We start from the raw sequence: 72089 nt of genomic DNA on the forward strand, positions 1-72089 counted from the left end.
ATTAGCCCTGCTAGCCTTTTTCTTTTGGGCTAATTAGTAAGAAAACTGGATATAAAAAGTCAAAGTCATATTGAGAGAAAGAACTTCAACATTTTGTACAGAGCAGTCCCTTTGGAGGATATTATCTCCATAATGACCATAGGATGCTCTCCATTCTGACAGAATGTAGTTCTACTGTCTCTGGACTCATTTAGACGATGTCTTAGTCATTAATGATTTCAGGCCTAGCTGCTTGCAATTGCCAGAAGAAACCACATGACGTGTTGTTTAATTATGCAATGATCAGCAGCCTTTACATTTTAATTAGGGAGCCACTGTAATGAAGCCGTCCCACTTTACATATGGCTTCTTGGGCTGAAAGGTTGTCTTTACTAATTGGTTGTTTGGAAATGTAATTTTGACACAGCGATACAGGTAGACTTGTCTTCACTTCTAATGTTTCTTGATCTCTTTTTTTGATTTGGCTAATTAGTGCTAATAATTTAAAAGCTGCATGGCATTCCAAAACTCCTGCTGTTTACTATATGTATAGTAGTTTTGTGAACAGATTTTAGTACTGTTATACATGGTGACGTACTGCTAGTGCCTGTTCACAATTTTCTTTGGTTTTATAAGATCACAGGCATTTTAGCATCACACTATTTTTTCAGTTAACTGTGTGTGAAACAGATTCCTGATGCAAGGAATTAAAACTCTATGATTTAATAACCATTTTCAGTACTCTTTAGAGACTACTTGCATTGGAAAATGCAGAATCTTTTGAGTTTAAATTTTTCAATGATTAATTCATGAATATATCTGCAAGAATGCCAAGCTCTCCATAATGATGAAAGCTTATCCTTTCACTGCTGTTTGTTTTCATATCAAATCAAAGCTGTCTTGTCTGTTTGTTTATTTTTAAAAATAATAGTCTGTTCTTTCCACAGGATTTTTGATATAATTTTGACAAGTAAAAAAATTAATTTACATTAAAGAATCAAATAGATAAAGTTTCCATCTTCCCCTACATTATATTGTGTGATATGATAAGCAGAAACATTCCCAGCCTGCTCCACCAATCCAGCCCACACGCTATGTCTCCTTCCTATCTAGTGCTTCATTTTATTTATAACCATAAAGTAGACAGAGCTCATCTTAGTTCCTCTCAGGGCTGTTGAGGATCCTAGCTCAAAAATATTTGTGTCTGTGTCCTTTGTCCTTTAAAGCTGCTTTTGTGGATATCCAGTAGGACAAAATATAAGTTGCTTTAGTTAGCCAGGAGACTCAGCAGGAGTGTTTCAGGCAAACGTTACTGCTGCTCACTTGTTAAAGCTCTCTTCTGGTCAAACTAACATTGATTAAATCCAGGCTTACTTTCACAGGACACTCCCAAACCTTTTACCATTCTTCCCAGAGCACTCCTTTAGGTTTTCTATTCAGCAGTTTCTGACTGCCACACAGTCTTTAGTTCCATATGAGTTCTCTAAAAATATTGTTTCATTTCAAAGATTTCCTGTGCATTTCAGAAAATCAATCTCATAGTTCTCATTTGTTTCTAATATGAAGGTGTTAGAATGGGGACATAACTGTGCTGTATATTTTTATTTTGCCTAGCAAAACAAAAACTTTGGAATGATGAAATTATTTCCCAACACTGATAAAAATTAGTAACAATCTCTCAACTGTTAGAAAACTAACAAGAACTTGTGCCATCTTCTAACTGGCAGTTAAATAATTTTGTCTCCCGTGTCACATATTTTTATGTGCATCTCTATTTTGTCTTCAGCCAAGCCATCTAGATTTCTTACTTGAAGTGAATAATGTTTGTAGGAGATAGAAGGTTATCTTAATAATTACTTCCACTGCTTACTACTTTTTTGTGTAACTTTTTTTTGTATTGGTAACTTGGCTTGGCATACAACACTAGGATACTAGAATTCTATGAGTGTTGTTAAAATAAGACAATATAAATAAATCCTTCTGACAAAAATACAAATTATTTAATAATTACTAGAATGAGTTACATTAGAATGATGTTTGGGCAAGTTTACTTTTTCCATGATTGCTATCAATTTTTTCATAGTTATCTACAAAAACTTGCTCTAGCATAAAAAATTGTAGATAATTCTTACATATTCAAAACTATTTCCTCATTTTCTTCAGAGTAAATATCAGTTTCTGATAATTACACTGGAGTTAGCATGAAAAATTTTACTGAAATTAATGTTAGCTGGGATTTCTGGAAAAGACTGATCATCAAGACAGTTGAGTGTACTTGTCAAGTAAACAAATTTTTCAGAATGTGTTTGTCCAATAGGATTCCATTGTCTCCTGCCAAAGCTTTAGCTTTCAGCCAAATTAGTTTTGTTGTGTTTATACAAAAGGGACACAGGGCACAAAAGATAACAAGGTGGAAAAAAGCTGAAGTGATTTTTATCAAAATATGAAATGTATGAGGTGGTAAGGAGAATTTTGTGGTGCATCTACTGAACCAAATTTCTGAACTTCTTCATTTGTATAATTTCTAAACCTAAAATTTATGCTCAAGCAATTGGATTTGACTATGTATGGTTTTCTGGTTACTTCACATCCAGCAATCAGGATGTGAGCCTTCATGGTGCTGAGGGTTTTGCTTTTATTTCCCATAGAAAGTGAGTTAATGTTTCATCTTTACCCTGGTAGCAATGCCTAATTTTATTGAGTACTTTTGTAGGCTAAGTTAGAACAACTTCACAGTAGCCAGCAGAACCAGCTGCATGCTTAGGACTTACAATTCAAGACTTGTACATGCCCAAGAAAACCCTAATGGGACAATAAAACACTTCCTCCTGATCCAAATTGTGTCTTTAAAATGAAATGGCCTTTGCAATTGTGAAGTTGCTTACAACTTCTCATTTGGGATGCATTACATACAGACATCTCTTGTTACCTGCCTCCTGCCAGGGGACTTCTGTGACACACTGACACATTTACACATTGATCTGAGAGAAAAGAAAAACTTCATGTCATTTCAATAAACCAATACAATTCAGCTCATGCTAACATGAAACAAAATCTATGGTGCTTCTGGTTTTATGGCTTGAAAGATTTCTTAATAAGAAAAAAGTCTCTGTGTAAAATTTGTTTCTGTTGATCATAAATACTTTTTGAAGTTGAAAAATGCCCTCTTGATCATCCATGTTCACTTTCTGTTGCATTTTTCATGTTCTTTAAACATTTATTTGGAATTTAGAGAGATTCCTTTAGTGCGGTTGTCTTTTTAAAATGTAGTTATGACAGGGTATAGAAAAGAAGATAGCAATGTGAATAAATATAACCATTCTATTTTCTCAAACATTTCCATATGTTTGATATAAGTCTACACTTCTTTACCCTTGTAAATTTAGGACTATTTTTTTCAGCTTTCTAGCTTTGTGGCTTGATGTTTCCAAAACATTTAAAATGAGAGGCCCAAGATGAAGATCATTACATTTGTATGGAAAATTGAATATCAAACATAAATAATAGCTGGATTTTTCAGTAATGTGAAGGTCTTGGAAGACTGGTCACGCGAAGGACAGTCTTTGCAAAAGAACCCTCGAGTAATAAGCAGTCTCTGGAATGATAAGAGCCATGGCTTTGAGTCACGGAGCGATGAGCATTTGATCAGCATGTTTTCAATGGAATGCTGGCCCAACAGAGTTTGATAACAATGTGTAGTTCTTGGGTGTTCTGGTCTTTGAATACATAATTTAGTTAGAGTTTTCTAGAACGTATTTGACATTTTTTTTAGCTTTATAGTCACCGCTCATTAGCTGTGTACTAATGTAGAAGTACTATTTATTTTATTAAGTTAAACAATGCCAAAACGGGGCCTTATTAAAGCTTAAATGGCCAGAACTCTTGTTTCATGCAGCATCTTTGTGAGAGAAATTAAGAACTTTAGTACATATATATATATATATATATATATATATATATATATGCAGATATATTTAAAGTTTAAGATGAGTTATCTCTTCTGAGGAAAGGATGGTGCATACACACTTCTGACTTCTACAAAATGAAGGATTCTTGTGTTGTCAGTAAAATTATATGCAGTGGTTAAGAGTGGAAAAGAACAGATCAGCATTCAGGCAGTTTCTTTCAACTCTGCATTATGGCAGATTACTTACTACACTGTCTGATAAGCAGGTCTCACAAAACCTGTGTACTGATACTAGATTTTTATTGTAAATCCTTGGAAAAAGACAGGAAAAACCTCACAATTAAAGGCAGGCAGGTACACATCAGGTATTTAGAGGAAGTAGATAAAAGCACTCAAATCATTAGCTGGTGATTTACTGATAATTATCTCTTCATTTCAGGTTTGTAACTCTATTTGACGAAATAGATTTAAGTTGGATACTTTTGAATTCAAAGTAACTACCTAAATTAAAAATATGTTGCTAAAATTTTAGTGGCTGCATTAGGATTTTTATGATCTGAATTTTAATAGTGCTATATCAGCATAGCTGGTAAAATACCTGAGAAGCATGAACAGGATTATTGTTCCCTATGGTTGGCTTAAAATATTAAGTATTCAGCCTATATCTTATTTGTGCATTGCACAGCACTATCTGGCATCAGAACAAAATGTGATTTATTTGTAACCCAAGAGAGGGATGGGGATACCTCCTATAAATGCTTAGCAAAGGAATAAACTAAAGTCTGCCAGCACCAGTGGGAACAAATCTGTAGATTTGAATTTGGAACCAGGGCCCAAGATCACCCAGGTGGTCGTAGGGGATCCAGGTCTGTGTCTACAACCAGGTTAAATGAAGAATACCACCCACACACCAGAACAGGAGCTAGAAATGTTTGCCTCATGCAGAAGTGCTGGTTCCATACCCCACATCCTGCTGATGGGATGTGTCCACCACATCTGGCAGAAAGCTTCCTGTTCTTGCTGCTCAGCAAGGCTGGGATGCTGCCTGTGAGAATGAGAGGTTCCTGTGGCTTAAAGCAACTGGTCCAGCAGCTGGGTCGAGATAACAATAAAGCCTGACATTGACTGGGAACTGCAAGTGGTTCTTGGTCATGCTAAGCCTCTTTCTCCAATCTGTTTCTCTCCTTTTACCAGATAAAGCAGAATATTTGATAGTGTACAAGTTTTTTCCCAGAGTATTAAATATATGTGAAACAGCAGATAAGGTATTAGTATGATAGAACAACCAGAGTGGTATGTCTTGCTAACTACTGCAACTACTGAATTTTAAGTTTAGACACACAAAAAAAAATTTAAAACTAATTTTAAGTAATTTCTCTTTAACTGGTTAAAGTGATTGGTATCTTTTAAAAGACGATTAACAGCATTTTCACCTACTATACATCTCTAAAAATATGTATGCTATAACATCTCTCTTATTTGGGGAACTTGAATGATAAATATTAAGATTAAGCCTAAGTGTTAAAAAGAAGTGATAACAATCACAACAGTATGAGCCCAGCAGCTGAGTCATGGCTTATCATTACTTGATTGGATTAAGCTTGTAATGGAATTCCCCATGCAATTTCTACAAGATTTCTAAATATCTCACACTAAGTTACCTCTTCCTTTTAAAAATGGTTTTCAATTTTTTTTTTTACTGTAGTATGCAACCAGAAGGCCTTAAGGTTGCTTTATTGTGTTAGTATGAGCTTGTGCACTGAGGTCATGAAGAGTGATTTTCATACATCCTGGGCTGCCTACATTCTTATTTATCTACCAAGACAACATTCATCCCCATAATATGAATATGAGTTCTTGCTGTATCAGTGTTTTACAGATAGAGAGGAGAAATGCAAGTGCATTGAGTGTGTCTCTGCAGAGAGAAGCATCACAGAGCAGAGTCCTGGATTGACTCCCGGTAGCCTGTGCTAGAACCCCGGGCAGCAGAAAGCTAAAGGCAGGGTTTACTGGCTTCACTGGCTACTGCTTCTGTCTTCCTCTTAGATCCTTGTGTATTTCCCTGCCAGTGCAAGGCAGCAACAGCACAGCGACCCCATCTCATTTCATCCTTGCTACATGTTCACAGTGACGTCTAAGTCACACATCGTCCTTTGTAATAGAAAACAAGGCACAAAGTTTGCATCCACGTCACATACATTGGTGCCTGGATTGGTTATTTCTCTCCTTAGAAATATCTGAAAGTTACAGCATATTCACCATGGTGTCCAAATATTTTTCAGAACCAACAGTGAGCCCTGTAGATGTATCTGCTGAATGCTTGTGGGAGATCAGCTCTCAAATCCATCTTACAGGCTCATCCCCAAAGATATTTGGAAATTTTAAGAATTAAGTCTCTGACAGGTTAAGTTCTGTCTTTTGTTGTTTTACAGAAATAAGTCCGACAACAAATAGCTATGGAAATATATATTTATTGTGTAAAGAGAATGGGGCAGGAATTAACATCAAAGTACCTTGAAAGTTATAGACACACCTTGAATACTTTCAGTTTGTACTAAGAAAGATGCTTCTCATTACAGAACTGACCTTGACATATTTCAAAATGACCATGGTGTGGATCATTTATACTGAGAAAGATTTTGACCATCGGGATAAAAACAAAATAATAAAAACCTCCCTTGTAACAGATCAGGATGCTCTGTTGGAGGGTCCTTGTACTGCAAGATCTGTGTGTGGTGTCCTGAAAATTAAAATTCCAGATAGTTACCTATAAGAAGAATCTGGTAAAAGAGCACTCCTTTTTGTTTCTTCATATGAATTACTGAATGTTAACTACAATTCTCTTTATCTGGCTCCCTTTTTTAAACTCTTGTGCATACCAGCTTGTGCCCTTTGAAAACTACTTATACTGACCAAAACACAGTGAACTAAAGGTTCATTGGAGCACAGGAAAGGGGCAAAAGACAAACTTTGCTTTTTTTCCACAAGCTTTATGTTACAAGCTATTCTTGTTGGAATAAGGAAAAAATTAGACTTCAAATTTGGTCTTCTTGGAAGTGAGTTTTTAATAGGAACTTCTCCACAGGACAAGTTTAGTATGAGTTCCTAGGTTTATTTCTTTCTGCAAACATGGACTTTCCTTGCCTGGACAAAGATATTTTTTCACCTGTGTGTCTCTGCAGGTTATTTAAATAAATTATCTAATTTACATATGCAAAATATTATATTAAGAAGTCCCTTATAGTGACAAGTACAGCTGAATTACAGAGACTTTCAAAAGTAGCATATTTTTGAAATATAGGTGAAATTTTTATAACACAAGCCCATGTTAAACAGAGGATAGGTTCTGCAGATTGGTTCAGGTAGAGAACTCAGGATATGGATGTATTTTTACAATTTCAAAAGAAGAACAACAGACCAACCTTTGGCTGGACATGATCTTAAAGATCTTTTCTAGTCTTAACAATTCTGTCATTCTATGGCTTTCTAAAAAAACATTCATTCTATGGCTTTCTGAAAAAACACAATAATTAGAACTATCAGTAGAAAAATGCCACAGCTCATCCCCCTCTGTTAAAGAAGCTATTAAAGTCAAACTTTGAAATGTACTGGACTGTCTTTTAAAAGCAATCAATTTGAATTCTGGTTCAGTGAATCATTTGAGCCCATGCTTTATTTGAAGTAAATTCTTAAACTTAAGTAAATTCCTCAAAAGTGTTGCTGAATGGGAATGACCCAACAAGTATACTATTATTGTTTGTTTGTTTCTTTTTCCTAATCAGAACCTCACTGTTCTTTTAACTGATGTTACTTTCTGAATGTAATGCTTTTCCATTTCGATGGAAAATTAGCATGGCAAACATCAGCAAAAACCATATTGTTTCTGCATTTTTCAAACATTTTTGGAGCTATTTGCTGACTGATATTTTAAAGAGGATGGCCATTTTTCTAACAAGTACTTCTTGTGGTTCTTCAATTCTTCAGAGGACTGCTTTTGCTGGGTTAGTTGACTTAAAGGTTTAGCACATCTCTAGCAATAAACAAGCATGTTGGACATGTTGTTTGATGAACTTCAAAGATTTAAGCACTCAGCTTTAATTACTGATAGTTTTAGCAACAGCACAATAACGATGGGCTCCTGCTTCACTAAATCAAAGAAATGTGACTGAGGGACTTCTGATCCAATTGTTCTCATTTAGTTCAGCTCTCACAAACGTGGCTGTAAAATATCATTGTGGCTTGAGCTGACATGAAACACCATTGACATCAATCAAATAAATAAAAAAACTGTAAGAATCAATACATTACACAAACCTGGTAGTTCCAGCTGCTTAATCAACTGCACATATTTGTGTTTCGTTTCCCTCCTGCTACCTTTCTCTCCAACTTCTACTTAATTTTTTTTTTAAGCACTTGTCATCTGCAACCTAGTAAACCTTAGCAGCTGTTGAGATGAAAGGATCAATATTTCCCAATCAGGATGATCTGAAAGACACTATTACTATATAGCATTCAAGTGCTAATGTTACTGAGTAAAGCTCTGTACCTTTTAGTTGTTCAGTGATAATAACAATCTTTTTTCTGCCTGCTGGTACAATTATGCACACTATATTGAATAGTTATGATTGTGTGGCTTGTCAGCATTCCAAGGTTTTGCCATAGACCCGGCTCTATGAACTCATTCAGAGCAGCAGGGCAGGTTTAATGGGCAAGTTGGATGAAGCATGAAGCCAGCTGGTGTCAGCTGCCTCTTAACAATTGTAATATGTATCAATCACTCAGCATGGATTTTTTTTTTTATTGGTATATTTTTGATCCCTGAGGTCTTATACCAGTAAAACATAATTACTGGGATTTAAAGGGGCAGCGTTATTTACAGGGAGGAGATGAAATTCTCCTTGAATCTTCAGCATTGCCACCTCTATTGATAAGAAGATAATTCAAAGGAAACTGATGGAACCAAAAAGAGCTTCTTGTCATTGGATTCTGCAGAGAGAGAATCTAGTGTATGGTTTCTACAAGGACAGGGGAGTTCTAAAGGATATACTTTCATTTTTTTTAAAGTCATATAACTTCAGAAAACCAGTAGAAATTGTAAACCAGTTAGACAACTGGTTTAAAATACCCAAGAGATTATCTTGGAATTATCAGATCACCAGAATTCTCCAAGAATATTGGTTAATATAATGTCAGTAATTTATTTTTCTCTACCATAAATCTGATATCAATATTGTATATCTGATATGGATAGCTTAACAAAACCTTTTCTATTTAATGTGAGATTGTACAAGAGATGAAGCAACATCCTAATGAAGCTGAACTGATTATTGTTCCACCATTACTTGCATTGACTATATTGTAATCTATCAAAACAAATGTCAGCCATGTCAAAACCAAAAAATCCTTCCTGAAATCTTGTCTCAACTGAGACATCAAAAATCAGCCACAAACTATCCCATGTACTGTAAAATGTGTAATTTAGTCCAGGCAAGATGTTCAGAGGTTTTGCATTGCTGTGTTGAAGGCAAAGAAGAGGAGGAGACAAAAATGTTGTAGCCAATTAGCTAAAATGGTACAACTGGTGCATTCTAAGCTTGATGGGCTCATTAAGCATTAAAACTCCTTGACATTTCCCTGTTGTACTGATAAATAGGAATGAACAGTTTGCATTTTATACTTTACTAAATTGTATGTCTTTTTGGGTTCTTCATCTGTCATGTTTTACATGTTCAATTTTGCATCTATTTCATTAAAAAATTCAGCACTAACAATTCTTTGCTCTTCTTCTAATTATCTTCCTTTGAAAACCTCCTAGTTTTGTATCAATGATATTGTTTGGTTCTAAAGTGTAATAGTTAATGCTCATTGTTAAATTGCCAAAAGGATATAGACTAATTTAGCATGTCACGGCTGCTTGGTGAAAATGCCATCATTAGTGATCCATGAGTTGCAAAGAAAAATAGAAAAGGAAGAAGGCCAACAGTCTCTAAACACTCCAAATTATTTTTAGAAGTCCATTTTTATTAGAAGAGTTTTGAATGGAACCCTCCTTGATGTCGTTAAATACATTAAAACATCGTCTTTAAATGGAATTACAACTTCATTGATTTAATAAATAGGAAAGAACAAAAGGCCAATGGTGAATGAGATAGTGTTAGCCTTTTTATACTAATGAAATTAACCTCAGGACTACCTTTCTCTACTGTTCCCAGCTCAGAAAAAAATCCACCCGGATTGGATATTAGTGGCATGAACTGATGAAAAAGACCCTCAAGTTTTTTCCTTTTATTTTTCATTTGCATTCATAACTAATTCAGTAAAAAATTCCCTTTAAAATTTTCAATTGTGTTCTCTCTCTCTCTTAAGAGGAAAGCTCATGATAAGTCCTTATTTTCTCTGGGTTTTTATAGGTCAGCAGCAGGCTAATGATTACTAACTTCTGTATAAGGTGTAAAGGTCAAGGTTCTGGTGGGAGAGGTGGCTGCAGAGGTGGCCTCTGTGGGAGGAGCTCAGGGGCTGCCCTGTGCCAGGCCTTGCAATAGATACACCAATTGCCAAAGCCAAGGCTTTTGGAGGAGTTTGTGGCACTCTGTGAATTTTTTTTTAAGATAGGGCAGAAGAATGGAGGGAAGAGGGAACAGAGGGAACAAACAAGGAGATAGAGGAGCAGTTGCTTGAAGGCAGGGCATGCACACCTCAAAGGGACTGTGGCTCGTGAGTGAGCCCCTGCTGGAGCAGGTATGGCCCCAAAGAGACTGGGCTGCGAATAAATCCAGACCGGAGCAGGTTCATCACTGAGGGGAGCTGCATCCTGTGGAGCATAGGAAACGAGTGAGGAGCACAGAACAGCAAAGAGGAAGCTCTGTACACTGACCTTGACTGCCTGACCACTCATTGCCCCTCTGATGGGTCCGAGTGTACCCTGTAGAGATAACCAGGCAGGCAGGAGAGGGGTCTGGAGTGAGCTAATGAAGTTGAGCCTGGTATTTTCCCTAGGTAAATTTTTGTTTTCTTTGTTTGCCAACTCCCAAATCAATAATCAAATATTTATGTTACTGGCAGTAAATTAATTTGTTCTGACTGTAAGAGAGGTTTACCTTTTAGCACCTTTTTTGACATGTTACAATGTTCAGCCAGTAGTTAGATAAATGTGTGGTGCTGCAATAACTTTTTTTTTCCCCTCATCTAGCACAAAAAGTAACTTTAAAAATATCTGTTAATTATAATAAGACCACTTTTTAAAATTCTGGTGGTCTAATGGGGCTTTATGATTAGCATGATTAGCTTTCATGCTGGAAAGACCATAGTAGCCAGTGAAGTGCTGCATAAACTGCTGAGGTTCTGTTCCTACACTTTATTCATTGTTCCCATGCTGAGGGCCTTAGGCTGACTTTATATTCCCTATATTCTACCACATATGATGTAATCAGCTCACACAATTGCTCTCATTCAGCAATATGAAGCTGCCAGAGATTGTTCAGTTCCAACACCTATGTGAGACTCTGAACAAAGCTTCCATGAGTACTTTCAGGGTTACTCCTCCTTGCACTGTCCAAATCCCCGATACTCCTGCAGCAACATGAGCTCCTGTAATAACAAGGCCCACAGCCATGTTCTCTGTCATTATGAAATGACAGGGTTGTGGGCTGACATGAACTATTCTTTATGAAAATAGGGCAGATGGCTGAATAAAAGCCTTGCAGAATGTTTTTATTCACTGCTTTAGAGGCTTCAGTAAGTGTTAAATTACAAGGAAAATTTAAAAACCCCAACAAACCACTTGCTGCATTATTTACTTTGGAAGGGTGTATTTATTTTATCCTCTATAATTCTATTGGTCTATCATAATGTCTATTACTACAGCTTTGTCTGTGGTGACTTATCACTATGTTCTTTGAATTGTCTTGGGCATATTTGGCACCACGAACATGATGTTCAAACTTCAGGTGGTAGAGTTTGGTACTGGGGTCATACCAGTAACACATGGTTTATTCTAAATACATGAAGGTCTGTATGGTATTTTTCTAATACAGATTCACACCCTTCAGAACAGTTGAGGATAGGTGTCTCTGTTGACACTGGCATTTATTCTAGGTTGATATGATATCTTAGAGATGTCACTGGAGCTGCTGAGATGTTGCCTCTATTTTACACAATATCCTGACCAGTCATACTGAGATTTGAATTTACTGATATAGAGTGCAGTGGAATCAATACATTATAATTTTACATTTCTGCATCTACTGTGAGATGGAAAGCTTTCAAACAACAGTAGCCCTCCATCTGGATGAGAGTACATGCAGTAGGTTAAAATCTAGAACCAACCATAATACATTACAGTGGCTGTATTCATCTGTCATTCTGCTTAAGCAGTCACTCTGTAGGTCTTGATTACCCTTGCTTTGGGCAATCCCTTCTCTTTTAAATAATATGATGAAAGCAGATCCAGTGAGGCTTACACAATGAGACCTTTAAGGTGCTGCTCAATCCTATCTGGTCTTGCTGAGACAAAGATTGGTCTCTTCTTCCCTAGGATTCACGATCACAAACACAGCTGTTACTATGCTTACAAATAGTATCCTAAGATGCAAATACTTAATAACAATATCAATGCAAGAGACTGGCATTGCTCTTTCTGCTGCTGCTTGATTTACTATTAAGAGAAATGTTTGTTGTTTCCAGGGAATATAAACATTTCAATTGGGAGGTTCACTGCAGTCATTCTGGACAAACGTATTGCCTCTCAAAACACTTTTGATTAATTTTAACAGAAAAAGCAAAAAGAAATTAAAATTTTAGCTGGATTTCACTTAAATTGATAATACTCAATATCCATGTTGGCAGGTTGGGTCATGTCCCTCAGCAGAATCTTTGTGGATGAACCCTGTGACAGTTCTTCAGGCTAGATTTGTAACTAGTAGTGATGGAAACAGGGTAAAACCCCTCAGGTTTGTCACCTAGTTCAGAGTCAAACCCAACAGCAGTTGTGTGCCTCTCTGAAGCCACTGATTAAAACCTCTAAATGCCTCTTAAATGTGTGTTACACATTGTGAATACTTCTGATGCTCTCTTGTAGCTGGAGAAATAATTTTAATGGGTGAACAGGCCAGGCTGACCTTTGCCACAAGTTGGGATGAAGAGTCCCAGCTTGTTTTAGCATCTTCTTTGGGTTTGGAACTAGGGTTGTAAAATCTTCCACTGCTTCACATCAAATCCCTCCTCTGTGAAGTGTCTGCCTGGCCAGCAGGGACTCCTCACTAGCTGGGCCTCCTTTGCAGGAGGACTGTGAGTGTTGCCTGGTAGTGCAAAGATACCAAGTTCTTTCCGGAGGTGTTTGCTTCTCCTTTGTCTCTTTGTGCAACTATAAAATCCCACTCAGAGTTTAGCTCTTGTGTAATCAGTTTCTGAACATAAAATGCTCATAATGCCTTAATATGTTTTTTGCACTTCTAAACCTTGACATGAAAAAAATAAACCTGCTGTTCAGAAGTGTATCTAAGTCAATTTAGGTTAGTAGTTAAGTATTTATTGGCATGGACTCTGGAGGGGTGGCTGAAATTAACATCTTGTAAGTGATCAGTCAAATTTAATGCTTTGATACCTGAGTTTATGAAGTTAAGCCAAAGGTTGATTTTTTTTTTGGTTTTTTTTCTGTTTTTTTAAAAAATTGTTTTGTTTAGGGAAAGTTTCACTAACTACATAATCACTGAGGAGTTTTAAGTTTTTCCATGGGGTTATTGACAGCAGAAAAAGAAGACAAAAATAAACTTGAAGCCAGAAAAAAGAATGAGATTAGTACAAGTAAGAAGAAAAAGATATTTTTTAAATAGGAATACTGAATAAAGTGAATTCCTAAAATGAAAGAAACTGTATTAATTTCCTCTAGCACTTTCTGGGAAATCCTTTAAAATTATAAAAAAGCAGAAACAATAAGTTGCACAAAGGTTTTTGTGGGAAACTATGAGATTTTCTGATAGGGAAGTTTCCACATAAGAAATGCAAAGCTAGGCTAGATAGAAATACCAGGGCTTTGTCTTAGCTGGGGTTTACAAACCTGCACAGCCTTTTATCTCTGCTTTGACATATGTGGGCAATACAAATAAGAATAAGAATAAGAAAACTTGAATCACAACAGCATAAAACTCCACTGATAGCACCTGCCATCAGTTCTTTACCTGTGTTATCTCTACAGTGGCCTTAGCTTTTAAATAGTTCTTTCATTGGAGAGGAAGGAAAGGTCAGCGATCTCTTATTGTTCAACACCACCGAGGGGTTTCCGGAGATTGGCAGCCAGCAGAACCTTGCAGGGAAAGTGCTGGATAGTGCTGCCAGCACAGGCTTGCATAGATCAGCATTTCATTACAGAAATAGCAAATGACTGATGTATTTTTTAGGTCAAGGTGGAAAAAGTTAAATAAGGATACTGACAACTTGAGGAGGGGAAGGTGGCTATTGTGTGCAGTATTCCACCAGCTGTGGATGGACAGTGTAATCCTTTTTTCTTTCATTTTATCTTTCATTATATAACAGTATTTCTTCCCTGAAATCTATTGTATGTTTGTATATACCAGAGGAGCTACAAGTACTTCTCTTAAAGAATTTTAGACTCTTTATTTAGGTGGGATTTAGATTTAGTCATGATTTAGAGAGAAAAAATAAGTAGTTTAGTAAAAATTTTCAAGCATTTGGTTTTTTTCCAAGATGTTCTTCATAATCACAGCATCTCATCCGAGCTGGTGGAACTGAGGGTTTCAGGGATGCAACTTAGGAAACTGAATGTATCAAGGGGAAGAATGGCTTCTAAGGCAACAGGATGGTGTCTCTAGATCTTTCAGTTTAGAAGGCTCAACAATATACAAAGCATTGAAAGACTGTTGAAAGACTTCTTTAAGACAGCTAATTAATTCCTGTCCTCTAATTGTTCAGTTTTAACTATCTTAGTTGTTTTACTTTCCTGAAAATAGGAAAAATGAAGAGGTTCTGCCATTTAAAAAATCATAAGTGTAATCTTTGCTGGTAATTTACATGTTCGGTGCAATGCCAAGCAACTTTTAAAATGGATTTTGGCAAAATCTCATAAAAATTATACGCTTTTCAAAAGTATTCCAAATAAACCCCTTTCTTTTGTATCCTTTTTCTCCTCCTCTGTATAAAGAAGCAGATGATGTTAAAATAGCAGTTTTTTGTTTAGGGTAGCTGTTTGGAGATTTACACTTAGAATTTGCGCAATTCAGAGAGAAGTCTGTGTAAATGTGACATGGACACAAGTGACAGGAGCTGATCCTTTGCATTCAGAATTCTCTCAAGGCAGTTTTGATGCAGAGCAGGTGGCTTGGCAGAAAGAGCTCCACCTGGATAAACCATGGGACATCAAAATACCATGTTACCTACTGACATGCAGGAACCACAACAGGAAATTGAGGTGAAGTATGAAAACCTTTTTGCTTCAAATTCAGACATTTCTTCTGCTAAGGTGGACCAAGGAAAATATTACGAATTTCTTATTTGGGTTAACACTGAATGGTTTTTAATTTGCTTTATTTTTACCCTAGCTATTTTCATATTTAATTTCTTACATTGTTAATCAGTTTTGGATTATCACAAAAGTAAATTATGGGCATAAAATTTAGAATATATTTGTGTATTTGTGATTGCAGAGAAAGGAGAACTGCAGGTTTTAATTCCGAAGTCAGTTCACAATACTCATCAGGTAAAATCTGGATAGGTTATATTACGCAAACTTGGGTCCTCTTGAATAAATGAAAATAAAACTTCTCTTTTTAAGTTGAATGTATTTCAAGTTTTAGAAAATCCTATTTTATACTTAGCCTTTACAAAAAATCAGAGTTTAGTCCACAAGACAACTTAGAGTTGTCACCAAGCTGCCAGATAACAAGCTTATATTGTTCAAGAAAATATATTACAATTGTATCTACTTGTACTGTTCAATAAAACATTAGTATCTCAGCATTTTTATTTAACAATAGGCAACCTTAGGCCAGTAATTATGCAACAATTATGATAATAAAAACTGTCCCCTGCTGCTCACCTAGAAACAAGAATATATTAAACCGGTACTAACCATCTAAAAGGAAAGCAACAAACTACACTCATTTTTAATGCCCCTGCAGTGCACCATGGGAAGCTAATAATTCACCCTCTAATTAGTATCCCTTCTGCTGCTGTTGGCGCAAGGACAGACAAAGAGGCATCCGCTTCATTACAAACTTGCCTTGGTAATCTTTAAACGTCTTTCTTCTCTGCAGGTTGAACGCATGGAACAGGGGCAAATAGAATGTGCAATTAAAAAAGGTTCACTGGTATCGCTCGTCTGACCATGCATCCTAAGTCTAATGAGCACACTAAAAAGTGAAAAAAACCTGCCATTTGAATGTACTCATTCTTGTATTTTTGCTATATTATATTTCTTCCTTCTTTTCCTTCATTAGTGTCTACATTAGCAGAAAACAAGAGAATATACCAATGGGGTAAAGAATTGATAACTTCACAACATACCTGCAATGACAGTATTGTTTAGACTTTGAACAGTTGGTAAATTGAGTTTAAGAAAAAGTGAATGACAATAGGCCTTAATTAATGCTTGAGAAGATTAATTGTTTCAAGGGGAGTGTATCAATTTTAATACATTTCGCTTTTAAAAATCAGACTGATTTTGCCACAGGGCACTACAGGTTTGAAATATGTAAAGCATTTCTACATAATTTTTACTACTGTGGCAATTATAGTCATCATACTGTTACAGTGATGCTTTCTTTTAACTGTCTTGTTTACACATGCACAGTGTATTGTTGATTAATTTAAGCTTATAGAAAATGTTGCATGCCTGAGGATATTTTCAATTTGCCAATACACAGCTGATTCTAATTATTTAGAGAAATTTTAGTTTTCACAATAGCCTGCTGGTGCTGTGAGAAGCAAGGCCATCAGTGTACCAGACAGCACTAGGACCTTGTGCTGGGGTTCAAATACAGCTAAAATAAGTTGTGTTATTTCCATTTCATTGCTGTGTAGAGATCTCTGTGAAGCCCATAAGTAGGCTCATAACAAAGCCAAGTGTGATGTTGCCTCTTCTGTTAATTTTGAGGATTACTTATTGAGTAATCAGAGGACATGCCTCTTCATCCCTATTTAAATCCAGTCCTACTCTCTATTATCACTAACAGATTGTGTAATCACTAGGACTGTGTAATTATGTGATTGTGTTATCACTTACAGATTGTGTAATCACTAGGAGATCTGAGTGTGCTCAGGAGAGTTGAATATCATGTTACATTCTTGTGTACAGTCAATAGAAAATTCCAAAGCAAATAACCACAGCAACCAGCTTAAAATTTTACCTTCTATTTTGAAATATATCTGTAATGATCTCTGCTGAAAAAGTAATTAAACTTTTTTTTTTTTTAAAAAAAAAGTATTTTGAAGAAAGTTAGTGGAGCCTCATAATCCTTCCACTTGGATATTGCAACCTAAGAGCAGGTGAGTACTGGATTCTCAGTATGTAAATTAATAAAAAGGTTCTTTAGTTTGTTTTTAGTTTTAATATTAATTAAAGGGCCACAAGGGAAGTGAAGGAGTGTTGTCTGTAAAATGAAATAGGATCGTCATTTGTTGTTCCCTCCATCTAAAATAAAGATATTCCAGAGGTTCTTATAGGAGAGTAAAAGGACATATAGTACATGTGACAGAAAAAAATAAAATTGTTTACTTCCATTCAAATAATGTTTCACTCTTGATCCCAGTTTGTTCTTATTCAAATGTGCACAAATTAAGAAATGAGAAAAGTTGCTATCATAGGCCATGTGTATACTTGAAAAGGAAGTCGATGCCATTTTAGATTATCTTAGGATTCATGTTGGGAAATAAAAGATCTGGAGGTTGTCCTGATGTAAAATCAAAGAAGAAAAATTTATGGAGAGCTTACAAGTTTTTATCAGTACTGTATCTGTCTGGAGAACAAATGGAGGACTTAATCAAATAGTTCCATAAATTTTGGCTTGGCACTGAATTCACTTAAAAATGTCAAACTTGGATTTGGTTGGTGTTCAATTGTACAAAATTACTTTCTAAAGAGTTATTCTCCATTTCTATTATTGGAGTGCCTTGATAAGAAAATAATTGGATATAAATTAGAACATGTTGGTTTAGTGCTGCATGAAGGCACACTTTGCACGAATAAGAATGGAAGCAAAACTAAACTCCTAATGATAGTATCTTCTAAAAAACCATGTATTTGTAATAATAACTATACCACAGGTCACTTGGTTAATTGTTAATGACATGGTGGATTTAATGGATCTGGATGTAGCTCTAGGACACTTCTATAACTGGCCATTAATCTCCACACAAATCCTTTCTGCCTCAGCCATTATTGCTTCTTCTCATCCAGTTATGTGGTACACTGCATCAGGGTACATTGCTTTCCATAAAATAATGTCTCTATTTTTTATGATTGACTAGAAACAGCAATGTCTGGACTAGCAAAACTCTGGGGTGGACAGACTCACAAATGTGTCCTTGGCCAGGTCCCAGCTCCCACAAGAAGGAAACCTTTATGGGCCAAAAGATTAAGCAATCCATATGCAACAGTTATTTTTATTGCCATTCCTTTCAACAGAATCATGCCTGGCTTGCTCACCATGATGTATTCCCTGTGGAGTATGTTCCTTGATTTCACTGTCCCAGAAAGATTTATACTCTGGAAGAGAAAAAAGAAATCTAGACACAACTTCATAGTTTTGTATTTTGTAACTCCATAGAATCATTTTGTAAGTACATACATCCTGAGTCTCAAATGGGACCTTCTTTGGCCAAAGGGGAAGTTGAGCTCCCTTCGTGTTCTGCCTCTTGAGTCACCTTCAAAGTTTAATGCAGGGAAATTCTGCATGGTTACGTAATGACTGGTGTCAACTTGGGGAATTATTATAATAGTAAACATATTAAAGTTATAAGTATTGATAAATACATTTGTATAGATTCCAGATTCAGAACAGTGATATTTTAATTATATTACTTTATTTATTTTTTGGCCGTAATTCTCAGAAATACTACTATTCTGCAGAAATTAATAATGTAAATCAAATTAACATTGATAATTTTTAATCCAGAGAATGTGTACTTCTAAACATTGATCTAGATAAAGAGCTTACAGAAGGTTTTAGCTCAAGACTGGGGTTAAATTTTTAAAATGATTATTGTCTGCTTTCAATTTCTGCTATAAATACAATATTTTTATTAAGCATGTTCCTGTTTGGTGAAAAGTGAGGAAAAGAAGTAGTCTAGAATTACTCCATGTCTAAATTGATCACTACTTCCAGGAAATTAATTTTGTTTGTTGCCTTGGCATGGCAAAAAGTGTAGCTAAGAAGTCCTGAATAATGATGAGACAATTTTCTTGTGTGCTGCACCATATTTGAAAGGTCATACACCATTACAAAAGGTGTAAAATTGTTGGGAAAGACAGAAGGCATAAATGGACTCCATGTCATCAGCGTTCTAGATTAAGTTTTTAGTACATCTGAATTCTGCCAGATTGCCTGCAGCTGCCTTCGCCTCCACAGGCTTTAGAATATAGTCTTGTGCCCATTAAATCACTGACAGCTTTCTCTGGTGGTTTCAATGCAACTGGCTTCAATTTCTAGTTTCCACAGTGAGAATAAGTGAACAAACAAAAAAGAAAATGGAATAGTAATTAAGAAAGCAGATAAAACATAGAATTGTGACATCACTCTTAAGTAGTTTTTTAAAAAGATCTATACTTTTTATGCTGATCCATTGTTCTTCCATCTCACAGGTCTCAAAAACAATTTACTTTGTGGTATGTAATATATAGTATACACATGAGAGAATGATAAATAAAAGTATAATTACTGTTCAGAAGTTCAGAAGTTAACTTTCAGAAGCAGACCTGCAGCAGCAAGGTAATGCACCATTATGCTAGTCTTTTATACACTATAGCTCCTACATTCCTTATATATTTTCAAAAATTTTCTAGGATGGAGCACATATTGGCCTAGTACAAAAAATTAAAAAGCTGAAACCACTACATTCCACACTGATATTTATATTTCTCAAACTTAAAGAATATAAGGTTGCAGAATATTTAGAACATCTTAGACTTAGAGTTCTGAAAAAAGAGGAAATACATCCTTAAAATTGTATGTGTGCTTAATAGTGTGTAATTGAATAGTAACTTTACCATCACTTTAACATATATTACCAAATATATTATTGAATTTAAAGGGGTGGTAAAGTCCAAATGTGAGTGATCACCATGAAATTCTGAAGGGCTCTTATAGCAAGTGACAATTTTGACATGTGAGAAGGTATGGCTCTGTTAAAATTTATTTGTACCTATTTTTGAGCAGTTCTTGTTTGCAACTCTTATTAATAACAAATTAAGCACACCATGGCCCTTTAGAGGACTACATTGCAAATTACATTTCTTTTCTGAGTTGGGCTGCTGTTACTGGGCTGAATATGCTGTGCATGCACAGGATCGAATGATTATTAATAGTTCTAGTCTTTCCTGGGTTGCTAGCTGCACAATAATGAAAAACAAAGCATCATGGCCAAGGTACAAATCAGATGGAAATATCACCTGTGAACTTCTCATTCTAAATTTCTACAAAGCAATTAAAAGCCCCTGTACTTACATATTTCTTTTAGACTGCTCTAATTGTTTGGAAGTAATAAGGTAAGATAGACATTCTGATTAGAAGAGACCAGCACTTCCCAGATCAATAAGAACAGAATGTCCTAACACCTTCTGTACCTCTGGATGAGGGATTTTCTTCCACTGACTTTCAGTTTAGATATACTCACAGAAAATTATAACTGTAAAATAATAGGTGTTTTTACCCCAAATTGTGAAATAATATAAATTTGTCTACACATATAGTTGTCCTGCTATATGTATTGCAGGAAAATTCGTGTGTTTCATGTCACATAAGCTGTATGAACTTTTGGGCACAGGTATATCTATGTCATCCATGTGATAAACAGGTGAAGGTTCTCTGATGTGCAATGGAACAAGGGACATTTTTCATTACTTCAGATATGATTGGTGAATGAACAAGGTTTGGGAACCCACAGGTTTTATACAGTGAAACATTGAACAAACTTTCCATTTAGGGGAAATGAAAATGTTATTATAATCATATAATGGACAAATCACAGTTTGTAATAAAAAGGAGTAAACTTTAATCTGCTTCCTACTTTCCTCTTCTAATATAAATTATGCTTTCAAGCATTCAATTTTGTCAAATGTTTGCTTGTGAATTTTTTTCATTGAATTATTGCATTTTCCTCTCTTTTTGTCTAGTCAATTTCTGCTTTTTTCTAATGATTTTTTTTCTTTTAATCTTCAAAGTCATTGATACAGCATCTTTTTCTCAGCTGAAAGAAAGTTTAAGGAGTTGGATTGCTGTGACAGGATTACAACAGCATGTTAGCTCTGTTTGTCTGTCTGTCTTGCTCCATTAGGAGTACTGCTGGCTGCTTCTGTGTAAGGTAGTTATTATTCACTGATTTACTTCATGTTGTCTGCCTCCAACCTTTCCAATCCCTATTACGCAGGATGAAAAGAGAGACTTTAAAGTAGTGGCTGCCTAAGGAGAAGGAAGGGTTTTGATGCTATTCCTAAGACAAGTAATGATGAACTTGCATTATCTTAGGGCCAGTATCTCAGTATTAATTATTTGAGCACCTGTAAAATAAATTGAGAAGCTGATTTCCTCTATGGAGCCTAGTAGGAAGGTAAGGAATTCTTATCCCTGTACATTTGAGCCTTTTCCATAAAGAATCTGCTGTGCTATTTCTGTAGCATTAGAGCCATGCAGCCCACCACAGAGACATGCCCTTAATGCAAAGTCATTTTGGCCTGCTATGCCTCACATTCTTTCAAATCTGCTGCTCTTCAAACCAGTCTCTGCTTCCACAGTCCCCATGTCTTTCCTGCTGTTGGAGAATGTCTGTCAGCCTCTTTAGAGTATTTCTATGATTTTTCAGGATCCTGACATGCTCTTTGACCCAGCTTCCTCAACATGCTGCTGCTACTCTCTTGCCTCTCTTTTCTCTAGTCTTGTATTACAGAATTTGTAGTAATTGTATAGCCTGTGCCTTGTGTTATAATTTAAAACTCTGATGTGATCTTTAATAGAATTACCTCAATTGCAGGAGATTAAAATCTCAATAATGTAGGATTACTGCAATATTCCCTCATGCTGCTTTGCATGTGCCATAAGAGTTGCTCTTAAAGCAGGCACGAAGGTGGAGCAAGCTCGGTACTGCCTCTCCCTGGGTCAGCTCTAACATTAGGGCAGGGATGGAACATTTCCAGTTTCTCCTAAAGGGCTACACAGCAGGATATATTGCACCAGCAGTCTGCAGTATGTGCAGCATATGGTCTCTCCTCACTGCACTCACTCACCTCCACAAATTTAACTCCAGTAACTTTAACAGACGCTGAGCCTGAGATATTGGGACAATGTATTGATACTCAGGAGGGAATCACACTGGAGGCTTTCTTTCCTTGCTGCCTTATTCACAAAACACTGGAAACAACATGAATCTCACTGTTCAGGGTATTGTAGTTCGTGAATGGAAAGCTATTTTCATGCCTGTAAGAAGCTATGAAAAGTGTTATTCTAAAAAAACCAATCTACTGTGAAATTTAAGTAGTGCTATCTGAAACTGCTGATTGCACTGTGGCCTCAAGTGGCATATTAACTTTTTAAAGACTATTCCTAATAAACAAAGATTCTTGTCTGCATTTACTTGCTTTGAATTTTATGGAAGCAGCAGTTTCTCACTACAATAAACCCAGATCAAAAAGTATTTTCTTTGGAATTCAAATCAGCCAAATGGGCATCTCTATCTGAATTCATTCATGCAGCTGATCTCTGGTCTTCAGCATAGTTGGGAGTTTCATGTAGTAAATGGGGTGTAACTTTTTTACACAGAATTATATACTTGTATACAATGTATGCCAAAGAGCCAGAGCCAAAGAAACATCCTCCAGTAAACTGTGGTTAATAAAAATTACTGTCCTTTCATGGAACTCCACTTTGACAAGGATCCTTTAAAGATTTCTAGTCCCAATGACATTACATATTTTTTTACCTAACTTATTGTACTATCAGCCAGTTCTGTACTATTGTAAACATCATTTCAGCATGTTCCTTTTACAAGAAGGACCACAAGATTATTTCAAAGGGATAATAATGATAGCGACTTTGTATAACATATGAATAATATAGGAATTGCATGCACCATTTAAGAATACATTAATTTTTATCTATTTGTTGAAATACTGAATGAGAGTAGCTCTTAAGATTTCCTATAAACATCACAATAGAAGAAAAGTATATTTTTTTTGGTAGTAGTTACTATTTCCTACAAGCTCTTTTCCTCTTCCTGCAACCTGAAAACAATTTCTAGAATGAAAAAATTCTAAGAATGTGGGTTTTTTTTCAAATTTGACTGGTACTTAATTATTTTTTTTTTTTCCATTCATATCAGATTCTTCTGGGAACTTAGAAGGCAAGTTACTGTTATTAAACAATGCAAATCTTCATCAAGTTCTGTTGTTGAAAAAGACCATTAATCCCAGCTGCTGAGTAGCCATAGTGCCAGGTGAAGTCAGGGGGAAGTAAAAGTGCTCAGCCTCTCCAGAAGTAGAGAATATTGCATGAAAATAGCTCTCTCATAGTAAAGTGAAATGTTACAAGTACAGAAAGGATTATTCAAGATCTAATATAAAATATGAATCTATGGAGACTGTTTTCACACAACAATCTGAGTTGCAGTGTGAAAGATGATACTTTCAGTGCAAGCTGTATAAGGAACAGGGCAGATTCCCATTGTTCCTATATATTTATCTTTTTAGACCTTTGTCCTCCTTCTACAAGCTGAAGGTGTAATTCCTGTGTTTTACTTTGATCGGTGATACTCAAGTACATATTCTGCCTGCTCTCAATTGCTCCCTGGTCCTGGGCCTGTTGGATCAGTGGCAGTGTGGGGCATGCATTATATCAAGTGTGCGCTCGCAGCTCAGCCTCGCAGCCACCCAGGCTTTGTAGCCCTGGATAGGTCTCTACACCAAAATTGTGTTAGCAGGCTGGACAGAGTTTAGGAGGCAAAGAAAGTATATGAACCTATGGGGCATAATATATTTAACTTTCGATTTACTTACTATTATTTACCATCATTAACATCATTTATGCTATTTAAAAGCTTTCCTGGAATCTATTATCTAATAAAACTATTTTTAATACTTTGAACAGTAAAACTAGTACATAAGTAAAACTAATTAATCTTTTTTAATCAAGATTAAAAAGTCTACCAAAACATTTTTAACCACCTATTGTGTAATTGGACAATGTGTGTTAAACAGCTGACTTTTGCCAGCTTACACATTGTGAACATTGGCAGTCTTGAAAGGTTTTCAGTCCACCTCTCTCAAAACAAGCCTTTTTGAAGAGGAAATATATTGTATGCAGGGAGAAACAATCTGAACTTGCTATGAAGCTGGTGACCCAGAGAGCAATTGTTTGGCTTTCAGTTTACTTTGTTTGGGGGAAGTGAAATTACATTGTTCTTTGTCCAAGGTCTCTCTCATACCACAGTCAGGTTCCTGGCTTATGGGCTGCCCACCACATGCACAAGGCATCCTGCTTCTTCCTCAGGACTCTTCACAGCAGCATTTGCTTAGTAATGCCTGTGGACAGTTGTTTTTTTTGTAAATTCTGTGTGCCAAACATCGGAAATAAATCCAATTTTTTCCTCCTCTCTACCTGTGGCAAAACCCAGTTCTGTCGCTTGCTCAGATTGTAAAATGCAGTTTTATGGATTTACCTGTTAATTGAAACTGCTCTGTACTCCTGTGGTGGCGCAGGGCAGATGTGTCACAACCTGTAGCACCCATTCACTCAGCACATGTAAACTAATGACAGAGTTTACAGAGATGTTTTAAAACAATGCGTTTGCTTTTCAAAATGTGTTGCATTCAGCAGTTTGGCCCAACTGTTAATGATTTGGGGTTGTGGAGAGTAACCAAGAAACACATGGCAAATAATTTGTTTGTTTGAAGCAAACATAGTTTAAACTTAAGTCTGTCTTAGACCCGTATCTTAGTGCTTTCAGGATCTCTGTTACTGAGAAGGATTTTTTGGAACTTGTTTAAGTGGAGGTTTATTATATTTGTACTGTAAATGAGCTGTTCTGGAGGAAACCCTTGGAGAATCTCCACCAGAGTAGGACAAAACAAATACAGCAGCAGCTGCAGCATCAGCATGCTCCTCACACTTTCAGCTAGCAGCTCAATGAAACATTTTGGCAAGGCAGAAGACCCAGTGGGTGCCAGATTGGCACTGGTACCTATTGTGTTTCCTTTGCCTTATAGGATTTGAAAAAAAATTGTTCATCTATTTTTATGATACTTCAGCTTGAAATAAGGTGGAAAAGGGGAAAATAATTAATTCATCTTTAGGGTCTCCTGCCTGTCATGGATTTTTGTCTTTATCTTCTACTTTCTTCATCATGTTAATTAGGAAAAGTATTCAAACACCTCATGTTGAGGACAGTTCCTGGAACACGATGATATATTTTCAGGGAGACAATTTCCTTGACATTAACACCAGTTTCTTACATATATTGGTCTCTGTTTTCAAACTTAAGTGTCTGAAGGCATGCTGATCTCATGCAGTACAGAAGAGAACAGAGCTGCCTTATTTCCAGAACCAGAAGCAAACAGCTGTGCCACTGTGGTGTAATGCTCAGGCTAAGTGGGGGACCTGCTGAGGACAGAGCCTATCAATTCAAGAAGATTGGCAACATAATTGGCAATACATTATGTTTAACATTGTGTAATTACTAGAAAGGGGATGGAATGGAATTAACTCAGTGAACACTCTGTGCAGTGTCTTGGAGTGACTTCTAGACCTATATATATGACTTTTCTTTGTTGACAGTTTCAGCAGGAGATGTTCCACGTTGAATGTAGTTAGCTCTGGTTTAGGAACTAAATTTGTAATTAGAATTCCTCTCAGTATCTGTCTTCAGGAGGAGGAAAATATGGCTACCTAATGCAAAGTATGACTACCTGCTTTTTATGTAGTGTCTCACACGAACATCCTCTGTAGAGGCTCTGCAGTCACCACCAGTTCCCAATTAACTTGCAGTTCAAACCTATAGGTTTTAACCTGTAAGTCCCTAGATGTCACGGGGCTAGGCCAGCTGACACCATTTATGATATTCCTGCAGGTGTCATCAACAAATCATCATTGTGCCACCTTTTTTGCACTAATGTGCCATTTTCTTCAGTTCTGATCTGCACTGAGAAACAAGATGCTGAACTCCATGTCTTGTCTTTCACATGTGGTGCTTTTGTGGGTGTGTTAGATGAATAAAGGAATATATGAGAATGCAAATTATGCACAGTAAAAACTGATAGCACACTCGGAATCAATACAAGCCCACAATAAATGTAATTAATAAGAGCTCTGGAGAACCTCAATATAAATAATTCCGGTTTTGACTGCAAGACTGAAACATTTGCTAGTGATAAATGCAAAAAGATAGAAGTTGCCTTTGCAAAAGATATGAATGTGTTTAAAGTATCTAAACAGATGATTATATTTCACGTTATGAACAGCTATACTTAGAAGTATGTTTCTGGAGAAAAAAGAAATGCTAGGTGCCAGCACATTCCTGCCTGGATCAGAGCTCCAAAAAAATTGAGCAACAGCTTATTTTTGACAGTTAAAATTGTATTTCTTTAAGAAGATCAAATCAAGTTTTATATAGTACAGCAGTTTCAGAATTTTAAAAGTCTTTTCTACATGAAGAGTTTGACAGTCTTGTTTTGAAAAATGTATTTTAATAATTAATTCCTGTATTTTCCAAAAACAAAGACACTTGTTTGACTTCATGCATCTCACTGAAGTCAGTGAATTTATGTATATAGAGTTAAACTGCTTACATCTTTATGCCGCTGAAGACTTTGATGTTATTTATTGTTTAGCAGTTCCATGGTAAAATTGTCTTCTGAAAGCCAAGTAGATGAAATGCAGAAATATTTACAAAGAAGAGAGAAAAAAAATCCTAAATGAATGAGTACTTATTGGCCACTGAGAATTTTTTAGCAGGATTTAGAACAAGACAGTGATGGTAGTTATTATTTGCTGTGCATTATTTTCTGGATTGTAAATTAACGCATAAGCTAAGTAGATCATTACCTCTGCTTTTGAATAGTCATAGGTAAACTATGAGAAAAAAATATCACTGACGAAAAAGTGTGCCTGTGCAATTATCTGCTCGCTTGTTGTTTACCATGTCTGACTATAAATGTTTTATTTTGCCCTGACCATGTTAGCTTGAGTAGGGAGGTCAGAACCATTAGCAGATTGGTCTTTCTCTCCTCCGTTTTATGGCCCATATCCATTGTTATTTTCACTCCAATGACTTTTCTATTTCTCTTTCAGTATGGCTAATTTAAATAAACAAAGTTTGGGGTTTTTAACTTTGATTTTCCTTTTCTCTGTAGCTGTCTTTTCCCTGAGCTGTCTACTCTTCAGATGGTCGTTACCTCCTGTGTGCTTTCTTACTGATTTTCAATACTTATGTTAGTTTTTGTGACTTTTTCTATTGGGTAGAAGTGTTGTGTCTTAGGTCATGTCTATTAATTTTGGAATGAGAATGTTTCCAAGCTCCCTATTTATTTTTCTCTTGTAGCAAGCGATAAATTTTCTTAAGCATCTGAATTCAACAAGGACATCCAGTTGTCATTCAACACTCTGTTATTAGCTGCTTTAATTCTTGAGAATCTGCATTTATTTCCACATTTACATGCCTATGTTTTAGTCATTTGTCTTTTGCTGCAGCTACAATAAGATAGGAGATACTTTAACACACAATTAATATTTATCCTGGCAAATGTGACTGAATTGCTCATCACTCTCATAACAGTGTTTGATCAAACTGCCAGTCACTCAGCTTATTAGTGTCAGTGTTTGTTACTGATTTTTATTGTTCTTCAAGCAGTCTCATTTCCAATTCACTTCCCAGTATCCTTTTGTTTCTGTACTGCAGAAGCTTCTGAACTTTTCAGCATCCAGGGTCTTGTTCTGGCCAGCATTTTCTTTCACCACTGGACGTCCCAAGTTCTCCCACCCTTTCCAAATGAAGCAGCAGACAGTTTAACTCTGCTCCCTGTCCTGTTTCATAGGGCATTGTTTTTCCACCAATGTTTACAGTGTCCCCTCAGGAACTGGTAGCAAAGTGATTGTGCAAAGGTGAATATTTGTGCAGGAACCCTTCCCAGGAGAATGGTTATTCCTATTGAAAGTACTCTAGGAGTGTTTACATTCCATGCACAAAGGAGCCAGTAACTTAGGGAGAATTGTGTTTAACAGCAGCTTTGGAGTGCTTCTAACAGAATAAGTATTAATGAAAGGCAAGAGGATGACAAAATAATGTGTTAGAGAAAAATCCAGATATGAATTTTTGGAAAGGATTTAATGTAGAAACTGCAAAATTCTGGAGGAGTCCACAGAATCGAGTAAAATACAGTCTCCATCTTTATGGAGCCACAATGCAGAGACTGTAATACAGAAAGGAAAGGATACAAATGGGATGGAGTTAACTTCCCCATAGCAGCCCTCATAGTGCTGTATGTAGAGAACATATGTATATGTATAGAATATATTATAGAATAATGCACTGCCATCATATGAATTTGTATTTTCTGTTCTGGTCACTTCATCTCACAAGGAGTATAAAGGGGAAGAAAAGTAGTTCACAGAAATTATAGTAGACATAACCAAGTGATATTTTAGTTTTATAACCAGTCAGGCATAGGAAAAAAAACCCTTTGAATTTTGTATTTAGTGCAGAATCACAGATGCATATTAGCCCAAGGCCCTGTTTATGTGTCCAGTGCAAAAGAGCTTCATACACACTGGAAATATTAATAAATCAAATGAGAACAAATATGTGTGCTTGTAATTTTCTGCAAAATAACAGGTGCTGAGTGCATGTATTAAGGCACCTGTTTCATTTGGCTGTTATTTGTCCAGAGATGCTTATTCATGCTAAATTTAGCTAGGCTGTGGCAGAGCATGAGTTCACTCGGGAATGTGAATCTGTGAAATATGCTTTCACTGGAGCATGGTGAATAATTTAACTCACTAAATCTCTTTTTCAGCTTGCCATTTAACTGTGAATAGATTTCAATTTTGATTTATTTTGTTCTTCAAGTTATTCAACAAAAGGTTTATGCAAATACATTGCAGCCTAAGGACAGCTCATATATTACCCACAGTGATTACCCACTAGCTTCTGCTGCTGCTGATGGGACTGATTCAGTGCTCATTGAAGTCGTTGTAAAGGCTCCTATACACTTCAGTTACAAAATCCTGCAGATATTTTTTCCATTGACTTCAGTGAGGATGGGATGAAGTTGTTCTCAGCTGTTTTACTCATGCTCTGTGTCTGGTCAGATAGCTCATGTAAAGGGGTTTCTGCTGCTTGACAAGATGACTTGAAAATCCACAGAGAGTCCTTAAAGATTATAGTGAGACTGTTCCCTCAAAAGCTGTGCATTTCTTCATGGTATTTCATCTTTCTGAAAAAAAAAACATTTGGAAACTCATATAGTACAAACATGTCTGCAAGAAGTGATTTAACAACTACATAATACATTTCTAAGTCATTACATATATGTTGTGTATTTACCAATTTACAATCAACTTAAACAATACTTCCTATGAATTACTGCATTATATAAAAGGGACACTCTAATATGGAAAGAATTTTTATTAATTGCTATGTATAGCAATTAAGTAATTTAAAACAATTATTGATAACACTGGTTTCTAGTATTTTGGAAAATACCTGGTTTCTTGTCAGCAGTGCAGAGAGTTTGGGTTTCATTTCTTATACTCCAAAGTCTTATTGGGAAATGTATCTGAATAACAAATACAGGATAACAACTGTCTATTTTATGATTCATGCAGCTAAAGAATTGATACATTTTAATTTAATTTCCTTTAATATCTGATTTTTTTTCAAGAAGATGAAAATGTAAAGACAGTTATATCTAAAATAAGATCTCTTGAGATACTTCGGGTTTTTTCTCTGTGCTTATGATTTAAAGGAACGATGTGTTCATTTGGATTCTGTACCATCAATTTTAAGAAAGACCAAAAGAATAATTCTGAATCTGATTTTATGATTACTAGGCCTTACTTAGTTGTTTACAAATTTAGAAAAAAAATGCTTCATTGTTTTATTTTCAGTGATTAACCATAGAGTAACTTGTAATGATAATGGTTGCTTAACCAAGTGAAAAATTTAAGTCACTTGGAAGTTTTTATGGCAGTCAGTTCTTTGAATTCCCTCTGGACATGACTGATGATGAAATATTTGCATATACTTAATTTATATGCATAAGTATCATTTGACCTATCAATATTATTTTGGTTTACAAAGTACATAATATCAACACTTTCTCCGTATCCACCCATCGTCTTGATGCACAGTATTTATTTTGATGGTGAATCTTTAACCTCTCCTCCTTTTCCTAAAGGAAATTCTTGACTGAATTTTTACGGGGTCATAGAAGGACAGAGTTTTTACAGTGATTACTTAAGAGAGTCATGTGGTTAAACCTCATCTTATTTATCTCAATCTGTTCTTTTAATATCACCAAAACTTCTTTCATCCCACTCATTTTTCAGTTTTTTTAATATAAACCTTTTGCATGGTAGATATTTTGGTGGTGGTGTGAACCCATGGTAATCTCTTCCATCATGTTTCTTTTAATGCCATATGCTTGCACTGCTGGATTTTGGATTTCCTTAGATATTTGCAGAAACAGTAAACATAGATCTATTTTCTTTCTGATTTGTCTCATTGCTTGCACGTTCCAGGCTTCTATTTTCTTGTAACATTTAGCAGCCAACAGTTACTTCCCTCCTGGACTGTTCCAAGTACTCTGTGCCCATGTAGGTTCTTGAAAGTATCATTACAGACATATTGAGAAAAATAACCTTATTTCTTTTGTTTTGTGAATAAGCTTTTGAAATGCACCTGGCAAAGGAAAAACAGCAGGTGCCAAGTGATTTGAAGTGTCTGCACTACAATTTTCTATTAAACTAACTGGACAAAGAACTCATCCATGTACAATAACCAGCAGATGAGAGATGATTTTGTTAGGCTGTATTTTAAGGACTATAGTTAATTCAGTAGATGGCACTATTCCTCCTGAGCCACTGAGTTAACAAGCCAAATACGAGGTGGTTCTCCACTATGACAGATACTTTTTTTTTTTTCCTAGATGAGACTGAATAAAATTTTTGAATTTTTGTGTCCATTAAAAATTCCCATGAGATTATTTGCAAGAACATGGGAAGTTTTTTGACAATATTCCAGATTGATTATTTGATTTGAATCAACTTATGTTGTGTTCCTCTGTATCTGAGCACTGCCTGCACTCTTTTTGGGTTCTAATGATTAATGTGGTAGTTCTACAAATCATGCAGGCCTGCAGAAGCTCTTGCTCCAAGAAATGCAGTGATGACTCTCATCCACCTGCTACCTCTGATAGTTCATGGTGACATGAACATTCCTGCATGGATTGTGAAACTGGTCTGGATTGTAACCAAGGAAGGAATCCACCTGCAAGTCATTTAGCCTGGGTACTTTTCTTGGTCTAGTTCATTTTACAGTGACAAAGAAGTGGTGTAAGGGAGTGGTGTCAAACAGGAGAAGATGACAAGATGAACTCTTTTAGTAACATGAACAGTGTATATCAGCTTTAAGTGTTCATGGCTGCAAACACTAGTGCTGAATTCAAGATTTAAAACTTGGTATGGAAACAGTTCCAGTTCTGCAAATTCAGACCCTGGTTCAGCATGGGATTCTGCTGTGTAAACAAAAGGGCTGCAGCAAATGAGGCCCTGATCTAGCACAGCTTCCCTCTGCTAATTTGTTTGATCCCTGTAAAGCAGGCATAAAACTTTATGTGACGTGTGACTGAGAGTGTCAGGAACACTGCCATGTCATCAGGCCCAGACAGTTCATGAACTGATCTGGTGTGAGAGACAACAGGACTGTGGCTTCTGGGACTCTGAGAATGCCAGAGCTCAAAACTTGGTCAAAATAGCATTGATTAGGAGAACTAAATAATGAGAAGAAAAGTTTTATGTGCTCTGGATATTCTTCTGTCCTCAGAAATAAGAAGCACATATCCTCAGCACTTTCTTCAAAGAAGAACTTTTTATTTGATTGCATTTTTCGCACTAAAATCTGGGCATTTTTGCCACACTTTCTTGAAGATAAGTATTTTTATTTTTTCCTTTAACAAGTGTGATTTAGATTATTCTGTGATTCTACTTTGTTTGGTGGACATAAGGATGACAGACATGGTGACAGTTTCATTGCAGGCATTCAAAGCTGCCAGAATAAATAGTGACTCTCTCTCTTGAAAAAATATTATGAAATGAAATGAAAGATGAATAAAAGGAGAGGAAATAAAATAGTCCAAAAGGCTCTACCAATGATTCCCCAAGCATCTTCCATTTCACCAGCTGGGGAGCTGCTTTTTAAACATTAAAGACTTAAAGGATGGGGTTAAAAATTTGGTGGATTCTGTATATTCAAGTTCAAGTACTGAAACTGCTCACGTGCATGGGCAGTTATTGCATTTTTTGCATTCTCTCCTTGGCCTAACAGTGGTGAGCTAAGAGTATCTATGAATATAACACGTGTTCTCTGTACTGTAGTGATGACTTTTTAAATCATGTGGAAAACCAAAGTATTTTAGAGTAAATATAATATAGGCAATCAAAACCATTTTTCTTCCTTTCACTTAGAAATTATGTCTTGTAAAACAGTCCATGGTTATAAATAGAAAATTATTAAAGATAGTGGGCAATTTGAAAGGTAAGGGTGGAATTTATTGCTGTGTCTTGAAATGGCCTAATCTAGAATTAATTTTCTTTAATCACAGTAATAACATTTCACTTGCTTGTTTTGGAGATGTGGTGGGAACACAGCTGCATTCTCTGAGGAATGGGTTGTAGCAGCTTGTAGTTTCCTTCCTAATTTGCAGGGTTGGAGCTGATAGGCAGGTAGATATTTAGTGCAGCAGAACACTAGAGTATTTCTTACTGGAGTATAACTGAATACCAAGTGCTGTTACATAGCAGAGTAATTAGATGTACTTAATGCAGAGTGGGTGGTGTATAAACACAAAGGTTTGTAGAGATGGCCTTTGGATACTCACATATTTTTAGTTTTTATAATAATGACTTATGTCCTGAAATCACCTCCTTGAAACAAACATCAGCATTGATTAAAGGGAGAATGATCTGTGATTAAGACATAGTCAGGGGACCTGGGGAATCTGAGCACTATCCCCAGTTTGGTTTCTAATGTCAGGTAAATAACTTTATGGAGGTTGTGCCATGTTTTGGAGCTGAATCATGGTAATATTCAGAGCTCCTGTGCCTCATCCTCACAAAGTAAGTGTTTCTCTACCATATTGTCACTACCATGATTTTACTCTTTTACAAAATAGGAGAAATTCTGTTTTATTTAGAAAGATTCTTTAAAATCTTTAACTTCTCTGATGTGTCTAGCCGTAATGATATGAGTAATCTGTATGGTTACAGTGTTGACACATAATTTTTTAATAATCAAAGTAGTGGTAGCTGATAGGAAATCTGTGACAAATAAGAGGGTGATAGAGTTTTTTCCCCCCAAAACAGCAGATTTTAAATTTCATTTAAGATATGTAATTAAATGCAAGCTTTTTTTTTCTCAATTTTTTTTGGTAGCTTGGTCATATCCTCCCATTACTGTGCTATCATCTAAAACAAGACCTTAAGAAGCAATATTGCATAGTTTTGATGTGTAAATAACCTGAGCTTGGTTTGAAATAATGAACCTATTAAAAAACCCAAACCAGCAACTATAGATAATTTCCTCTAGCTTTCTCACTGATGTCTTGAGAGACCACTCTTATTTTTTAAAAATTTAAAATAAAATCAGAAAATTTCATGCCAAGATTTTATTTAAATAGGAAGGTCTTTTAAAATAAATGTCAGTTGCCATGAAATATTTAGAAGGTAGGAAATGGTTTTTCCCCTTACAGGTATTTTTATATAGCTGCGTATAATGGAGTGTTTTACACACTGTGCTATGAGTAACTGTGACCCCTGTATTTCAAAACTGGTGAAGTAGAAACCTGGTAGTTACTATTGATTTGTGTTGCTTAATTCCATTAATTGCTTAATGTCCAAGCAGTGATCCCCTATTATCTACTGCACATACAGTATTAAAAGTCTTTGCCATCTTTGCTCTGACTCCAGAATTAGGATTAATGCTTGTAACAGCACAATATATGATCAGCTTTGCATTTCTCCACTCTAAAAATACTGAATTACCAACATTGTGCTGGTTTTCTCTCACTGGGTTAAAAAAGGAAGAAGTCTGGCAATAACTACATGTATTTTCTGTACAGAGCAGTAATAATTCTCCTTGCATTATTCCAAATTCTCCACAATTCTCCCAAATTCTGTCACTCAATAAAATGCTGCTCTTGTCAGCCTAAGAGGGTCCCAGATGGACGCAGCACATCAGCTGCTGATGCATCCTTCCTTCATTTATATTGTTTAATAAGCTGATACTGTGTCTTCAGTCAGTACTTTCTCTCAGGTTCATGTGTGCTCTTTTTAAAGCAGTTCTGATTTCATAGATAAATCTTTGTTTGAGCTGTCAGAGTATTCATTGTGCAAGACCAACTTTGCAACATTCCCAAGGCAAAGCAATTAAAACTCTGCATTTCCCTTAGCCCTTCTGGTTCCTAATGGTTGTTTATATTTTCTGTGAGGGTGACGGAAGAATGAAGAGATAGATTTGCTCAATACAGAACAGGGGCATTAAATGCTACTGACCTTCTTTAAAAATGCGTGTTTTGTTATGCTGAATGCTTTCTTATCCTTTTAAACCATGTTTGGCGTGGCAGCTTCTTCTGTCCTTGCAGATAAAAAGTGGTTCTGTTCTAATAAAGAGTTAGCAGCTTTTTTAGATCTGGTGAGAGAAAGAAACTTTCATTTGCAATTGTGCTGGCCATGGGAGATTGTAATTGCTATGGCTTGTGGCAAATTTGTTTGCATCAGAATATATCCACATGGGTGATTCAGAGTTAATTTTAGCTGTTGGTGAGGCCCTGAAAGCTTTACACATTTTTTCTCTTTAGTGATGTCCAAGGTTCTCTTATTTTACAGTTCCAGCGCTTCCTCTGTGAAATTGAGGCATGTGCATGTGACAGTCAGTTTTCATGAAGACAGATCACTGTCTGTGCAAGGTTAAACCTCAAGTCCATGAGTTTTGGCAGCCACATCACTCAGAAATGGCAAAAGACCATCACCTTTCAGTCCCTTGGCTGTCTATCTTGTCAAAAGCTTTTCTGGAACATTTTATGTCATTTAGAATGTCTTTATAATGAGTATGCACAAGTAATTTGGCCCATGTATAAATGCTACAGGGACCACAAAGACTAGAAATTAGTTTGAAGCTACAATGTTGAAGAATGTGGACGAGAAAGTGATATGAAAAACATACTTCACAATTTTCCCATAAGAAATACCCAGAATATCTAGAAATGAGGATAGGCTTGTAATTCATACATGCTGAGTATCCAGTGATCATATGCACTTGAACACAAACTGTAGATGCTTAGAACTTCTGAAAAGAATCTGTTAAATAAAAATAAACCTTGAAGAGTCCAAATTCTAATTTTCAGGCATTTGAAGCTGGAGATAGAATTTTAAAAGATCTTAACTCCAACTAGGGCACGTATATCAGGACCAGATTTTCAAATGCACTCACCAGCACAGTTCCCATTGTGACACCTAAGACCCAAGTTTTAAAAGACTTTGCCCCTCAGCATGCTTAGGTATTTTTAAAATTTGTCTGCAACTGTCTAGATGTAATAGAACTTCTTTCTCTGAAGTATAAATATCTAAACCCAAGAATGGACTGAAAGCTCATAGAGAACTTTCCTCAGATTTTTTTGAGTGGGTGAAATTCAGTCTCCCATTCTTCTGTTATTCTCTCACTCACCTGAGGATACCAGCAACTGCAGAGAAACTCATGAGTATTGGGATAAATTAGATTCAAGGAGATTATGTAAGAATAATTATGCATTCCTCTATTTACAGACAAAATAAGAAGGTTCCAGACCTCCTTCTCTAGTTTCTACTCAAGTTTCTGTGTTGCTTTTATTCCTTCCAGATAATCTTCCTTTGTCATTAGTGAGACCAGGATACCACCAGTAGAAGTTCTATTGGAAAAACATCAACTTATTCATGGCTGAATTAAAAATTTTGTATTTCTGAAGTTACTAGTTAACAATGCAAATATTATTTATTGTGAGGTTCTTTCTTTAAAAATAGGTTTCACTACAATAGGGCCACAACCTTCTAAAAATTTTTAAATAAAATCTTAAAACCAGGAAGTAGCTGACACTGATAATATCCTTCTTGAGAAGAAGCTTTCAACTGGAAAAACTTTATGTATTATTTTGAATTATAAAATACATCATAACTAGAAGAATGTGAAGTATTTAAAGTGAAAGACAAGATGCTAAATTTTCATCTTTGATGGCAGGCTAATTAAAAATAGTACCTGGATTTAACAGTAACCTTTTTCTAAAAATCAAATAGGATTTTTATATCACTTTATAACATTTAACAGACAAAATATGTATGAATTTATACATTTAAATATCTTATATGGTTCTTGAGTGGAAATTCGGACTAGTGTCAAAGAATGCCCTGAGTGTGTAAATATAATTAGTCTGGCTATTATGAATCAAATCCTTCATAATCCTCATTCATACAGAGGCTGAAGGATAATATCTGTTTGTCTTTATAACTCCTGAAATAGAGTTAATTTGCAACAGCTACGCTAATTTAGCTTATCTATAAAATAAGCACATATTACAAGTGCTGTTTTATGGTTCTAATATGCTGTGATTAATTTTATAACTAATTTGATGCCTTGGACACTAATTGTTTCTTGTGCATGCACACACACAGTACCCTGGCAAAAAGCACACTGCCACAAAGCCTTGGGGCAAGAAAATACACCAGATAACCTCTTGCAATCTCTTGTTTGATGATAGTATGAGCAGCATCCATTGTAAAGGTTTAGCAAAGAGTAAAATTGTCCAAATAAGGCTGCTGCAGAACTTTTGGAGGCATTAAGGCATAAATTTTAGTTAAATTTTAGTACAGCTCCACCTTTAAATACAAGGTTAAAGCCAAGACAGATCCTGAGATAGTTTTCTTTGTTGTGGTTGTGTAAGGGATCTGTGGTTCCTCTCCTCTCTCCTACCCACCACGTATTACATTGTTACTGACTTGAATTAATTCTATGCAGTAAAAAACATAATCCATGAAGATGAAAATCTATGGAACTAACACTATAAGGCAAAAATGCTGCTTGAGCAGAAGCAAGGATTTTATCATGTAAATATGCAAATATCTACCTATATACTGACATTGCAGTTTCAAGTGTGTTGACACCTATGGACTAGGGGAGATAACTGTTGTATGGTTGAATTCAGTCAACTGTTCTGAATTTCAGCACAGCTTTGCAAAATGCCTCAGGAAGGTTGTTTGGCACTCCTATGTTTAACCACGTTCTGGATGTATCTGAAATGCCTGCAATTTTCTTGAGGTAGTAAATGAAATAAAACCTTTCAAAAAACTTAACACAATTCAAAGCAGATGATTTAAATTCATTGTTTTGAAGATGAGTAGTGTCAGTATTTTATTTGGCAGCATTATTTGTTGGAAAGTACTATTTTCATTGCATATAAGTAATTGTCTGAACATTTGCATTTGTTTTTTACAGCCAATGTAGGTTACTACTAAAATACAGTGTCTCTGACAGGTTTATAATTTTGCTGACACAGGTTGGCAGATAGATGAGCATCTCACACGGAATATAAACATAAATTTCAATGAATAAATAGAACAGGGTCTGTTAGCACAGTCATCAAAAGAGAAAAGCCTCATAAGAAAATAACAGAAGGCTTTTGACCCTTTAAATTATAGCTCAGTAGCTCACTGCTACAATGAACTGAACTTCCAGGCATTGCTGATGCTCTGACTCCCCTCTGGCATCTCCTTGTATGCTGTTCACATCAAATCCCCATGGAAGGTCACATGCTCCCCAAATTAACTAGCTAATAGACTACTCAAATAATCCAGATTCTAGGTCAGAGGAAGTCTGTATGTTAGTCTGCAAGATTCAGGACTGAGCATCTTTAGAAAGCTGTATGAAAAAGGAAGGTTTATCTGAATATTTCTGAATATTTTCTGGTTAGCTGTTGCCATTGTAAGGTAAAGCTCAAAGCAAATAGAGTAAGTAGTTTGAATGAACATAAAAGCAGGGAGGTGCCATAATATTATTAATTAGTGCTCATTTTCTTAAAAGAACTTCCCAGGCATTGTCCCATTCACTTTGCAGGGGACATCCTGGGTACTGACTACCGGAGTATCTGCTGGTGTGATTTTAATGGGTGGGAAAACTCCCTCATTGCTTAACTTTTAACACATTTTTTTCAATACCTCCAGGGATGGTGACTCCCCCACTTCCCCGGGCAGTCTGTTTCAATGCTTGACAAGCCTTTCGGTGAAGAGATTGCTCCTGCTGTCTGTAGGTGTGCCTGCAGCTGCTTGTAAATGCAAAAGAGTCTTCATTCAGGTCTGAGTTTGAAACCTTCACTTCTTTGGGGATGTAATTACCCTAATATAGGGTTATAGATGGGTTTTTTTATTAGTCAGGCGCAGGTGCTTTATTCTTATCTAGATCTTGGCTGGCTTCAGGACTCTGAGGCTGTTACCACCCCACTTACGGTCTTCACTTATGACATTGGGACTGGCAATAGTTAGAGCAAAATTTACAGGCGTCCTTTCAGACAGCTGAGATGTGTGACTGTAAACACACCTGAGCTAACGTAAAGCTGCCTCATTACAGCCCTGCAATGAATGAACCCATCAAATGTGGAATTTGGTGAGCTCTGTTCCTGACTTTCAGTGGCTCTGCTTTCCTGCTTTATAGCAGAGTCCCAGCTGAGCAGTTGGAATTAGAAGTAGTTAGAACATGTTCACTAATATTACAATCCTTACTCCTTTTACAACATGCTTTTACTTTCCTGACTCGACTTTGACAGTCCCTTTACTGCTTGTACCGTTCCTTCTAATTGTCATTTTCATACCTGTTATTTATATTATTCCCATTACTATCTTTGAACCTTCAGTGAAAGACTCATCTCTGTTGTCAGAACAGCAAACTTGGGAACTACCATAACAAAAGACCTTTTGTGAATCAGCTAGTTTCAGTTATTTTCAGCAGGTGCTTTGATGTAGAGCAAAGACATGTGGATTTTTTTAAGCAGAAATTAACTATAATTCTTAATGTTTGTAATTGATCCAGAAACTAAAATTGGAATTTTCACAATATATTCAATAATACATGTGAAAAATCTTGTTTTTCTTTTAAACAAATTCTGCCTATCAGAAGGAAATTTTTACAGTGCTAGTTCCTTTATTTCTTTATGCAGGCTTGTGGGGATTTTTGTTTATACATTTTTCATCTGAGTTACCATAATTTTGCCTCTGGCTGATATTTTTCATTGGTACTTTGGTTTTTCATTTTTGACAGATATTTTTGAAAGGTATTGCATATATATGCTATGTTTCTTAAACAAGGGTATCTTTGGTAGATAAGGCACAATGTGTGGGAGTGTTCATGAGGAAAATCAGGAGGAGCTGGGAATTTGATAATTAACCTAAAAGCTGAAAACATGTCCGCAAACAACTGGCAAATAAATAACTGTTAAATAACATTGTCTACCAGGGAGAATTGAATTTTTTTCCATTAGCAGCAACTCTGTTCAGATATCTTAACTGATTTTTCATAACTATGTGTCTTAGCACACAGACCTTGGTTCTCATTTACATTCAGCATCTACACTGATGTACTCTTGTAAACTTTTACCTCTTCTTCCTATTCCTTATACTTTATCCCAGTTAATAATTGCAAATTAACCCTAGGAAAAAAAACACACTGGAGGAGGAAGAAAAAACTGTAACACACAACTGATTCATTAAAGTAAACTTAAATTATCTTGTAGAACAGATTGTTTTGTTAAGGGCAACAGGTCATGTTGAGCGTTGTACTTGGCCTTTAGCAGAATTTGCAGTGATGTGTGTGGGTTTTTTAAAGTGTGTGCTACTTGAATACAGTACATTGTGATTCCTGCTGTCATTTCCTGGCTTTTTGTGCATGATGTTTGTAATTACTTCATTATGATTTTTGAGTATATTAAAACAGGACCTGATATAGAGCTGATGTAAATGTAGTGGCAGAGTTCTAATAAATCACCTCTAGACTAAATCCAAATTCCCTTTGACTTTATGAAGAACACAATTCCCATTTAGAAAGGGGTTTGGTGAATCCTGCAGTCTTCATTCAAACAAATCTTTTTGTTGAATTCTGTGTTAATGGCATTTGGGAGACATGTATGACTGCTTTTAGTGTTTAAAATACCACCAGTTTTCTTTTCTTCCTTTCATAGTTCTTCAAAACAGATATATCACAGGTTTGTATTTAATGTGAGAGATTTTTTTTGGTCTTTTTGAAGAGTAAAATTTCTTTCTTGTATAAACATCCTATTTCAAAATAGGTGCACTGTCAGAGGCAATATGAAGAGGTAATAGATATACAACTTAAAATCAAGTCCAGTTTACCCAGAGTTCAAAGGCAATAGCAAAGAGATCAAATAGAGGAGAAAGGAGGTGAATCTGTTGTACTTCCTGACTGAAGTTCTTCATAAAGTGTGCAAATTCTAAGAGTTAAAAACAAAGAAAAAGGTCTTTGAAAGAGGAACCCACTAGCTTCCAAAATAGGCTAAATACTTCCAATCTCTGTAGTTTGCTGCCAGAGCTAGAATGTAGTATTTGAACTCTTTTGTTTCATTATTTTTGAGTTAACATACTGTGACCTTCCCCTGCCTTTTTATGGAGAATCACTGCGTTGTCTGCTTGAAAGATTTCAAACGCTGCTCCCATTTTTCATTGGCCCTGTATAATCAGGGCACTGTTTTTCTGTTCAGAATTTTAATTCCACATTTTGTGTTCCTGATGATGGGATGTTGTGTAGGCAACTTCTATTTCAAAGAAGGAGATTTTAATGCCTTTACTGATTCTTAAGCCCTTTTTGTTTTTAGTTCCTATGAAAAAGGACTCAAAAGTTGGTGTCTTCCATGTGTAAATGGAAAAATACATTGCTGTTCATAGCAGCAACTTCCAGACCCAAAGTGGTCAAGTAGCAATCTGAAACTAAACAATCATTTTACATTTCAGTAATAGGACAATAACAGGACACTCAGATCATTTTATGGTTCTTACACCCACAGATCTGCAGTAAGGTGAATAATGAGACATGAGATGAAAAACAAATTCTTCCAGCAGCAGTATAAAGGCAATTACTGCATAATAGTTTTTCACTCTGGCATGGTTCAACCCTGAATGAGATCAAATCTGTGTTGTAACATACCATGATTTGTGAATAAATAAACCCAAATACACTGCTATTTATGAGAGCTGTGAAAATCTAGAAGCTCAAAACTTAAACATAGTAGAATTTTGCTTATTCCTTGCAAAGTTACTGCTTCCCTTGAAATTTTTTTCCCATTAAGATTGTTGTAAAGCCATCTCTTTACCCAATGGAAACTAGAAATTGGACTTTAGTATGTTCTGGCAGGAAAGATCTCTTGCTCTGTCCCTGACTTATGCAAAAACACACATTCCTTCATTACTCTCTCCTGAGCTACTGCAGTTTGTAAGGAGAATAATTAGAGTTTCACTGGGGAAAGGAACAAAGTGTTGCATATTTATTAGGACACTACCTAGCTCAAGAGTCATAGTTACCTTTAAACTGAAGGTTTTAAATTCCAGTCTACCAGAAATAATGACAATGATATCACTAGGTTGACTTTCTCATTTAGCTTTCACTACTCAATAAATGGGCAATTCCTACCAAACCTACACACTTAAATTTTCAGTGAGACAGAGTCCCTTTCAGATTTTAAAAGAAGAATATTATTTCCCCAAATTCTGATACACATTAAGAAATACAATTTCATTTTGCATTTGTGCTTTTATTGAAATAGAAAACATAAGACTTATTTAAGACTTTGTGGTAGGAATTTGCTCACCTGAGAGCCAAAACCAAAACACAAAGACATGAAAATTATACTATTGTAGTCTACATGGTTCTGTTGAAGCTTTCAACAGAATTCTTGAATTTGAAAAGCTTCTTAAAACTAAGATTTTTTGTTCCAGAATTTAATTTAAAATAAAGAACAAGTGTTTGAAATTATTGACATGGGATTTTATAATTTCCTTTAAAATTTACTTTTAATGGGTTTTCATTATATTAGAATTAATTTTTTTATTGTTTGTTTTTGGTTTTATTTTTTTTTCATAATTATATGTTAGGGTGGAGAGCTCAGTAAATTTCACTCTTAATTCTGATTTCAAGAAGCAAAATTTTTATCCTCTCATTCTTTTAACATCCGGGGAATGTTCACTGGAAGTGCCCCAGCCTTTTGTCAAACAAAAGTTTGCTGCCCTGCTATTCTGCTAGGCCATCTTGTAGATGCATTTTTCAACTCCTCTTTCATTACTCAAAGCACTGAGAGCAAGTTTTTCTAAAAATCTTGAAAATAATTAGCATAAATACTGATTTATGAATTCTCCTGAGAAGTGTTATTCAAAATGATGAAGTGAGGCACTGTCAAAGTAAACTGGAGATTTAATGAAAAATGTTTGGCTTGATTCTTCTTTACTTCACTATAAATTACTAATAACTATTGTACTCTCTTAAAGCAAATATAAATGTAATGGGAAGTAGCATTACAACAGAATGCTTGTGCAAAAGAAAACATTCCTGGAAATGTTGATTTGTAACAATCATGCCAAAACAGTGGAAATACTTTGACTTACAAAATCTTTTTGTATAATATACTCTCAATTATTTTAAAATATATTTAAATCTGATCCCATTTATTAACGAGTTTTAAGCATCTGGAGCATTTTTTTCTGAAAACAATTTGGGAGAGGTACATTGTTCCACATGCTGTAATTCCACTGATTTACAGCTTCTGCAGCTCAGGAAGCATTTCCAGATACTCCTGCTTTATTCATTGCAAAGGAGAAGGGTGTACAGTGCAATCTCACTTTTACAACATAACTTATAAATGAAAATTGTTATACAGTGAAAATTTATGGTGCCAGAGTTGCTAATATATACTCAGATTTAAAGGATCAGATATTATGGTTTTACAGAGCTTATGCTCTTAAAACATTTTTCACTTAAATGTGATCTAGACAGAGAGATTGAGAGATTAAACAGCCAGATCAGAAACCTCTATCTTTAATCACATGAATATTTGATTATCTTTTGAACTGTGTCACTTGTAGATTGTCATACAGGGCTATTTTTATTTAAATTATCTCATATTGTTGATTTTTTTAGACTGACACACCTAAACAAGAGTACTGTTAATATATAGCTTTTATGAAATGTTTTAGATATGTAGAACACTATTTCTAGCTACTAAAGGTGTTTCACAATCACTAACTTGGTCACTACAAACATATTATCATCCAGCAAGATAAAATTGAGGTAGAGTGATTAATTCCTTAGTATTAATATAAAGACAGTGAAAGAAGGAGCATCAAAATTCAGGAATCACCATATAAAGTTGAAGTATTGTTGTTTCGAATTTGTTATGTAATGAGGCAAAAAATAGCCAGTGACAGTTTAAGAAACATTGGAACTGGAAAGTGGTGTGAAACCACAGGAAGTATAAATTGCTTTAGAACCTTCAGGTCCTAGGAGTCAAAGGGAGGTAAAAACATTTGCATTTATGAGATTGGATGAACCCTTTCAGTGTTATAAAAGGGATGAGAAAGCGAAGAACTAAGTCAGGAGGAAATGTTTGGTACCTCATCTGGCTGCCCAGAATGTGGGCCATGAAGTTGGTGACAGGCATTGCTAGATTGCACATGGAATTGTGTCCTTACCATGAACTCGACTGTCCCTGAGCAGGATCAGCAGCCATGAATTCACTCCTTGTTCCTGGTGAACCAGATGTGATACTGTCTGGATCTTCCTCAGATCTAAGGGATTGTGGGAAGATATGCTTTGGCCATGTGAGATGGAATGAGGATAAACACTGAATAACAGAATGAACAAAGGTAGGAAAGAAATCCCAAAACAAAGAACAAAACCTTAGGTGTTTTGTTGCGAGGATGAGAAATAGGTTTGAGCATATCCAAGAATATAATTTTGTGAAGTATTGGAAAGAAACTACCAAGTGGAATTAAGGAATGGAGAGGCTGAAAGAAAAAGAAGAAAATGCTAAATTAATAATGAGGTCACCTATTGTACAAAAATGTTACCTCCTAAAATCTGTTTGTACTCTCCTGTCAACCCCATCTAATTTGCATTGAGAGAGGTTAAGAGGAGATGGCAGCTGTGCACAGTGTATTAGGGCATGAGAGAGCATGCACATTGTGCAGTACACTTGGTCAAACTGCAGTGTGGTGCTGGCACTGGCCCAGAAGGATGAAAAGTACTGGCTTGTGGTGATAAGCAAGTATTAATGAAACAGTGTGAGAGATCAGAATGAATGGTACAATCCTTGGCTCTATAATTTGCATTAGCCTCTGTGTTGTTGCTTTTGTTATCATGTACTAACAGCTCCAAGTAACTGAGGGCTTGTGACAGATGTTGCATATGTTGGTGAGTAAATACTTACATGCACATATATATGTGCAGAGAACAGGGAGGAGGACTCTGGGTTAAAGATTTATGGAAATTTGAAGCATATCCACAATATGTAAGATTGGTGTTCTTTCTTAGCAATGGCTGTAATGCCACAAAATGTGATTAATGGAACTGAAGAGGAAAAGATAAAGAACACAGAAAGACTGAAAGGAGGGGGAATGATAGTTGAGGAAGAAAACACACTGATACTGGCAATTGGTCTGAAATTAAATATATCAGTGTGGGAAAAGTAGGAGAAAAATAGCAATTCCAGCTATACCTGTAGGTGCTAACCCTCTGCTACTGGGAACAGCTTTATGGACTTCAATGATCATAGATTCTTGCCTTGACTGGATTAAGACAAATTAATTCAGTTTCCCCCATTAATTTCAATTTCAGTATTTACCAGAAGACACATTAAAGAATGTCTTCTGAGTGAGTTGATTTTAAGGTTGTTCAGTGTAAAAACAGAGTGTAGTGGAACTTCTTTCCTCAACCAACTGAACCCACGTTATAAAACAACTTCAAAACCTTCATACTCTGAAGCCTACAGATAAAAAAACCAGACAAAAATTTCATTTGAAGTTAATTCTTAGTTTATTTTTGCAACTGGCTACTGTCACCTTTACTCATGATGACTTTGCTGAAGCAGCACTGCCTCTGTCAGTCTCGTACACTGGAAGGACTACATTGAAGAGAGCAGGTTGACTCAGCAAGCGTAAGACCAGCAGGCTGGTTGCAGCCAATTTCTAGCAGGAAGATGTGAAAGTTATTATATAACTTGCTCTGCAACCTGTTCAGCAAAACAGATGGAGAGTGGAAACAGATGCAAGGGCAATAAGGAGTAAGAATACAAGGGTAGTAGGACAAAGAGAGGAACATCGTAAAGGGACAAATTGAAGAGTGAAGAAGAGATAAAAAAAAAGAAGAGTTGATAGAAAACTCCTGGATTGTCTGATAGAAATATAATTGATTGCTGTGTTTTTAGTTAGTTTTCTCTTGTAGTTCCTTGCATTCAAAATATTCACTGAGAAAAACCCCAAAACAAACCACAAAACCAGAAAGAAAACACCCTTGCAATTTTACAGTATCATCCATATTTATTATACAATATAAAATTATCAATGTTGCAAATTTGGTAGAATGTCATTTCCCTTTGAAAATCTTATTTATTCAGAGAAATTCTAGAATAGTTTTACTGAAGTCAGTGAAGTTACTTTACTTTTATTAAGTGTAATGCAAGAATACTATACTGCTAAGTATTTTGGAGAGATGACTAATATTTGCTAGGTTTTTCCAGTAATCATATATATTGTTTAGTATAATAAGCTGGTGTTTGGCAGTTAAAATAATCCATCTAATCATGATTCCAATATTACTCATTATTTATTTAGGTTTTCTTGTGGTCCACATTTTTGTTACTCAGTAATCCCTTTAGGAAATATTTATTACAGGTTCAAGTTCAGCTATCATTCTGTATATACCAGTTCTTTTTATATCTGTTTGCATGTGGTATTTAGTGAAGTCTTTACAAACTATCACTGTAGTCTTTTCCAAAGTTGTCTAGAAAAAAGTGGGGACTCTTTTCATTGTTCACCAAGACTTTAGAATAAGTTCATTAATGAATCTGTGCTCAGATTTCTCCTACAGAAAGGGTACACTAACCAAGAAAGAAAGAAAGATAAATTTGGCTTATTTAAGACAAATTCACGCTAATTGTGCATTCCTGTGATAACATTGGCAGGATAATTTGCTAAGAGTTTGATCTATGTTCTCACACTGTATTTCAAGATCAGAGAAGGATGACATTAAAAAAGCACACCACTAAGGAAAAATACTAATTTAATTTTACTGAAGATGAACAAAATTAACCTTCATTTGAATATGCAAACACGTATAGCATTTGGCAACTCAAAACTGTCCTCTGAGGACACAGAAGGCAGTGATGAGACTGCTTATATTCCAACTCAAAACTTTATTCTTGAAGGCTTTTACACATGAGTAGGTGCTAAATAATAATAATAAGCAGAGACTGAAACAAACTGCTGGTATCTGAAGGTTGTCAATGCAGTCAAGATAAAGAACTGGGAGCTCTTCAAGTGAGTTGGGGTGTGACAAAATCTGTGCTGATGAATGCTGACATCCTGAATAAAATCACTACACGGCTGCACGTAGGTCAAGAAACTACATTGTTTCCCTGAGCCACAATGACAGCGGGGTGACAGAGATTAATAGCTTTGTATTGACTGAGCAACTTCCAGTTCCTTATCTTTGTCAAGTCAAGGCTCTGTCCAAGAGCTGAAATTGTTATTAGACTTATAATTGCAAAGACATTTAAAGGGTTTCCCCTTAAGGGACTATGAAATCCAATAAACCTTTCATAAAACCTCAAGCATTGAAGTGCAAAACCCTTGTCTCAGAGACAGGCACGCTCACATCCATAACAGGGGAAACCTTGAAGCCTCATGCATTGAATAATGTTTGATTTATGAAGTTGGTTTTGAATTTGTATCAGTTATTTTATTAAAAATATATGAAAGAATGTTTTAAATATGAGTGAGCTGTGTTCACTTCTGTCTTGATCAAGTACTCCATGTGTCTGAGCTGGAGGTCTTTCTTCACCTGTCACTTAGATTCATGAGGGCTCAGAAATTCTGATTTTGTACTGCTAATTTAAGGTGCTTAATTCAATTTGAATGAGATTAAATCTCAATTTCTCACTGAAATTTCAAAATAAAGCTGTAGGATTAGGTTTGCATTTCTTTATTATTGTTGATTTGTTAAGAAATGTTTGCAGCATGTAAAGGGTTTTCAGTACTATATGTCAGATTTACTTAATGAAGGTATTTGAATGAGAACATGGAATGTTTTCAAGAAGTAGATTTAATGATTGTCTCTTTGGCTTACTTAAAGTCTCTTCCAGTACAACAGAGTGAAATTGAGAGATGGCACTGGCCTCAGGAGATACCAGAGTCTTTTGTTTAAAAATCTTGAGGTTTTCTAGGAAATTTTGTGGTTTATCAGAAACACCTTTTTTGCTAAATTTTCTGTTACTCTGTTTATTTACTTCCTTCAAAGCTTAAAGGGCTTGAATTGATGCCAGTCATGGTGTTGGTAACTGCAGTCATTTGGCAGCAGAGCAAATGATATTGTATGATGCAAAGTAAGGTAGAATCTGCCCTTGATTTTAAAGACAGGGAATCTCATAAAACTCTTCTGCTGTGTTTTGTTTTGTTTTGTTTTGCTAAGACATTAAGAAATAAACAGGTAACATAATTAAAAACTACATCTTAGTAGTGATAATCAGATTTAAGGCCATAATACTGGCACATAATTCAGGCACATTCTTTTTATTATTTCATTAATTCTTCAGCAAAGCTGAGTGTCATTTTCTAGAAATACTTCAAGCTATACAGATCTCTACTAATGTGTCCGCAGCCATCGCTGACTACTCTGCAGATATTTCAGAAAGTATTGCTATGTGTTATCTCCTCCTTTCAGTAATAACTTTGCTTGCCACCACCCCTAGTTATAAGCCTTATTGTATGAACATTGGGGTGATATGGAGATTATGCCTGATCTTCCATTTAGCTCCAGAGAAGACATTTAGAGTTTTTTGAAAATAAGAAAGTATATTAGTTTTAGGGACATGTAAACCTTAGCATTGAAGTGACCACATCTTAATATTGAACTGAGCATCCACTGGATTCTGTGAAGGCTTATTTCTTGTTTGTTGTGTGTCTACTTATTTCACATGCATGTTTTAAGCTAATGCAACCATTATCAGATTCAAACCATTTTTTCCCTTGCCTGAGGAAGAAGGATGTTTTGAGAACTTAGTTAGAACTCTCTTGTTCTATAAAACAACATTATGTGCATATTGTCAAGGGCAGAGAAGAATGGGAACATTTCATGCAGTTGTAGGAACACCCAGTGAGGCTGGTGTAGGTAGTGAAGGTTCAGTGTATTGGACAATAATCAGCATTTTAGTCATATTCAATTAGGGACATGGTGTATTCCCTGCTGTCTGCACCCTGTTTCCTACAGGAAAAACTGCCCAAAGAATAAACAGGAAGGAATTAACAAACTGGAATGGACACAAACTGGAAGAAATAGTTAAAAAGGATGAGGCAAGAGGTGAAACTGAACAAACCCTTAGTGTTTAGAGTTTTGGAGTCCATGGAGAAAGGAATAATATCATTAATCCTTCTGAGTATTTCTATAAATATTGTATTTTTGTTCTATTATGCTTTTTCCTCCAGTGTTTTTCATATATTAGCGTCAAAGCCGATTTCTAAGTATGTTGCCACAAATTAACTTGCCTTTGTTGCTTGATTTGTGACCAAAAAACAAAAAGCAGTAGAAATGTGACATAGAAAAACTGTGATCAATTAAGTTAGCCACTGACAGAAGATGAGCAGCCCAGCCATCTCTTCTCTTATTGAATGCTTTCCAAAAATTTTATATTTGTGTATTTTTTTTTGTACATGTTCCTGTATATACTAAATAAGAACCCTCTGGATGCTCAGTCACATAAATATACTATATATTTTCTGTCCATAATTGTGTCTAAGAAGGAAATAAAAAAAGACATCGATAAGTATATCCCTAAGTTGCTTGGATGCTGTGCTGTTTTTTGTTTGCTTATCAGAATTTTTGCCTGTTAGTGCAAGTCAAGAAGCCAGCAGCTGGCAACCTATTGATCAAACTACAGCAACCACTGGAGTGAACAGACCAGTCCAATGTCTGCAAAGTACACTTCCAATTCTTAAGCCAATTTTTTAAAGTAGAATTTGAATCCTGGAGAAATAGCTTGTGGCAAATAAAATAAAAACTACAACCTGGGTGATTACTTAACTCAGCATAAAAGGCCAGTTGGCAGTTGTCTTGTGATTAATAATCTAAAGGTGAGAGAGTAATTGCAGCAGTTTCTTGCTCTCATTTTTTATTTCTTTTTACGTTCTTTTCTGACCATTAATTTTTTTTGGTCCATCTGTAGAGTCACGTTTCGTAATTGTGGTTAGATTTATTTATTTATTTATTGGAATAACCATTTTAAATTCTAGGCACTTCTTTTACAAAAGTTCTTGTAACGAATCCAGAGGACAGTCTGTAGTAAATAGTAAATTAATATTTTAGTAAGTATATTTTGTTTTATAGATGCAATAATAAGTTTTAAAAAACCATTCATTTTAGGAATTGTAGTAACAAGAATTTCAAAACCCTCTACATTTTTTTGTTTTTAAATATCTGAATTAGACAATTCAAGTTCTGTTCAGCTGTGGGCTTTGTGTAAGGGTTCAGGAAACCCATTTAATTTTGGACATTCTCTGTTATCTGTGAAATCTAGATATTAAGTTTGGATTTCAAGATAACTTAAAAACTTAACCAGGTTCTATAACTACTCAAGATTTCACATGGTGTTTTTACAACATATTTCTACCTTATGTGGAATACAAAAGAAGACTGGTGTGGCCACAGCAATTGCATACCTCCCTGTCAAGAATTCCCCACAGAATCTTACCAAAGCTTCAGGATGGCAACATCCTGCAGGAGGAAAAGTTTCCTGGCATGAAGGACTAACTTATAGTAAAAACTTCAGGGTTCATTCTACAACTGTGCTTTGTTAGTAATGCTAGGAATCAGTTATGGTGGTCATTTTATCATTTATCCCAAGAGAAGATTTATTATGGATCATTTTTCTGCAGCTGGAGGTATTCAAAGCTCTGGCAGCAGTCTGTGTGCTGAATGCTGTCCAGCTGAAAACCAATGTGGTATGAGTGCAGCTTAGGTGATCTCATGCAGCTCATGCCGTTACCTTCCCCCTCTGGTTACTTCGTATTTTTGCAGCCAAAGGGGATCTGAGCTACACATTAAAGATCTACGATCTCATGAAATATAAATAGTGATTGCTGTGAATAATGAGAGGCCATATTAATGAGGTTTTTGTCCTGTAGTCTGTGGGTATCCTACTGTCACCACCACTGAGAAGCCAGCATTTCCTGATAGTTATTATGTAGTGAGAGCTGTGGCAACCATGGCTTTCTCTCCACTGCTCAGGAAGTATTGGCACTAACCCTGCAGTTAGGAGCAGTCTGGTAAATTTTGATTAAAGTCTTATTTTTAAATAGTTTTATCCATGGGATTTTTTTATTGTGGTGGTTGTCTGGGGTTTGGTTTTGACTATTTTTTATTTGAAGTTTTCATCATTCCACAAGTGAAAAATGCACAGTGGGTTATCTCACTACGTTAAATAAAGAGCTTTGGCAATTTGGTTAATGAGTGATATTTTTGAAGTGTATTCAAGCAAGCAGCTGATGCTGAGAATGGACCAGGCCTGTGCAAGGCAGTTTGTTCTAACACTTGTTTCAAATTATTTTCTTGTTTATCCTGAAATGGATTTTAGTCAAGCTGCTGAGTGCAAATGAGGTTTGCCAAGTTACCCAATTTTTCTTTTAAGTTTCAGAGGGAGGTACAAAACAGTTGTACTCCATTCATAATCATATTAATCTAACTGTAAAGAACTATAGAGAAATGGGAGAGGATAAGATAGAATTCATTGTACTTTTATCACAGGATAACATGATGTTTCTTCAAAAGGTTTGAGTGGAAAAAGGAAGAGATGAAAAAATAAACCCAGGCTATTTTCACTTCCAGTTTCTTTTTCTTCAGGATGGAACTTAATTTAAGAAGCCTTAAAGGATCGTAATTATCAAGCTAAAAAGAGTTCCTATTTTATAATAGCATAAAGAGTTTCCTCTTCTTAATTTTGGTAATACAAAACTTGAAAGATTGCAGAAAATGACCTTATGTTCCTCAATTGCTGCAGACGTTACTTACTTTATAAATATAAAGCCAGGAAAGAATTGTTGTTATTGATTATTGATATTGTTTTTTCAGTATAACTGAAACCTAATTTTGGACTCTGTAGCTACTGAATAAATGTGATACATTTACCAGATATATCATCAGAGATGATTCCTGCCCTGAAGACTTAATAGCTCTTGTGATTCAGTGACTTGCACAAATATAAATCACAGCAAGGCAATACATTTTCAATAAATCTAGTACTGCACTGTAAATTGGTGATGCAGGATGAGGATATGATGGATCATAGGATAGGATAAGGCTTTGCTAGGTCAAAGCCTTATTTAAAATCAGGGACCATAAGGACAGGTACCTTATGAGGGAGAGGAAATGCAACCATCTGTGGCAAATACATGAAATCGTGTGTCACTTCTGTGCACAAGTCCGTGTTTAAATTCAACTGAATTTGCAAAGACATTTGAAGCTGTGATTGTTACAGCTTTCTAATATTTAGTGTCCTTCAGGAGAAGAAAAGGAGGAAGAAAAAAAAAGAAAAAGTGCTGTAAAAATATTTTGTGAAGAAAAACTTCCGACCTCTCTATTGATTGTTAATATTTTTTTTTAATATGGAAAGTAAGAAACAATTTATTTTCAGAAAGTATTGACTTCAAGGATCCTAGGTCTGGGAGGAGAATATTTATTAGTTTATATAATCAAAATGGTGAAAATGTTTCTTTTTCTGTAGCCTTAGCTCTGTCTCTTTTTTAAAAGTAATAAACACTGTACACAGGAGTATTGCTGAAGTAGACTTCTGATAACATCCTGGGGTGTTGGATATAGTTACATTGCTCTGGGAAAAAAATACTGGTGTTTTATGAGTATTTCTGTAAATGAAAATACTGAAGAGAAGGTGGGGGAAGGGGATGATATTTGAGATGCTCTTTTAAAATTTTCTGAATGTGTGGCACTGTTTCTCATAGGATGCCAAGGTAAACAGAATATTTTTAATATTTTGGGTTTACAGAATTTTCTTGCTAGATGGAGGTTATTATTGTGTGTGGAGGGCTTCAAATCATATTGCTTCACTTCTACTTCAGCTTTCTCTTTACTCTGCAGTTGGTCAGATTTTTGCTTTCACTGTACATATGAACATGTGCCCACCCACTCGGTGACAGGTGAGACAGTGCCATGTGGGACACGCTTCCAAAGCAAATGGGATTAGCTAATGTATAGAAAAGCTCAGAAAGAATTCCACAGTTCTGCTGACTTTACTGCTACTACAATTTACATGTGCAAAAAGTTTACCTCAATTTTTTTCTGCCTCTCAGCCTTGCATATTTTAGCTGCTGTTTTTAAAGTGAACATAGGTTCTCACCATGAGCATCATCAGCACTAATGAGGATGTTTCAGACCAGATCAAAACCATACTCAAATAACTCCCTTAATATTCTCATGGTCACCCCAGTGGGTTAGAAAAAGGATTAATCCAAAGCCTGTTGAAAAGAAAATTCTTATAGTCGTAATCAAACATCTTGCTTCAATTAATTTTCTGCTTGGTCAGATTTTGACCCTGGACTTGCACTGAGACAAGCAACAGAGTGGGAAATAACTAAATACTTTGGAATTTTTTTTTTTAGAAATTTCTGTAGCATATGAATCCTTTTTTTTCTTACTCCATTTTCTTACTCTATTTGCCTATTAGTCTTTAAAAATATTTTTAAGATATGCTAGTAGTACTGTTAAAAGTTATTGTTATTTGAAAACAGCCTTTGGACTCTACTGGGAAGTAGGGACTAGTGAAAGTACAAAGTATATTTAAAATAAATATGGCAACATTGGTAATCAAAATGGGTGGGTGCTGAAACAAACAAACTTGATTTGTTAGTCTGTTGCAGAATTGATGCAGATATTGATTCAATATATCTATGATTATCTGAAATTCACGAGCTGACAGCTGATAGGTTGATAACTCAATAGAATATCTCCCAGATATCTGAGTCTGGGAACAAACTAGTTAAAGAATGACCAGTGTTACTGAGTATTAACAGCTGGATTTGCATTCAGGGAAAAGATGATTATTTTCTAAAAATTCATTTGAAAGTCAACAGTCAAAACAACAAGTAAAACAACTTTATCCATTACAGAGACAGAAACAAGGGCTGACCAAAGCTTTCCTTTAGAATTGTTGTTGCTGCCTCAAGAACAGCTGTCGCTTTAAGTGTAGGGGAAGAGATCCATCAAAGAAATTTACTGCTGTTAAGGCTTAATGTAACAGTTGCAACTGAATATTCAAATATTTTACATATAGGAAAAAAATGTAGAAGGACAGCTTAGTTAATTGCCTCATTACTGGGAAATAAAGTAATATTAGTGTTGTTACCACAAGGATATTTTTTTCTTTTGAAGGGGCGAAAAATGGTATTGTTGGGAGTTTGTTATGGAATTATGATCCATCCTAAATATACTTAAAAGGCTGCAAATTTTCATGTAGTCCTGCTGATATATGTAGCCAATAACTTCCATCACAACACCTCTGTGGAAATTGAACAAAATATCTTGATAGGAACAAAATTAACACAGGTCACACATCACTCCATATGGCAAGTCACTGTGCCAAGACAACTCAAGGTGCTTTGTAGTAGATGGAAAGTCACTAACAAATACCTTTCTCTGTCAAAAAGTGTTTCTGTTATCTAAAGAAAGTTTGACATCCATGTCTTCAGCCAAGAACTATCAGTGGTTTTCCATTACTTTATTACATTAGCTTAATCTGACCTAGAAGAAAATATAGATGCCTAAGCATAAGCTCCATATCCTTGTGTACTCACCTCAAATACCTTGAGGAGAAAAAAGTTGTCATTGTAATGTTTAAAAATAATCATTATAAATTCTTCCAGTGCTTGACCTCTACATACTAAAGTTCTCTCCCTGCCCCTTCTTTTGCATTTCAGCTGGGAGAAAATGGCCATTTATTGCTTTTGGATCATGTATGAGAAGTTGCTGTCAACTTTACCTCCCTTCAGCTTTGCCTGTGAATGTTCACTGAGGACAAGGACCACAGTTTTTATCCCGACTGATCCATACACCTCAGACTGCAAAGTGAGGGTTCTATGATAAAGCCAGACCAATTCAGCCTCAGTAGCACTGAATAGAAACTTCCCTACTGAACTTCTGCCTGAAGGGTTCAAATTGTGTCTCTTCCCAAGTATATATTTTACACAATACTATCTATGAAAGCACTGTAAAGCCTATACTGAATCCATGTTTATCTCTGGAATTATTAAACCCCACAATACTGCCCCTAGGAGTTTCCTGCTATATTCTACGTGCAGGTTTATGATTGCTGTTTCTGAAGATGCTTTATAAATAAGAAACCCACCTTTTGATGTGGATGCAAAATCAAACATAAACACATACTATTTGCCACTACTTTGCTGAGATTCACACATTAGCTCTTAATTTGGTTTTCAGGAGACATCTTGATGTATTTTAACTGCTCTAGCACCTTCTGCATGAGTAATCTGACTGTGTGCTATGGCATTCCTAACTTGGGAATGTTGTTATTCTCTAAGTTACATACAAAAATTAAATAGACGTGTTTGATGGGGTATTGGCAGCAGTTGTCCCAGTGAGATGGTGTTTGAATGCAGTATGGTTTGGCATTGCTCTAATTAGACTAATCACATCCCAGAATTTTGGAGACATCATTTACATAACAACTTAGGTAAAAGCATAGTGCATGTTTTTATTCAGTGGTGGTTGTAGGAGTATCACCAGAGGAAAGCTAAATCCTTTCTGTGAATCTACCATCTATACATTTTTCATAAGACTGACAGTGATCTGCTCCTTATGACCAGGCTCAAGTGACTTTGAGTTCAAAAGAATTTTTTGTTGCCCTTATTGAGGTCTAAAACCAGCATATATGTTATTCTGTCTACTTACAACTATAAGTAAACAAACATGTAAAATACCCATATATAAAATCAGTTTTAAAAATGGAAATTAAAGGAGCTCAAGCACAGTGTGGTATTGACAAATATTGCATAAATTGCTATATATGTTTATCTAATACAGATCTTACTGGAAAAAAAAAGTAATTTGCAGTTTTCTATTAGTTTTCTTCTATTATAAAAAAAAAAAAAATTCTTTGTGAAATGTTTTGTGAGGTTCTCAGAATTAACATTTCCCAGAGAATGCATTCACAGTAGCACCAAGGAGCAAGCAAGGTTTCCTGGTGCATTTTTTTCCTTTGGTCTGTTTGGTAAAGAACAGACTTGACACCCATCCTCTTGTTATCCTTTATGTGAACCTGCCTGCTCCAATTTTGTAATCTCATAGATCAGGATTAACTTCCACTATAGACTGCATTCATTTTAGGGGGATTTGCTCACAATATTGAAAGACAGGATGATATAAATGGATTAGGACTCCTGGGTCTTGCTCCCCATCTCACTCTCATTGTGCTTTGATCTTCTTCAGGAAGCTCCGTTTCAGAATCGGAAAAGACTCTGCCCATTAAGCGTGAAAAACCTCTGATGTTTGATGCAAGGAGAGCATCTGCCATGTTAATAGATTTGTCAGTGAGCTAAGTGCAGAGGTACTAGCTTTTGTTCTGGATTTGTAAAGTGCCTAAAATGAAAACCAAAACAAAGAGATCAGTACTGAGACATGACTGAAGCTCGTGAGGATGTTTTCTATATTACTGCCTTTGATGGGAGGCTGGCCCTATGAAAATTGTTTAGAAGGTGTATAAATGCTATTCTTGTAACATTCAATTTCCTAATATGCTAATATTTATCTCCAGTCTGTGTATGATTCATGAAGGGTTCAAAACCCATCTGTTGAAAGAGTTAAAATGTGGGTCGATGCTCCAAATGTTGGTCTTCTCAGAGGCTCAGGCTTGTTTCCTCCACAAACACAAATGCCACCCTCCCTTAAAAGTCAAATGTCATTTGTTTGCCTCTGAATGATAGCATTGCAACTAACTTATTCCTACCAGAAAGCCTAAATTTAACAGACCTGAGCCTAAAGATTTAACAAATACTGTTACTCTCTGCACATTTCTCAGATTTTTATTGTACATAACTTTTCAGAATCTTGAGCCTCCTGTGTGATATAAGGTGTTAGAAACTCAGGTTATTACCAAAGTGGCAGCCTCAGGCAGGAGAGAAAATTGGCACAGAAAGACCCACGCTTACTTTCCTCATCCTTTTTTCCTGCCTTCTGGCTTTACCCTCAACAAATGTACCACAAACTTCCAGAACTCTGCTTTCTGAAATATGTAGACTCCTATTGTTATCTTTGCTGGATCGAGTATGAATATTTTACATAGGTAAAAAATACAAAAACATCACTGTCTACATATATTTCTCTATAATTCAGTCAATGAATTTTTACATGAAATTGTAGTAGGGTGCCACTCCTACAGCAGCAGTTTAGCTTTCCAACTAAAAGGCTGCTTCAGTTGCCTTTTCCTGTTTTCTTTCAAATTATTTGTAACTTTAACTTTTTTTCTGTTCACGAACAACTCTTCCAAACTTCTCCCCTCCCCCAAAGGAACAATATGGCAATCTTATTTCCCTAAGGCACTGATTCAGCTTCTGCTGAAAATTGAAGCATCTTCACTGACTTCAGAAAGCTCCAATATGGCTTGTTCAAAGACAAATTAAAAATCTCCTACTTGATAAAACTAAAAACATATTAAAATGAGAATTGTTTTCTATCTTTTGGGCTGCTGAAGTATCCCGACTTTCATAAAAAGCCCTGAGAAAGTGCAATTTCTTGGTACCTAAGCCTCACCAGCTCTAAAGCTGGAAATAACCAATGCTTTTAATCTGTATTCCTCTTCTAGAATAACTAAAATGGAGCAAAAAGTTCTAATTTTGCTGAAATGACCTGCATGAGGAGCTCACCTATGATATATATTAGGATTCATTTTCTTTCCTTTCACATATCATACCGAAGTATGGTTCTATTCTAAGACTTCACACAACCACATTTTGCATTTATAGGTTTCCCAATCTTCTGAAGGCTATCTCTGATTTTTTTTTTTGATGGATTGCAATGCTGAAATGTAATGTTGTTGCATTTTTACTTAAATCCTTCACTTCATCAATGGGCTGAAAGAAAGTCAGCCAAATACACCTGCAAGCTATTATAGTGCTTATGTGTTAGTACTGTGAAAGAAAGATAGGGAGCTGAACACCTTCAAATTTGCTGAAGTAGTTTTGTGGTGCTGCTCACAGGTGGCTGGAATTAAATTGACTAAGTGACTTCTCCAAGCACAGTACCTGTCATATCTTGTCTCCTTTTCATAACTTCAAAGATATGAAAGTCATAAAACCAAGCCCAGAAAGGGTCAGAAGCCACATGCTCCTTTGATTGATGTTTTGTCATATTTTGGCTCATTACCTCACTAGAAACCTTCTTTGCTAAATTTCAGAATTTATGAAATACCAGAAAATAAATATTATAAAAAAGTGGGTAAAAGGGTCGTAGTGAATCTAACTAACATGCATGAATCAATTAGGCCTCCAGGACAACCTCAGAATAAGGAGATACAATAGAGATTACATTCAGAGTATTTGTTATCTATTTCTTTGACCTTACAGCCACCTTAAAATGCTGAAGCACTGTTGCTGAAGGAAATATTTTTTTGCTGCTGTGTACAGAAGTTTCTTTCTAATGAACACCACAGGGTTTACTGATCGCTCCTAATGAGTTAGGAACAAGTGTCCTGCAGGTAAATTGTCACATATTTTTAGAAATAAACCAATCAATGAAGGTGATGTATAGAATGATAGAGTTATCTGTACTTCTCCAAAAGAGAAAACAAATATATCAATGTCCTTAATGCTTTATATAAAAGACACTTAAGGAGCTGGAAAAAATTCTGTTTAGACCTGTGTTTCAGCCCTTAAGAATCAATAACAGCAGTTAAACTGAGATTTAGGGACTCTTACGAGCATAACCAGGAACAATATTCAAAGGAATGGAGAAACTGAAGGTTGTCACAATGGAAAAAAATCAGGAGGCGTCTTTTGGAAGAAATAGCTGCCTCTGAATGTTACTGTAACAGACTTTTTTTACAACGACCTTTCTGCTTTGACAATTACTTTGACTACCTTATTAACATGTGGTGGATTTCAGCTATTCTGCTAGAATTCAACCAAGGAAATAATTTATGTACACTTTTTAGCAGATGTGTTTATATCTGAGTATATGTACCAGGATCTACTTTTTATGAAATGCACCTAATTCTATTGTGTTTGGTGCAAGGGAGAGACACAGTTTTTTTTAAAAAAAGAAGTTTGATGCATTTATATAATTAATTTTTATCCTTAAAGGCACATTTATGTCTTAGTATAGTATTTGCATATATGTGCTGCATGCATAAAGATTGTTTTTTCCACTAGTGAAATGCAGGAGGCTTTGACCATCAGTTTGATGCACAGGGAATGGGAAGCTCCTGATGGACAGATCAGTGCAGTCCCTCATGGGAGGAGTCTTGTGCACATGGATGTCTGTTCTGCCAGTCATACCAGGCTTCTTTCAGGTTTTCAGTGTGAAATTCTCAGGAGTTGAGAATTGAGTTGCCCTCGTAGAGTTGAGGGCTCTATCTTCAAAATTGGAGGATGTGATGCTTACACAATAAATGCTCTGATAGAGTTTATATTTTAAAGACTTTTAATCTAGTCCCTTACTCCATGGAAGTCAAACATCTCTGGAACAAGGATACATAACTGAGCTAGCTCTAACAAACTTTCAACATAATTCTACCTATCTTGTACACAATACTTAGTGCACTAACTCCCTGACTACTCCGGCCTTTTACATGCAAAATGGAGAAATATGTTACTGTAAAGTTTTTCAATATTTTCCTTTTTTCACATGTAAATGTAATTTTGCTTTATTAGAGAATATAGCTGTTTAAAGGCAGAAAATCAAGATTATTTTGTATGTGAAAATGTAATGTGTTACAGATCCCCTTGCTGAAAGACTTTTTTATAGACTTGACCATGATTTCTTCTGTCTTTACATGGAAGTTTTGAAATTGGTTCCATCAAACAGATTAAGGCAATTCAGAATATATAACATAAACTCCAAATTATGTAATAAATACATAATTAAATGCATTTTGGTGATTTTCCTTTTATATGCAAATTTGTCTCTGTTTTCTTAATGTTGGGATTCTTTTAACTTGTGGAAGTTAAAAGAATCCCAACATTAAGGGCTTCTGTACATGGCCAAGAGCTACTTTTATTTATGCAAAAGCAAGGATTTGCATTAAATATTTATATAATCTCATTTATTTCAAGCTGCTGCCCCATAAAGAACAGACTGCTTTGGGGTTGCTATTAACTGGCCAGGTTTTTCTGACCTCAGTTTAATTCTCAGATTGCTGTGCTTGAAGTTGTCACCTTTTATGAAACATTCCAAGAAAATGACAGCACTGTTTTGAAGTGTAAGTAAAGAGCACATGATTGTCCTGCTCAGTGACCTCAGAACATCCTTTACATACTTGTATTTTTGTCCTTGCTAGTTCAGTTCAAGAATTTAGTTCTCAAGTGAGGGTTGAACATTTTATCACCATTAAGATGTCTTTAGGAATTTGCTTATTGCTCAGATACTCATTTAGTACATTGCTAGGAGTGACAGACATGTATTTCCGAGTAAGTCCTTGCTTGTTTGTTGTAAATATGATGTTCATCTGCCTGCATTTGCTGCTTTGTTGCCTGAGAAGAGGCAATGTGGAAAATGTTATTTAAGGAAAAGGTATGTACAGCATGGCTGTATGAAAAAGTCCTTAGTTTCAAAGCAGTAGGGGCTAGAGACACTCTAAAGACTAGAATGCTCTAAATGACAGGTTTGTTATGAGCTTTTTTAGATAATAATTTTATTATTATCTATAAATATCTAATCTATTTATCTAGTATCTAATAATAATTACAAGTGTTACTTGTAATTCAGTTTTCTAAATTCTGCTTTTTTGTGGGAAAGACTTTGCACTTCTGTAAAGTTTTTCTGCTTTGATTTTACTTTTCTTGTGTTGCAGAATTTTTTTATTTATATCTCATAATTTTTAATCTATCTATACTTTTCTGTACTTTCCTTTTTTAAATGATCTTCTTCACTGTGGAAGCACTGAAACATTTGAAATACAAGCAGTAAAATGTAGAGTTCATGATGCAACGGTGGAACTTGGTGGTCTACAAAAGTCAGAGGTATTTCTACATGCTTCCATGTTTTGCTTCACAACAGGTTAATGAGTTATTTTACAGTAGCATGATATTATAATCTTTTTTGTATGTAGCAGTTTTTTTGTTGAGTCTCCTTTGTAGCATATTTCAATTTCTATGTTATTTACCCACCTGTTTTTTCTACAGCCTCTAGAATATTATGGGTTCAGTTCAGAACAGAAGTTGACCTCATATCTGTAATTCAAATTAAACTCTGTTAATTCTGCTGAAGTTTACAGTGTATTTACAGCTCCATCTTGAAGATACCTGTTCAAGTGATTAGTATTATTGTAAGTAATTAGTATCAGTTGACTCAGTATTACCATTTGTAAAAGTTGATTTCACATCTGGTAATAGAAATTTACCAAATCAAACTGGATTTTAAAACAAATAAGATGTTCAAAGACGACAGTAGCTCATTGGCATACCTGGAATCGTGACAAGATATGAGATAGGAATCTTGTATAGTGTTTAACCTGTATTTAAGTTATAAGAATTAGTGATGCACAGTCCTTGAATATTTTTGTCATTTATAATAGGCAGGAACACATAATTCTACCTGAAATTTTGTCCAGGCTATTTGTTTAGGATATAATCTGGTTATTAGGGAAGCTTGGAATGCTTTAGAAGAAAGATTATTTTGAGGCCTATAAAACAAATAAACCTCTACTTTGACTAACTGTAGATATTAAGAATATAGCAAAATGATATATTTCAGATTAAGTCCATCACTTACACTTATGAGCTCTGAGAATGCACTTCTCTAACTTTTCAGTTTGTTTTGAAAGATGACCTAAGTAAGATTATTTTTTTATCTAATTTGCTTTTCTTGTCTCTAATGAGTCTGAGTTGTAACTGTTTGAATTGTAGCTGGTGTTTCTATTTGATCTGTTAGTTCAAATATGCCATGTCACATCGAGGAACCCTTGATTTATTTCCACATCCCTTGCAGATGGATTTTCCAAGCAAACAATTTTCTTAGAATTATTTAGATTATTTTGAGCCTTTTATATTTAGTGACAAAAGTGCAATAGATCACATTTTTATTACCATTTCTAAATGCGTGCATATTATACTGTATTCATCTACCCCCAAAATCAATATTGGCTGAAGCTTGTTAAGATGACTGACAGGCTGGTTATTACTTCTGCCCTCCAGTGACTGTCCACATGGATATTCCCAGCCATTCACTAACACTGGCTGATTTTGGCTTAAAAATGGACTGGCTTGAGACTGATCTATAGATTTATAGATCATGCTTCCTTTCCTCAAATTAGTGGTGTATAGATTATTTTACTCTCAAAACAATATTTATTTTATAATGAGGCACATGCAATATGTATAAGAGTTTAGAGCTTTGTTTACTTAAAATAATATTCAGAAAAGATATGCCTTTATTAACAGTTGTGGTGAGAAAACAGAAATACTGGAAATGCTTGAGATCTCTCAAGAAAATTTCATTTCCTAAATCACCATATTAGTGAAACAAAAAAATCTATTAAGACACTTGTAAAGCTCTTTGAAATACCCATAAAATAGATTAGGAAGTAAATATAATTTCAGTTAATCGTGCTACTATTTACTGCCTCCTCAATGGAGAAGCTGTGAAATATGAAAATCAGATTTAGGAAAAAAGTCAACTGGCAAATTGAACAAAACTTTTTTTTTCTCCTGGAAAGGGCAGATCTGACAATAAGGTTATTTACATACCCCAGAACAAAATCAATGAAGTAATTTTGCTTTCTGTTTTCTCCTCTGCTGTATGCAGGTGTAATAAGTCATCTTGACTGGCTGAACAAGGAGGGATCCTGGAAGCTGTGGGTCTTTATTTTTGAAGCTGTATGTATAGCAGCTCATGAGTAGACTCCTTTTCCAGATTAATTTTCTGCAATCTTTTTTATGCTGAGTAGTTCATTAAAAAAAAAATAAATTCAATCATACCTTTCCTGAGATGCCCTTTTGCACAGCAGTTTCTGAGTTTCTCTCTGTTAGGCTCAGTAGAGCACAGTGCCATTGGTCCCTCACCTTGTGATCACTGCTGAACTTTGTCAGTGGGGCTGACAGGCACCGTGCCCTAAACTGCCCAGGCTGGGGCTCAGTCCTTTCGTGTGACACTCTGGTGTCACTGAACTGCCCATCAAATAACCAAAGGGGAAGGCAAATCTTCAGCAGCTCCTACTTTTGTTAATCAGGAAGGTTTGTAAGATGTTGTCGGTGAAAGAATATTCTTAAATCATAGAAATGAATTTGTGAACAAGTAAGTGTTCTGGAAAAATAGAGCCTCTTCATGAGCTGCTTTCTGTGGGTGTTGCTGAAATATTGGTTTCCACAATCCCAAGAGAGTTTGTGAAAAACAGATTTTGGTATATTTCCCACTTGGCCGATTGCACAAAATTGAGTATTCACACAATTGTTAAGTTCTGCAGAGGCTGCTTTTAGATGTATCATTCATTTCTTCAACCAGTCTGGAGACAGACCCATGTAAGAACAGGCAGTGCTCCTTTTAATGCTAACATCTAATGCAACAAAAGATACTTCTTCCAGTGTTCAAGCACATCCACAAAAAAATGGAAAGTAGGCCAAAGAGATGGATACGGAACCTACTTTTTCTTAATGTTTATAGGAAGCAATTGGAAAGAAATATTCTGTGGGGGAGTTAAATGATATGCACTGGATCAGTGCTCTGGTCCTGCAGGAGGTAGAACTTGTTCAACTGCCTGCAGGATGCTGAAGGAAATCATGAGGTTTCCCCACCTCTATTGATCCTGTGCCAATTCTCTACAGGCAGCAGCTATTTCAAAGAGATTTAGATGACATCACAGGAAATAAGATATTTCTCCTTTCCAACTGAAATTCTTTATATGCTGCAGGATACTTTAGTATCCTAACAGCACATGATATATATTTCATGATGTGCTCCATTTTTATGTGTAACTGTTAAAGAGCAGAGTTTAGTTCTTGTTTTTCTTTCTCTGAAAATTAATCTAATTTGCATGAGGTTGTTTTTTTTTTTGTGGGGGGTGGGGAGGTAAATTGGTCTACTAAGTAATACAAATTTTAACTACAAAATAAATTCAGTACAACACACTAAAGCTTGATCATAAAAATAATGCAATAATGCAAAATAAAGGCATCATAATTCCATCCTTAGCTCTTTGATGCTTTGATCATCAAAAAAATTATTTGATACTGCAAACTGCTAAAATGTATAAACTGTGCAAAACAAAATATCCTGTATTTCTGGGTTGCCTGCTGGTTCTGAAAGTTATGGAGGTTCCCTCTACATGTGGATGCCTGAAAAGAATCTATTTCATGTGGGTAGCTGGAAGAACAATGTAAAGTTGTCTTTACAAATATATGGCACATAAAGGTATTTTTTCTTTATTTGTTTACTTTACATTTGGTGATATTAAAATGGCAAAATAACATTGGACACTTTCACTAAAAAGGACAATGTATTAGAAGGTGGGCACCTTTTTTTCCCTCTTCCACTTTATACTCACAGAATCAACACTAAATTGCAATTATGGAAGTTTATGTTTTTGCTTTAAATATTTCCTTTCTCCAAAGGAAATCTGTATTTAGAAATGTTTCTCCACAGAGATCCCTGGATGTTTCAGTACTGCTCAAGACCCAATTTGAAATAGTCCTTAGATCCCAATGAATCTTTCAGAGGGACAAATCCTCATCCGCTGTCAATCTGTGCCCTTCCCCTATGCATTGTTTACTATTGTCACCACTACTGGTTCCAGAGCCACTTTGTGAGTATGGGACTGTTTCCTCAATGTGATTGCAAATCTTAATGTTTAATTTAGTGTGTCTTGGGAACCCATTTCCTTAATCAGAATCAGTTCAAAGAAAGTCCAGTGAAAGAGGAGGGAAGATGGGATAAATACTTGGCTAGTCATGTTTCTACTAAAAATATTGGGCTGCCTTACCTGGGGAAGCTGTCAAGAATGAGGCTGATACTTTCACAGTGATTTTTTTAAGGTAGCAAAAGTCATAGCTTCAGCCTTTTCCTTGTGTCCTGTGAATCAGATGAAGTTGCCAGTACCCATTTTTCTATGTCAGACATTTTACTTATTCTGCAGTCTAAAAGCTGTTTGCTGTCATTATTTAGAAATCTGTTTTATTATGATCTTATATGTGTTAGAATTACTGAGATGATGCACAAGCACACAGTGCCTCATCTGCTTGATTTGCCACATCTGTTTTTCTGAAAACTGTTGAAAATCTGGAACTAAAACATTTCCTGTTCTTGAACCTACTGCTTATTATTATAGATAGTCACTTTATTTCTGAATGGTTTCTCAACACTCTTGGATAGATATGGTGATCTACAAAAGAAAATAAATACTCAGTTTAGGATGTTATATATAGCACACCAAGCAGGGAAGAAAGAAAGAAATGTATGCCTCATTTAAAACTTCAGAAGGGAATCATTCACTGAAGATGATGTGTTGTTTGGTGGAAAAGAGGAAGCTCAAGGTACATAAAGATACTTATGGTTTTAGTTCCTTTGGTTCTGGGCTATCAATTATATGGCATAGGAAGTTTGGTGCTCTGGAGGTTTTCTTAGATGCTGGCAGTGGCTTCAAGTAAATTTTTTAGATGCTCAGAACTTCTGGAATTTGATGCTTAGTGTCTCAAATGGAGCAGTAGCACACTTTATAAACCAGCCTTCTGTGGGTGCTGTACTGTCTGGAAGGAAGATTTATCATGCAGTGTTTGTGGAATGCTTGGATATTGACTCTCATTACACTTAATAAGAGGAGAAGATACCAATATAAGAAAAAGGTTTCCAGCTTAACTGATTATTTTCTCAGTAATCAGCTCTTGTTTTTCAGTAGTTACTGGGAGAAAAGCTGTCCTACTGAACCAGGGTGGATTTCAAGAGGATCTGTTGCAGGGAAATTCTCTATTTGCTCCTTTTTATGGCAAGTATTATGATTCTTTAATTTGTCACATTGAGCAGCAAATTTTTAAAAAATGAGGCACTGGAATTTCTTACCTAGACAGCAAACATTTACAGTCCTCTTTAGCAAAGATGGAAACTGCAGCAGAGGTCTGAGAAACAAGGAAGTGTGAGACAGAGGGGACTCATGTCTTTCTTCAGTCTGCTGGAACAGATTTTCTCTGACTTCAGATTCCAAGACTGGGCTGGCTGGGACCTGAACAGCTTCTTCACTGTAGGGTCATGTGCTGCCTGCTGGAGAAGGAACTTAAACCCAAGCACAATCTTATAAAATCAATGTGGTAGCTCTTCTTTTTGGTCTGGATTTTGACTTTGGACAGTCCAGGATAATACTATTATTTTTAGAGTGACCAGAGGATCTGAGTCAGCCAGAAAATGAGCCAAGGTGAAATACTCCAGGAGGCAGAGATATTAAGGATATGAACAAAATAAAAAGTCCTCATGTTATACACAATACTTTAAAACATGATTTGTCTCACCTGTAGGTTAGACAGAACATAGAACCCAGAACACAGAGGTGGAAGCAAGAGAAGTTCATGTTTTCTGTGTTTACTGGCTGCTTTGGAAGTTTTTCCTTTACCATTCTCACAGAGCTCGCCACATTTCCACAGAGTACAATGGGAGTAGAATTTTAAATTTTAGTTTCTGTAATGTATGCATGGTTAATGCATAATCATTCTTTTTGGCACGAGCTTTATTTTTTTAATGGATTTAAGATCTACTGTGCCAGAAAATTTCTTATAAAAGTATGGAAGGCTCTGGATGATGGAAGTTTTTTTGTTTTTTTTTTTTCTCAAAAATAAAGAAACATTTCTGGAACAGTGATAATCTAGAAATGGTTAGTTCTGTTTTTCTCATTTGAAGCTGTCCTTAAAAGTGGCATCCTTGTGACCCTTCCCTTGGCATGTGCCTCCTTTATAATATTTGAACTTGTTGACCAATTATAAACAAATTTGGCCTGAGTGAAAGTCACAGAGGTTAGGTTTGTTCACATTTCATGAAAATGAGCGTAAGATATTGGAGAGAGAGAGAACTGTTGTCATATCCCAAGGAAGACAACAAAATTAATCTTTTGTTAGACGTCAGAGACTCTGCATAAACTCACCCTTGAGGCAGAAATCTCAACTATGATATTGGACTGTGATAGTTTTGAGGCTCAGAAAATAACCAGGTGTGGCTTGGGGAAGTTTTCTTTTCCCCTCCAGAAAAGAGCATCCATATACTTTGAACTGGAATAACTTCAGACCTTAAAAAAAAATAAAAAAATTAAAAATGCAATTAGAGCTTTGATGAGAGCACTCAGGTCTAATTTAGAACAACTTGGACTGGGCATAAAATGGCTCTAAAAATAGCAGGGCACTTAGAAAAATGGAAGGGGTGCATGGAGAAAATACAGATTTACATAGTTAAAAGACTGAATGAGTAAAGATAGAGATTCGCTGCCACTATTTTTGTTGCCACTTCATCACCTAGAGAAGAAAGAGATGAGGACTTTACATATAGTTTGGAGTTTGAGGAGTGATTTGTTATCCCTGAGTTACCATAGTATCTGGTTTCCCTGGTTACCAGTGACCATGGAAGGGACACTAGGGAAGCTGAAGGCTGGTTATATATTTATTTTTTGAGAAGGGAAAAGAGAGAGAGGGGTCAGAGAAAATTTTTGTGTGTGTGAGAACAGAATGTGAGAATAGTGCTGGAGGATAACAGTTGGGAACAGATTTTGTCTGAAATGGAATTTATAGATTTCTTTTCAGTGCAAGGAGTTAAGTAGTTGAAAGAAAAGACTGGCAGTGAGAAACAGAAATTCTGATTAAAAAATGAGGAACAGAAGAACTTTAAGGCTGTCTTCCTGAGATACTGGAGTCAATACAGGTGATATGGGGCGTTATTTGACCAGATTTCCTCTTTACCATGGTAACACTGGACTGGTCCTTCCTGTGCTTGGGGCTTTACTAACAGAGAACCAATCAACTTGTGTCATAGACAGTATGTTTCTTGCTAATCCAGAGGACAGATTTGGTAATTCTCGTGGCTGAGACTGCTGAATGGTTCCCAGAATGGAAATTTAAGGATATCCTTCAATTGTTTCCTTATGGTTTGTTGCATTATTGTCAATAAATGAATAAATATGGCAGATTATAGCAAGCAGGGTCCTCAATGGGTGTTTATTTGCTGGTTTCAACAATAAGAACATTGCTGATTTTCCCTTTTGCTTTCAAACTTACTTAATTCATGTCCAGAAAACCTTTTGAAAGGTACCATGTTGTAACTGACACCCAATGCAACAAACACTGCTGGACAGCTTTGGGTTTGGTGTTTAGTGGAAAGCAAAGGAAGGCTGCAATTTCTTTCGTCCTTTTGATTTATTGACACTTAATCAGAGCTCAGATTTCCAGGAAGGAATTATTCAGGCTTGGGGAGTTTTTGACACCTCTACATTAGTAAAATATTTTTTTAGACATTTTAATATTCTTATTCCACAAGGACCTGCTAATATCAGAGAATCTCTTACAGAAAATTCCCACAAATGCAAGAGTGGCTCTGCTGTACTAGTTCCAGTGTCTGAGGCAGCTTAAGTGGAAAAATAATTCTGTTTTCTCCCTGTGTTTTATCCATGATACACATTTCTTTGATTTCTTCATTTCTAGGGCAATTTACAGGTGCTTGACTGGACCAGCTTCTCCTTATCCTTAAATCAAAACAATACAAAGGCTTAAATATAAGAATACTAAACTTTATCATGTGTAAACTCTTGTTTATGACTGAAATTGTAAAGCTCTGTCTTTAATATGCTCTTTTATTTCTTTGCACACAGGCCAGATGGTAGGAAACAGATGATTTTACTAGTTGGATCATTTTAAGCATGTGATTACAACGTTGTGAGTAAATACATCATTTTGTGGTCTTTCATTACTGAGTTTGTTGATGTTCCATTCAAAAATTATTAAATAGGTTTTGGTTTTTTTTTTTCAGAGGTCTCCTTAGTAATTTTATTTTCAAGATGATTTAAAATACCAAAAAGCCACTTCATTGTATGCTTTCTAAGGCAGAGATTTTAGGAAAAAAAAAAGAAAGAAAGACAATGTAGTGTGTATGAGCCTTTAAATTTATTGAGACAAATTGGCTCTGGATTTGATCCTTAAATTCAAGGTTTCATACTATTAGAAACTATCATGTGATGATGATTTAAACATCTTGAGCATTTCAGTAGCCTGCAGAATACCTTAATTCACCAGAGGAGAAGGCTTCTGTAGTATTGTAATAGTACTCTGAACTTATTCATAACTAATAAATTACCAGCTACCATTAATTTAGATTAGCAATTCTGGTTTAGTAGATTTAGAGTATATGGAGGTAGAAAGAAGATCTACATTTTGATTCTTCAGATTTATTGTGCTTATATTCCCTTTTATTTGCCAATATAACTCAAAATATTTGTTTCCAAATCTGAGTTCAGATTCCAAAATTCTCTCCATTTTTTCCTATTTATTGTATTTTTCCTTTTGATTGCATTTTTATCTCTGTTTTTAAAAGGATACCTCTGTTTTGATCCCGATTTGGATGAGTGCAATGTCAAATGTACACATGCAAATGTTACATCTGCATACCATCATGCATGCAGCCCCTCTTTGCACTGGCAGGTAGGCAAGAGCTAAAATACAAATTCTAGTTAGTCTCAGTATTGTCACAATTCTTATTCATGTGACAGCAAAGGAGAATTTTATAAATGGATTGGAGGAAGGTGTTTAATGGGAGCCTTCCCAGTCTGATAGGCTTGAACCAGCATCATGGGCCAATTAAGTGAAAGAATCTATTGGTTCCATGCACTGTCTCATTATTCCCATAAAGCAATTTTTTTGTGTGCAGGAATAAATTGCATGCTTTATAGAAACTTCTTTCTCAGTAATATTTCTGCTTTGACATGAGACAAGTTTTCCAGAGAAGGCATCTCTGCAAATTCTACACTTTGGTGCCCACATCCAGAGCTCAGTTCAGCACTTCCACCTTGGGGGCTGAAGAGGTCCAAGTGCCACCTTCAAGTGACAGAAGTGAGCCCCAGGTTCCAGGGCCACTCCTGGGTGAGGCAGCCCAGGCTGGGTCTGTATGAGAGGCTAAAGCCACTCCTCCCTCCCCATCCCTACAGTGACACACACAATATCCTCCTTTACTCAATAATGGGAAATGTTGGTGATCCTCCTGTGCCAGAGCCCCACTCTTCCCAGCCAGGTGGTATTCTCTGATCAGAGGCAGGAAGGTTTTCAGCAGTGGGATTCCGTCCCCCACCCTGACATTTAAGGTAAAATCTCCCTTCCTCAGGCAGAAATACTTGTGTCTGGCTTTGCTGCTGAGCACCAGATAGCTTTCAGTTAATACATAAAGTGCATGTTCTAACCACCTGTTTTTAAAAAGCATATAGCAACATTTTATCATAGCTAGTCTTCCTGAGGCATGACTGTCTTATTGAATACTATTCCTCTTATGCTGCTGAAAAATATTTTATTCAAAATATTACTAATTTAACAGCTAAAATGTCTAGGTTATAATTTCCTTGGTAGAAAGCATTTTCCATCTATTTTTCTTTCAATGTTCAGATACAAGTGAAAAAAACCCAAAAAATCCTCCAAACCTCCAGCCATAATTGCCTAACTCCAAGACCAGCACAGCATACAATTCTGAGGAAAAACTGCCATGAAAAAAAAATAGATGTATTGGAAAAGACAGAATTCAGTTAAAAGGTTGCCAGTGTACACATTTTTCTACTTGTTCATAAATAGTAATTTAATTTTCTGTTCTGTTTTGCTGACATATTCTAAAAATCTCTATCAGGAGGTGCTTTGTTGACCTTACTCTTACTTGCTAAATTTTACAAGCGTAGTGGCAGTCGCTTCCCTTGAAAAAGACATTGTAGATATTGTTGCCAGGAATCGTTGCTAAGTGTAACCCCATCTATCCCATATGTGATAAATAAAGCCAGCTTTTTTTTTTTAAAAAAAAAAGAGAGAAGAAAAAAAAGACATTGATATTCTGATTCTCACAGTTTAGAAAAGGAGATCAACATTTTTAACAACCCTACGCCCACTGTTCCACCTGCAGCTTGTTAAATAAATGCCTGGTGAAGACACCATCCCCCAAATCATCACAAGGATCCAGGTGTTGGCCATTTGTGCTAACGATTTATAGGTGAATCCCATCAAAAGGGTGACTCAGCAAATTAAAATAGATATTTGAAGAAGCTTGGGAGGGTGGATGCTTGTAGTCCTCTCCTGAACATTTGCCCAGAAGGTTGTTAATTGCTGTGCAAAATTTCTCCAGAAGTTTAGAAGGTGTTGGTAATTGGTGGAAAGATGTTAATTTATTTTCCAGGGTGAGATGTCTTCCAAGGTGAGAAATAAGTTTTATTTAACAGGAGCAAAGATTAAGTAAAAGCTGGAAGGATGGGAGGGAGGAGCTCCTAGGAAAGTATGATGTAATAACATTTTGTTTTCCCTGCAAATAGGCAGGGAAGCTGTACTAATGATTTTCTAGAAATGCTTTAATGTCTCTTGCTGTGCAGTTATCTTGTGAAGTTTGTTTTTTGTGTCCCAGGGGGCTGCAGTAGGGGTATGTGCCTATACCATTTCACATCAATCACTAGTCCTGTACAGAAAGTTGGTCTTATAATGTTTTTAGAGACAGCCTGAATGCTTATATTAAAAATTAAGACTAATTGCTCTTCAGTTAAAGATATGTTTTGGGTGTATATTTCTGTATTCCTAAAAGATGAACTCTTTCTAAAGTAAAAATATTATTAAATGAAGGTGGCAAGTTAGCACAACCCTGTTGTAGTATCTTCAGAGCTGCTTTGTTTTAGGCTGTCTTTCCTGAGGAGATCAATAATGGATGGCTGATATAATTCTTTCACCACTCAGAAATGAGAAAGCCTAAATGCATTTCTTTAGGGCAGGCATGTTTTTCATCCTGAGCTGAAAAGCCTGTAATTGAGTGAGGTTTATAAGTGTGATTGCTATTGGTGTGTGTTCCAATCTGATGTGCCTCTGAAAGGTTCCACTGGCATTTACCTGACGCTTAGGAATGTTGACCTCATCTCCCAAGCTGGCCAGGATGTGAAATGTCTGTGCTGGGAGACATGTACTGAGAATAAATCTCAGAAGCATTGAGGTTTAGTTTATGATTGTGTTGGTAGCTTCCTCAAAGTTTACTACCTAGTTTGCATCCACTGTACCTTTAAAAAGAAAGCAGAGCTGAG

The sequence above is a fragment of the Poecile atricapillus genome, chromosome 10 (assembly GCF_030490865.1).
Source record: "Poecile atricapillus isolate bPoeAtr1 chromosome 10, bPoeAtr1.hap1, whole genome shotgun sequence".
Taxonomy (NCBI): Eukaryota; Metazoa; Chordata; class Aves; order Passeriformes; family Paridae; genus Poecile; species Poecile atricapillus.